The 72089-nt window shown below is 38.6% G+C and overlaps 6 protein-coding genes across 6 annotated transcripts in view; 2 read left to right on the plus strand and 4 right to left on the minus strand.

Moving 5' to 3' along the window:
* LOC581824 (histamine N-methyltransferase A) overlaps nt 1–5253 on the minus strand; it is a 5921-nt gene extending 668 nt beyond the window's left edge. The window contains exons 1-2 of the mRNA XM_781807.5: nt 4895–5253; nt 276–599 (exon numbers count right to left, since the gene is read on the minus strand). Coding sequence (XP_786900.2) covers nt 276–599; nt 4895–5099 — 529 coding nt within the window. The 5' untranslated portion in view covers nt 5100–5253. The remainder of the gene's footprint in view (nt 1–275; nt 600–4894) is intronic.
* A 5102-nt stretch (nt 5254–10355) lies between these two features.
* LOC755465 (transmembrane protein 231) lies at nt 10356–19593 on the minus strand. The gene is made up of 7 exons (XM_030975757.1): nt 19417–19593; nt 16598–16764; nt 15467–15595; nt 14699–14842; nt 14036–14117; nt 13367–13472; nt 10356–12340 (listed from the first exon to the last, which is right to left on the minus strand). Exons 1-7 carry the CDS (start codon nt 19553–19555, stop codon nt 12166–12168), a joined length of 942 nt encoding a protein of 313 aa, XP_030831617.1. The 5' UTR covers nt 19556–19593; the 3' UTR covers nt 10356–12165.
* Nucleotides 19594–23782: 4189 nt separating this feature from the next.
* LOC100892091 (uncharacterized protein K02A2.6-like) lies at nt 23783–27871 on the minus strand. The gene has a single exon (XM_003723448.2). The coding sequence runs from the start codon at nt 27869–27871 to the stop codon at nt 23783–23785; it is 4089 nt and encodes a 1362-aa protein (XP_003723496.2).
* A 97-nt stretch (nt 27872–27968) lies between these two features.
* LOC115918375 (gamma-aminobutyric acid receptor-associated protein-like 2) lies at nt 27969–34889 on the plus strand. Its single transcript, XM_030975637.1, has 3 exons — nt 27969–27993; nt 28494–28722; nt 34790–34889. The coding sequence occupies exons 1-3, from the start codon at nt 27969–27971 to the stop codon at nt 34887–34889; spliced, it is 354 nt and encodes a 117-aa protein (XP_030831497.1).
* An 8133-nt stretch (nt 34890–43022) lies between these two features.
* On the plus strand, nt 43023–47834 carry LOC581664 (gamma-aminobutyric acid receptor-associated protein-like 2). Its single transcript, XM_030975830.1, has 3 exons — nt 43023–43320; nt 45706–45934; nt 47625–47834. The coding sequence occupies exons 1-3, from the start codon at nt 43179–43181 to the stop codon at nt 47713–47715; spliced, it is 462 nt and encodes a 153-aa protein (XP_030831690.1). The 5' UTR covers nt 43023–43178; the 3' UTR covers nt 47716–47834.
* A 2328-nt stretch (nt 47835–50162) lies between these two features.
* LOC105439891 (tRNA-specific adenosine deaminase 1-like) lies at nt 50163–58397 on the minus strand. Its single transcript, XM_030975831.1, has 8 exons — nt 58207–58397; nt 56768–56845; nt 56240–56294; nt 55592–55725; nt 53207–54284; nt 52329–52519; nt 51825–51924; nt 50163–50509 (listed from the first exon to the last, which is right to left on the minus strand). Exons 1-8 carry the CDS (start codon nt 58352–58354, stop codon nt 50290–50292), a joined length of 2004 nt encoding a protein of 667 aa, XP_030831691.1. The 5' UTR covers nt 58355–58397; the 3' UTR covers nt 50163–50289.
* Between the last annotated feature and the right edge of the window lie 13692 nt (nt 58398–72089).

Consider the following 72089-nt stretch of genomic DNA (forward strand, 5'->3'; position numbering starts at 1 on the left):
TACAGGAATGCAGAGGCGGATTTAGAGAGAAGGTATGGCACTATGAGCCCGTTTCCTCCTTTAAACCCCATCTTGAATCCCGAAAGAAAATACCAAGCAAATACCTTCTAAATTTTGCTTTATTTCAGAATTGTTCCCCCCCCCCTCCTCTCCCGCCTTTACAAAATCTTGAATACCTTCTCCATTTTGCTTTTATTTCAGAATTGCCCTCCCCCTCCTCCGCCTTTACAAAATCTTGGATCTGCCCCCTCCCCCCCCCCCGGAATGTATCTCACCTGAAACGACAATGATAAGAAGAATTCCGCCTTCCTCTAAACAATCGTAGAGGTAGCGTATGGTGTCCTTGTGATCCTCAGCATAGTAAATGGAATGGATAGCGCTGATGAAGTGGTATTTCCTCGGCTTGTCGCCCTCCTGGGAACGATACTCGTCGATGCCGAGTTGACGCAGGTCGAACTCAATGCCCTCGAAGTCGGACTTGTTACTCTTTACGAGAGAGCGGTACTTCTCAAGCTGCTTGGCGGCGGGTTCGATTACGACGTTTCGGACGGATTTGAATCGAGCCTTCAGGCTTGCTGCCATCGCACTATCCATCTCACCTGGAAGATCAAAATAATAAAAATGCAAAATGGTTGATGTTTTCTGTTTCACCTGGTATCCCTCTCAAGAATAAAACGAGTATCACAGACGGAACTATTGAGGGGAAAGGCATGAAAAGGGGTCCTCTGCAACACAAAAAACCATGGCCCTCGCCCGAACACTTGGGAGGACTGGCAGGATTTGCCCTGGATACTAATTTCTGTAAAACTCGCAAACATTCAATTTTTAGGGGGCGGCTCCTACTACTCCAACCAACTCTACTGCGCGGAATTCTCGAAAATATTCATGGGAAAATTCGATGTCAGGGGAAGGGGAATCATTCGTTTATTATCAGCGATATGGACTTTTAGTTTCGCAAGAAGACAATAGGGATTGCTACGATCGACGTCCCGTTTTAATGCACTGCCTTGAATGGGCGTCACATGTATCAGTCCACGCAAATCTAAAAGTCCCTGTTGACATAGATCACCCTCTATCCTTCTTAGAACCATCATGCAGCAGCTAAAAAAAATTAGAATACGTATATATGATGGTAAGGGGGGCAGCATCCTCCCACCCAGACAACATTTCCTCCCCTGCCCCCCCCCCCCACAGACTTTTCATTCACTGTAGAATTATTGCAAGTTGAATAATAAATAATCTTCCAATTGCTTTCAATGTAATAACATCTATAAAATAAAGAAGAACTTGCATCCCCCCCCCCCCCGCTCTCTCTAACAAACAATTGGTATTCTTGCTGAAATAAATATGATCACATTTTGATTAAAAAAATGCCCTGGTGCATGTGGCACCAGTACAACAAAAATGGTCCAATAAATACGTCTGAAGAGCCTTCGCATTTCCATACAGTACATGCAAGCTCCGTACAAACCGTATGGAATTCACAATGACTATTAAGTCTCAATTTTCATGCATGAATAGAGATGTCTTCAGACATAACATATACATGTATGTTCAATGGAATTATTAGGTTATTCAACAATCGTTACAGACAGTTCCCTACTAGTCTGCGAGACCAGACTCCTCATTTGACGTTTTGAGAGTAGAAAACACATTGGCCCGAATTCACAAAGGAGATTTTGTCGACGTTTTCGTACGTCATATGACGCGTTTTTACGCGTTTTTTTTACAAACCTGGTTTGTGAAAAACAAAAGGAGGTTTGTCGACAAACCTCCTTTGTGAATTCGGGCCGGTATGTCTGAATTTATTATTGAACCTAGTGAGATTTGAGCCAGAACTATACTGCTTATTTTGTCTACTGCTTTCAGGGCGACTAACTCCACCTTGGGCTCTACCACAGCTCCAGGTTAGCGTGGGGTGTCCTTAACAGACATTGTGCTGACCTAACAGTACAGATACAGAATACAGATAAGTCGTATTAGTCCTCGGCTTATTCACAAAGAATCGAAACACATATAACATGAAAATAAAATGGTATTATTCTTGTTTCATAATATTCACTAGGGCCGTGTTAGAACTTGTTCGTGTTTCATAAAACATATTATCTGCAATACCGTCGTTTTATGAAAAAAAAGGTTGCAGAATGGAGAATAATATCAAATTCATACTGGTACGAAAGGGTCTGGTCATAACTATGGTCCCCAAGGTGACGTGACAACGACTATTGTGTAAAGGACAAGGGGCAAAAGGTACGAAGTATTTGCCCCTTAATCACTTGATAGCTGAAAACATCTGCCTTGCTTCTGGTGCCTATATATTCTAGACAGGGTTTACAGAATTAAAAACACTTCGTCTATACTTATTCGTAGGAGCTTATAGCGACCGAGCGATAATATTTATGTTTTTGGTATGCTTGGAGCTTGCATGTTAGAGTATCAGAAAACTAGAAAATATTGTTATTATGCATATTAATTGCATGCAATTTCTTCTTTCTTCTTCTATTTTTTCTTGATAGGAGTATTGGGGTATGTGCCCTTCTGCCCCCTCCCTCACCGCTTCCAGCCCATATGATTTTTGGCCCCTGGAAAAAGACATCAATTACCTCAATTCATCATAAATTGAAGTATTAGCATCGTCATGTGTGATTTTCCCATTCTAAATCAATATATTTGCAGTTCATAGTCTGACAATATTGTTATGCATAATAGCAACCAATTCACTGTGCATCAAGCATTGAACGAAGTACGTGTACAGTTATGGGGAAATGGACACATGCCGTAATGGTCGACGCATTAATGGATATTAATAATTAATAATTTATACATTAATATATTTGTACATTAATATATTTGTAGATCCATACAAGTCCGTGGACTGTTTTAAACGAATAAATTCTATTTCATTATCGATATTTTGAGCCGATTCTCATAACTGATTTTGAATATGGTTACAATCAAACTTGTTGAATCATTATAATTATATTTTGGCTACATTCAATAAAAAACATTATAGGAAAACTTCCACCTGAGCTATCATCCCGGACAACTACCCAGATAATCTACCTTATGGGACAGCAGTAACCCCCGGATACCCCCTCCCCCCCCCCCCCAAAAAAAAAACTATCCCCTACGACAACTAACCCAAACTACCCCTTATGCTGATTCAATAGAGGGCACTACATTGGGGAGGGAGGGTCGGGTTGACTGGTTCAGTTGGTTTTGTCCGGGGGATAGTTGTCCAGGGTGATAGCCCCGTTGTTAGTCGTACTGATATGCAATACAAGAAGACGTGGCAGTACATTGAAGCTAGTCGCAGCTTACATGTATATTTCACGATAGATCAGGGTTTCTCAAACTTTTTCTTAGACGGTCCAGATATGATTGATGTGAAAGCTGTAAGGTCCGAAACGTGAGATGCCATCCGCCTGAAAATTGATATGGTCGATCGTATACTTCAACTGAAGTAGAAAAATGTACAATAATTTATGATTGCTGGAAAGCCGGGCACGACTCAAGCATTGCTCAATTTTGTTTCAGATTTAGACAATGATATCTACTCCTAATACTGGAGATAATGAGAATTGTTTTAGGTCTATATCTGATCCATGCATGAGAGAATTGTTACGGGTTTTAAAAACAGATCCGCCAGTGCTTCCACTCGTGTAAATAGAATTTTCTGAAGAAACAAAAACCCAATTTCCAGGAATTTGATTTGAAATGTCTTTAAAGGTAAAGACCAGTTATGGTCATGCGATTGCATTGTGAAAGAAACGTTGTGAAATCGATCAGAAAAGGTTGATCATCTAGCATATAAGTATTGGTGTGTACTGCAAGGTTCTGGAATCATCAAAATGATAAGAAATATGGCCCAGTCTTCGTAAAGTTACAAGCACTGTACACAGAAAGATGTATATGGTACTATACGCAAACGTGCGCGACACGTGTGTTTATCTCTCACAGACCATGTAGATAAACTAATTTACCAAGTATATCAATTAGTAGGCGGTTTCCCGGCAAAATTTTTATCATCGTGTATTAGTCAAAACATATTCTTTTACATGATTGGTAATAAGAGCTTCAAATTCATTTTTTGAAATTGGGGCGTTTCCAATACTGGTCTTTACCTTTAACGTGGATTTGTATTAATATTTGGATGAATTGCTATGGGGAGACCAACGTCATACGATTTGTCGCACAATACCATATTATGAACATTGAACTTTATATTTTGCGAACAATTGATACCACTATACATTATTCCAAAGAATAAGTGTACATGTACCTATTCTGAAAATGATATGTATTCCTACCCTTTACAAAGTTTCTTACGAATATGTAAAAGAGATATATAAATGAAGATATTCTTGGCATGATGTGATGCCTTTTAGCATGACATGGGCGCAGCCATTTTCTTAAAAATGTGACGTACTAAGTGAAGTTTTACATGTACCAAGCTTTAATTGGAAAGACTTTTAAAATCAATAACAAAACCAGTTTATTTTTCAATGAGGACAAATCATAGCAGAGAATAAATTATATCTGATGGAAAATTATAACAGGGTAACTAATTCATTTAAACTAATACTAAAATATAGCAGTTGACCCCAGAAGAGCACCAACTTATTGATAAAATTTGCTTCATCACCACACACATGACATCTGGTGACCTGGGAAGGAAGCATTGGTAAACGACTTCACATAAAATAATGTATGTCAAGAAAATGGCGTTGCCTACGTCGTGTAGAGAAACTGTACATTATTCTTGCTTTAAATGCCTCTCTCAAACACTTTGGTTGGAAATCCTGTAGATTTATGGGCAAGAATATCATAAATATCTCAGAATATGTAAAGTTATTTCTTGGGGTGACGTTTCATTTAAAAATATGAGTCTTACCCGAACCGCTGCCTATCCCCAACATATTAATATTGGTATCTGCAGGAAGGGTGTCTACCAGCCTATCACCGATCAACTTTGGGAAGACGTTTTCCCCCCATTTCTCCAACACAGCGAACTTCTTTGAACTCTTGGCGTATGCGTGAAAAGACTTCGTATAGTAGTCGGGGTCGTGCATCAAAGATTTCAAGTTTGCAGTCTCCATTTTAGCTTTCTCCCGCGATGCTTGACTACCACGTGTTTCTCAAATTCAAAGGCAACTGTATAGTGATGTAATGTAAAACGTACAGTATGGCTTACTGTATTATAACGGCCGATGTGAAAAGATGTGACTCAACTTTTGTGTGGTAGTCGAGAGAAACATTCGATATGTATATGCACGTATCTGGGAAGGTCATGAAAGAGCAACTATTGAACTTCGAACGAACCCTCCAAGCGTGAGGTAAACAATGGTCGTAAGCCTTTCCAAGTTATGACGCTACCAGGTGCGGCGATTTATTTTCATTACAGGAGGGAAGAAATGAGCAAACACGTTTTTTTTTTTTTTTTTGGGGGGGGGGGGGGGGCGGGGGCAGAAAAAAAAATCCGCATCACCAGGCATGTACGCAGGATTTTTTCAAGGGGGGGGGGGTAAATTGAAAAATTACGCCGAAAATTTATGTTACATGACCGTTTTTCAAAGCAAGTCGAGCTTAAATTGGTGCGGGTCTAGGGGCGGAGCCCCTGGAAGCTCAGGAGTTTTAGGCATTAAATTACGACCAGATGAGCATCCAGGGGCCGCGTTAGGACCCTTGGTGGGGTCTAGAGGGCAGAGCCCCCCCCCCCCGGTAGCTCAGAGGTTTTAGGAATTTTAGGGTCAGATGAGCATATTTTGATACCTTTCGACACTGGCATGTATGTCACTAATTGGAGCTGGGTCCAAGGAGCGGAGCCCCCAGAAGCTCAGGGGTTTTAGGCATTAAATTACGACCAGATGAGCATCCAGGGGCCCGCCTTAGGACCTTTGGTGGGGTCTAGAGGGCAGAGCCCCCGCAAGCTCAGGAAAAAACATGCCATTTCAGCAACATTTGTAAATCACTGGTATCGAATTAGAAATAAACTGCGTTTGAATTTTATTGACGGGGGGAGGGCAACTTCCCCAGCCCCCCCCCCCCGCATCACTACGCTAGTGCGAGGGAACATAGTGAATGGAAGGGGTGAAGGTGGCGAAAATTACTACCCCATCACATGATTTGTTGTATTTAAGACATTCCTTAGCAAAACTAGAGTATAAAAACAAGCAATATTTTTTCACACTTCAATATTCTACAATATTTACTTGTATATTTTGAAGGATGTTTTGGGAGGAAGCATAGCTACCGAGCGAGAAGATTTTTGCAATTTTATTTGTCTACGCGACCCTTGGGCCCTCCAGATCCTAAAGGTGTGTTGCAATCTTAAGTCAGTATTTGCTATACATTTTTATTTTGCCCTTTATCAATTTTTCCGGGGGGACAATCCCCCTACATGACCCCCCCCCCCCCCCGCGTCCGTCCCGGGATCGCCGCCCCTGGTTTCATGCTACTATACATGGACCAGTTGAGGCGTTGTAATGAAGACAGCCGAAATGATTAATCTATGATCACTATGTCATCAGTACTTACTTTACCCTCGGTTCGGCAAACGGGCGGGAAACATGGGGACCTTTGGAACCCGGACAGGGGCGTAAATCCCGGGGGGATGGGGGGGGCTGCATCCCCCCTGGCTTGAAGTAGGGGGGATGGCCTGTACAATCATCCCCCCCCCCTGATATTACCACCAAAAAAAAGGAAAAAAAAGGAAGAAGAAGAAAAAAAAAAAAGTGATTGTTTCAATTGCAGCATAATGCATGGGAAATTAGTTATTTTGTTTATGTATAGCCTACACGTATACAGTATGTCACGATAAGGAAACGTCAAGGCTTCCGCGCTTCGCGCGAGAGGGGGAAACTGAATTCAAATAAATAGGGCTTATTAAGAGTCGAAAACGGTGCAACGAATCGTCTTCTTTCTATAATAATTAAATCAAACGTCTAAGCTTTTCGCGCTTCGCGCGGGAAGGGGAAACTGAATTCAGACGAGAATTAAGAGTCGAAAACAGTACACTCAATCGTCTGCTTTCTCTAATAGTTTAAGGAAACGTCAAGGCTTCCGCGCTTCGCGCGAAAGAGAAAAACTGAATTCGAATAAATAGGGCTTATTAAGAGTCAAAAACGGTGCAAAGAATCGTCTTCTTCCTATAATAATTAAATCAAACGTCTAAGCTTTTCGCGCTTCGCGCGTGAAGGGGAACTGAATTCAGACGGGAATTAAGAGTCGAGAACAGTACACCCAATCGTCTGCTTTCTCTAATAATTTAAGGAAACGTCAAGGCTTCCGCGCTTCGCGCGAGAGTGAAAAACTGAATTCGGATAAATAGGGCTTATTAAGAGTAAAAAACGGTGCAAAGAATCGTCTTCTTCCTATAATAATTAAATCAAACGTCTAAGCTTTTCGCGTTTCGCGCGGGAAGGGGAAACTGAATTCAGACGAGAATTAAGAGTCGAAAACAGTACACTCAATCGTCTGCTTTCTCTAATAGTTTAAGGAAACGTCAAGGCTTCCGCGCTTCGCGCAAGAGGGGGAAACTGAATTCAGATAAATAGGGCTTATTAAGAGTCGAAAACGGTACAACGAATCGTCTTCTTTCTATAATAATTAAATCAAACGTCTATGCTTTTCGCGCTTCGCGCGGGAAAGGGAAACTGAATTCAGACGGGAATTAAGAGTCGAGAACAGTACACCCAATCGTCTGCTTTCTCTAATAATTTAAGGAAACGTCAAGGCTCCCGCGCTTCGCGCGAGAGGGGGAAACTAAATTCAGATAAATGGCTTATTAAGAGTCGAATACGGTGCAACGAATCGTCTTCTTTCTATAATAATTAAATCAAACGTCTAAGCTTTTCGCGCTTCGCGCGGGAAGGGGAAACTGAATTCAGACTAGAATTAAGAGTCGAGAACAGTACACCCAATCGTCTGCTTTCTCTAATAATTTAAGGAAACGTCAAGGCTTCCGCGCTTCGCGCGAGAGGGGGAAACTGAATTCAGATAAATAGGGCTTATTGAGAGTCGAAAACGGTACAACGAATCGTCTGCTTTCTCTAATAATTTAAATGAAACGTCAAAAGTCCCGCGCTTTGCGCGGGAGGGGTAAACCGAATTCAGACAAAGATTAAGAGTCGAGCACTGTTTAACAAATCGTCTACTTTTTCTTATAATTTAACGAAACGCCAAAACTTCCGCGCGGGAGGGGGGCCGGGGGGGGGGGGAACTGAATTCAGACAAGGACATACAGTCGAGAACGGTACAGCAAACCGTCTTCTTTTTATAATAATTTATTGAACCGCCAAAGCTTTCGCGCGGGAGGGGGGATTCATTCAGACAAGGGTTAACAGTAGAGAACAGTACAATAAATCGTCTTCTTTTACTAATAATTTAAGGAAACGTCTAAGGCCTTTCACCCACACAACCCTAATGAGCGAGCGTGAGTGTATGTGTGTGTGTGTGTGTGTGTGTGTGTGCGTGCGTGTGTGTGTGTGTGCGCTCTCACCTCAGCATTCTTGTGGGGTTTTATGTGCGCTTCACATACCCCTTGTGATGCATTTTTATTTTGTGGGGTATTTTTTCAGGACCCCACAGAGTAAAGTCTTTCAAATGACTGTATATTCGGTGTCCTATGCCCTGCGGGGCATTAGAAGTGGTACCCCATAAATGACTTTTTGTGAGCGTGTGCTAAAACTTGCACACTTTTTTATGGTAACATCGTAAGCACACCGCCGGGTTGTTATCGCCAGGTTGTACATACCCCACTAGTAGGGGACCACAAGGTATATCTGGAACGCACAGAAATACCCCACAATCAGGTGCCCCACAAAGGCCCTGATGTGAGAATGTGTGTGTGCGTGCGTGCGCGATCGCGCGCGCTTGCGTAAATTAGTGCGGGCGTGTGCTCCAGCTAGTATGTGATGGCTATCGCCGATCATCCCCCCCCCCCCCCCCCACTCCTCGGTACGGATTTACGCCCCTGAACCCGGAGCATGTTTTCATTAGGAGCATTAGAAAAATAAACATACTAAAAGAGGAGGAAAGCGGGAGGAAACGAGGATTGCGGTTGAATAGCACAAAAAGGTTCAAAACATGTACAAAGGTGAACATATCCCTAGCCTTGTTCATATCATTGGATCTGCTACAATGATGATAGTCTGATTTTAGTTATTATCAGAGAATGAGACGGACATGGCCAATACGGGGAGCTGGTGCCTTGGATCAGGAGAGCATCGGAAATAAATATACATACATGTAAAGGCCTATATGATATATTTGTAAAGTGCCATCAACCGAGTATGGGATGCATGCTGGGGTCGCATCACCTTCTTTTCATGTGTCTTAATTTTTCCTTCTAACTTTCCTTGCCCTTATTTCCCTTCTTCAACGGGGGGGGGGGGGGGTGGACCCCAAAGAATTATATGTTGCCAATTCTTCTTTTTCACGATCAATTCACCAAAGACAACAATACTCAGAAGATAGGAGAGTGTTCTGCGCTTTTGTTTAATATGTCTGATTTATTGTAAAACTAAACTCTGAGTTTTTGTAACTAAAAAAAATATATTATCTTCTGTCAGTAGAAAGTCTATCCCTTTTGCAGCCAACGTCAAATTAGGTAGAACTTTGCAGGAATTATGAATATGTCACGTATGACCTATCTGTGAAATTTAAACGTTAGCAGTACCCTAGTATTCAAATTATGCAAGGAAACCCGTTTACTTTCTAGACTTCAAGGTCAGACACTATTGCGTGACAGCCGTGACTAACCGACTTCTTTTTTTCTTTGGTAATAACATACATAAAATGAGCTGAAAAGACTACATTAGCATTTGTCTAAATCAATAGCCCACTTCTAGTAATGGCCAAATTAAACTGATTGAATCTTTGCGCAGCACAAAACGTAGAGACATTTTCGAGCATTTTTGTTCTGAGGGAAGTTCTAAATTAGTATTATCTTTAAAATGCCGTTGGAATTTAACCTTTTCATTTTTGTTGGCCTGCAAATGGGACATAGTACCTTTAAGTTGCAATGTATACTTTATGCTGACAGAGCATTAATAGACAAAATAAAATGACAAGTTAGTTGCGCAAAACTCTTCTTGAATTTGGGGGTTTAAGAACACAATATTCACCCCTTTTATTACACTCTATATTTCCACGTTAGATCAAATCATTGCAGAATTAATTAATTCAGCAAATAAGATTTGTTCTGTTTCTCTCTCCCCCTCGCTCCCCCTCTCTTTTTCGCTTCTTTCTCTCTCTCTCTCTCTCTCTCTCTCTCTCTCTTGTATTCCTCTTCTTCCAGGTACACAACCCAAACATGTAGAAACAGAGCAGTATTATGTAGAAGTATGTAGAAGTATGTAGCAAGTGTAAAATTTCTCTTTTTATCAATAATTTAATCAACGGCAAGGTGAAATTACATGATTTACAAACGATGTACATAATATTATAAAAGATATTTACACCCTTTCTTTGTACACTATTTACATTTCTAAATTAAGAGATCGGAGATCAAAAACAACTTCATTGTACTAATTCTCAAACTGTTACTGCAGTATTAAAACTTTGTAAAATACATTGCTATTCAAATATGTGTGCAGCGTGTAGTCTGCTTCAGGTTTTTTTTTTTTTTTTTTTTACCAACACTGGCAATACATCATAATGTGAAGTCCCAGGATCCCTTCCCAAATGATTGTCTGCAGAAGGTATAGCATTTTATTAACTTCAAAAACTACCCTGGGCTATCACCCCCCCCCCCCCCCTGGAAATCTAGACCACGGAAAACTAGTTCCTAGGATAATTACCCTCCAGAAAAATTACTCCATATTTCAATTACCCTGTAGGTAGTTGTCTATAGGGGTAAATTCCATAAGGGGGGGGGGGGGAGTTGTCTGACGTAGTTGTCTGGAATAATTGTCCTACGATATTTTTTAAGAAGTATATTTTCTGGGGGTAATTATTGTCCTTGGGGATAGATGTCTGGAGGTGGTAGGTTAGGGGGAGCCACCATAATACATGTACATACAAAATAATCTTACATGGTAACATTCTGAAAACTTCACATAAAAAACAAATCCTCTTCCTTTGGTTTCATGGTACATTTGTTATAGGTGGGATGAAATGACAGAAAATGCAGACATTAGATGTATCATTTTTGTTGATGATCAAGCTAGAAAAATTAGTTTTGCATTTTATCATCTAACACTTTGAGTTAGTTCACCATTGAAATGATTTTTTCCATGCTCAATTTAAAATTTGGATAGGCAATAAGTAAAATATTTTGCCTTGCCATTTTAAGCAATCGGTGTCATTGTCTAATGAAGACACACTCCATTGATGGATCTAAATGATTGAAGCCATAAATAAACTGTTGACAATGTCACAACAATGTTAGAACCTTACAATGTCAGTTACATATATTGCAATGATAAAAAGATTTATTAATGAAGGGTTATGGGTATGACAAACTTGATGAAAAAGTACACTTTGGGAGCCTCTGGAACTGTAACATGAATAATGTTGTTGGTGATCTGGGCCCATATTCATGAAGCATGTTTGCTGTGTGTGTGAGTTGTTCGCATGTGCCAGTTGTCGATGCTCTGCATGCCATAACATGTGACCAAAAACTGGAATAATTCACAAGTCAGTGTTTTGAGAGCTAGCATTTACACTGCAAAAACTTGCACTGAGAAGAAACACAATCCTGAGGTGAGTTTTGCGTCATGTTTATTGGTAGTGGCCCAAGTAGCAACTTCAGACAAAACTCCAGGATGTGAGAAAAATGTAACTGCCACTAAGTTAATGATCTACTTCCCAAGGACAAACATCTTGATCACCTCCATCACAAATTTTAAGATAGAACTAAACAAATTTTGATGATGGTGTTTAAACACTATATCGTGGGTTCAGTGACACAAAGAAGTAACTCCATATTTTGCCAAAATGAGTATTTGATATCAAAATGTTCAAAAAAATGTGGGCTTTCCAGGAAACACAAAGGCTTAACTCCATCCAACACCCCATTGAAGTCAATAGGTAGTAAAACATAGACTTATCTCCTTGCGGCCCAAGTGCTCAGTGACACTTAAACCACTTTTTCTCAAAATGTGGCCAAAATTGAGTTACGTCTTTGTGTCACTGGCCCCTCGATATACACCTGTATAATGATCACGTGAAGTGATTCTTATACGTCTGTGGGACCGGATGATGGACGATGGTGTTGACGATCTGGTTCTCGAAGACAAACGTCTTGACTCGCTCCATCAAAAATATAAAGAGGAATAACACAGAGAGGTACTGGATCCAACCAAACTTGATGACCTGCCAGAAACCTGGAACATACGTTCACTGGAATTAAGGAAAACAAATGATTGTACAACTCATATTTTCTTGACATTTTTCAAATTACTCGCTCATTAATAATTTGTCATCGTAAATTCATAAGCAGTTATGCTGCATCAATCAACTCATTGTTATAGCTGACTGCACATAGCAATGAAATTAATCAAGCTTTTTGAAAAAATGTGATTCATATTCTATTTATTGTTCTACATTTAACTGGTTCGCTACTCGGAAAGTTTCCTTTTCCATAGACCCCGGTCCAGTAGACAATGGCTTGATGGGAGTAATTTAAAGCCCATCTGTACTAGTTTCCAGGAGGGATTAGATCACCCTACAAGGTCACTGACAGGTGGTTATCTCATCAAATCAGCTCTCACTTAACATAAAAAAAAGAGGATCATGGAGGACCAATGGTCACCGATTAGGCATTGTTTGCTATATAGAGGGCGCAAGTAGCTATAAGTAGTGCAGTGGGGCTTTAAGTAAGGTTTGCATTTTGACCACTCCTTCCATTATCTGTGACTGAAATGTTTCGAAGTACATAGATGTAATTCGATCTGAAAAAAGGTATCACAAATGGGAATATTTAGAGAATCAGAATTTAAATCCCATGGCTATTTGTGCAAACTGCACTAAAAATAACTTTCTGAAACTGTGTCACAGTGAAAGAACCACTACATCACTACACTAATGGACTAACAAATAAACAATTCAACCAGTGGATTTATTTAAAGTACATTTATTGAATAATGGACAATCTGAAAGAGTAAACTACATACATGTATACTGTAAACTGTAAACTGAAACCTTTTGAATGCACAAAATGTTTGCAAACTGTTCCCAAGAATGGCAAGAGCTTCATGCTAGAAAATGAATGAATTACAGCACTGAATTTGTGCTCTTTGCAAAAGCTTCTGGTTTATACAGAAGACATTATCTCATTCTCTGTTTTATAACATGTCTCTCTGTGCCCTTTTTGTTCTCGTAAATAATAAATGATGCACACATTTGAGTTTCAAAAGGATATACAATGGTCTCTTCTGGATAGTAAATGGTTCCTTTGATGATGAAAGGCTGGCCGGTTCCTCTGCCTGTTAACCATACTGGGTAGTCGCACTCAAAACGTGTGGAGACTAGGAGGAGAGAGAGAGAGAGAGGGGGGGGGGCAAGGAAAGGGGGCAAGGAGAGGGGGGATAAGGAGAGGGAAGGAGAGGGGAGGAAAGGAAGAGGGGAAGAGGGAGGGACACAGAGGGAGAGGGGAGAGAGGGAGGGAGGGACAGAGAGAAGGAAACAGAGAGGCAGAGGTGAGAGGGGAAGGAGATAGGGTAGAGAGAGCGAAATCAGAGAGCGAGACGAGGGAGAAATTCAATGTATAAGGAATAAATTGAGAACAATACCGGGTATATGAAATAGGCAGGAAAATAACAACATAATTTAATAAAATGCATCTATCTACTATCTACATCACGTCTTTCGGATGGTGACGTTTAAAGGTCAGTCCCCAGATGAAATAAGCATATCTGATTGATACACGTCTGTAAAAACCCAATAACACACACACTCTACATGGTATACAAACAAAAAATTGGATACTTATTCATTGAATCTTTAGTTTGCATTAGAATCGATATATAGAATTACAGTCATATATTATGCTTAACACTTGGGTTACACTGCTTGCCATAAGTTTACTCACTGTTTCTCTGTTGATATGAGGAAAAGATCTTGCTAAATGAATAATCTTCTGCAAATACACTGGTTGAGTCAATAATGGGATCCTGAGAAAAAAAGAATGAATTTATTATTTCTATGTGAAAAAACATATGAAAATAACTAAAAGCAAATACAAGATAAAATTGCCTTGCATGTAATTATGGTTGTTTTGATCAGCAAATAGTAAAGACTTGATTACAGTCAATATTCAACATTTTGGCGTTGTCGAGAAAGCCATGACAAATTGTTCAATAATTTGTTATACAATGTAAGGGGAAACAAAAAACATCCCTAACCATCGGGGGGGGGGGGTATTAATCTTTAGGAGAGGAAAATGTACATTTTATTTCTCAATAACAATAACTACAAATCTTGACATATCACATTAAAAAAAAAAATCTTTTATAGAAAAGCAGATATCATCATAACTAAGGAGCAATTTCAAAGCCATTCCATGACATTGACACCAACTCGCCATCTATACAAAAAATTAACCACATGTCATTGAAATCCTCATAACAAAATATCGTTTGATAAGTGACCACTGACCAGGTATTTCGTCCAAGTAACATTATCATCTTCAGTGTATGGAACTATCCCTTTTCAAGCTTGATAGCCAAAGGCAGTAGCATTCTATTGAGCTTACATTATATCTTGTGTCATATCCCTTGTGGGCCAAAGGCTGTTTGAGTCTAAGACTGAGATCTCCATCCACATTCAGCTCAGCACCTGGCATGGCAGAGGTATGACTCACATACGCCATGGATTCCATTCTAACATCACTGAATCTCTGCATTGAAAGAAGAAAGGGCAAAACATCATATGGTACCTAATTACTTGTATTTCTTTAAATCATCATCCATTTTTATTACAAGGCCTTAGGGACTTTGAGGTTATGGACAACAAGAATGCACTGACCAATCTCTCTGACCAGGCGCCTGTTTCACAAAGCCTTTTTTCAATGACAAATGACAAAAACAGTGACAAATGACAAAAACAGTGACAAATCTGCTGATAACCAATCAGAAGCAAGGATTTCAGTAGCTTTTAACAACAACTGTCATTTGCCACTGATGACAAGTATTGTCAGTTCTATATACAATGTATTGGTGGTTTTGAGCTGGATGATGCTTGGATCACCTACAATGTATGTTCTCAGTCAAATACAGGTTTGATTCTTTCACTAATACATACAAGCACAGTTTAAAGTCTGTCTGCACTAGTTTAGTCAAGATAGATTAGACCTCCCAACAAGGTCATGACAGGTGGTTATCTCATCAAGTCAGCTCTCAATTAACATAAGAAAAAGGGGATCATGGGAGACCAGGCATCGTTTGCCATATAGAGGGCGCAAGTAGCTATAAGTAGTGCAGTGGGGCGTTAAAGTAAAGGATTAAAAAACTCTCATACTCACATATAGCCTGTAGTCAAATATGAAAATGACTTGAGCTCCAAGCACCTTCTCTGTGTCCAGCACAGGTACCTCAATGGAGAAGAGGAACTTATCGTTCTTTCCGTCTCGGTTAGAATCTTCTTCTCTCGACTGCATCCATCAAGAAAAGGAGAGGGTGATACATAGAGAAATAGAGGGAGAAAAAGAGACAAAGAGAGAGGTAGACAAATTAAACGAGGATAAAAAGTGGAAGCGATATATACCTGCACATGTTCATGTCGATATTTATTTTGCTTTTGTGAAGCAATGTATATTTCTTTCGCTATCTGCAAAGGGTGAATTTCCTCTTTTTTTAGATTGTCCAAACTGTTTATATCTTTTAAGCAATATATCAACAGGGGAAAACCATCATGATTTGAAATAAATTCTTTGGTTACAATTTTTACCACATTTGGCAAAATTTTGTTTGCATTTCAGTTCACAACACTGCAAATAACATACACATGGCTTGAATGAAGGAATAATAAACCAATAGGAAATTCTGGTAATTTGATTCACACAAAAATTATATTCAACAGATATAAAACTGTTAAAAATAGTGTAGCTATATAACCCACCCCAACCCCCCCCCCCCCAAAAAAAAACACACAACAACAACAAAAACCATAGCTAGTTCAGAGACATAGTTATGTCACCAGAAGTTGCTTCTGATTGGTCAGTCATTTCATGAAGCTCCAAATAGTTCACTCCATAGACCAGTTCAAGGTTAGCACATGTCCCAAATGACCCCAAATATCCACAGATCTTCAAAACATGAAGAGGTTCCACTTTGTACATAATCACTCCTACAGCGATGGAGGTGCTACATAAATAGCCTTTGTTTCCCCTTTTCAAAGAATACTTCCACCTGTGTAGCATGGAGTGCACTGCTTGTGCATAAATGAATAATGATAACATAACTTTCATGAGCACAAATCCAGTATTTTGTCTCCGTGTATTTCACAATTTGTTCTGCAATGCCCTTTATCTGTCATGCTCAGACTGCAACCGTGAACTGGCTTATATGGATTGAACCTAGAAGGAAGCGATTTGGAGGCTATTTGGAGATCCATGATTCAACCTATGAAAAGTGTTATATAACCGTCTGCAGACCTTAATGAGTGGTATCCTGAGGTTGGCTTGTTCCAGGAGATTGAAGTTGAGGTATGTACTCCAGGTGACGTAACCAATCTGAGAATCAGTGTGCAGGACTAGGAGAATCTGATGCTTGAACTTCACATCGGGCTGCTCCCTGTAAAAGGCTTCCTTGATCCAAAAACCTGTATGGGGTGGATAGGAACAAATAAAGGCATGAGAAATGCCTTGATGAACATTTGCCACTCTCCACCCAGGTGCTAAATGGGTAACCGGTAGGATGCAAAAGTTAATGTGGTTGGATGATATAGACATTGCACACATCCCTATGCAGTCTATGTGCATTGGGCGACCATGCAAAATTGGTCAACGTTTTGAAAAATAAATTGAAATTCAAACCTTTATTTGTTGTGATCCTGAGAAGATACTCAATAAATGAGGTGTCATATGAAAGAGCAGATTAATCTCCATATTTCCAAAGGGGTGTCATTTCAGATTTCTTATATCTTGGTCAAAACAGCAATTTAAATGTTGTTCCCAATATGGTAACTCAGAGATTTCCCGCTTTTGAGAATCGATCCCCAAGGGATTTAGTTCAAGTCGTAAGGAACATGTTGATGTGCTTATTTTTTCGCTAGCCCCAAGGGATCACATACGATTTCAGTTTGAAAATACCCTTCCCACACTTTTTGCATATTGCCTAATGCAGCTGTTGAGCAAAAATTATAAGTCGGCGTGTACCGGTAAAAAAACCATTCTGGACAAAAATTGGATGAATATTCCCTATCATGGGCGTAAATCCTTACGTAATACCCATTGTTCAGGGGGGGATGATCTATTCATTCATCCCCCCCTGCACAATAGGTATTACGCACACATAGGAGCATCACTATCCTGGCTGTGTAGTAAAAGCTGTGCTTTTGATTCTCAACATTTCAAACACCACTGTACCAAACTCCAAAACTCCCAAAGTACCAAAAACTGTGCGCCATCTACACGTTCGTAATGGCGTTATCACAGTTTTTCCTTCATAATCATTTTGCCTTCGGCGTAGACTAGAAGGGATGAGATTGACGGCAGCGAGAGTTTAACACGGCTTGCAAGATTTTCAACATGGATGTCAATTTTGACCCATAATTTCCTTAAAAGGGACCATTAAACGGATTATTTCAATCAAGTTAGTAAGTGGAACTGATGTATTATAGCCTAGGCCTAATTTAAAATTGGATATGGACGAGGTAAAATGACATTTTGGGGGATTTTGGGGGCATAACAATACGGCCGTGGCAAGTTTGTCATGTTTGTGGGAGGGGCCTAGCGGCTAAAATCTAGCCGTGATATCTTCAACATACGATGGTATAGGCGATCGTTCAGTCTCTATAACCGGAGGTCTAGTGGAGCCAGACGTAGTCTCAGTGGAACAGCTGACGATTATAGAGACTGAAGCTTTCGGTCTACGACTCTCTTAGACCGAAAACTTCAGTCTCTCTAATCGTCGGTTGTTCCACTGAGACTACGTCTGGCTCCACTAGACCTCCGATTATAGAGACTGAAGTCTGGGGACCTCTTTCTGTGAGGCACTGTACGGAACAAATGGTTCGGTTCGACCGGACCGCGATGAATGAGATATGCAACGAGATTTTCACTCTTTACATCCTCATAACTGCTGCAATTACAACACAAATTAAAAATAACATATATATAGCTTATTTGACTTACGATAGCTTGCTCATTTAGATCCTAAATTAATGATTAATCCGAGAAAGTCTCGTCGTCAACATTATCCGTCTTGGTTTTAGTTGATGAATATTCATTTTTTCTTTTCGAACGTCCAATAGCTACCGTAGCTACGTACGAGTCGGCCCAGCTTGACCAACGAACTCCCACGAAACGAGTGCTCTGATTGGCCATTTGGCTATGTTTTGGTAGGTGGACCCGGAAATATATCGGCCGCCGGGTAATATTTCGAATGCATGAACGTACTGCTTCGCGGATCTGAGATACAAATTGGATAATTCATATAAGTAAGTCCGTAAATTACGTATTTAATATTAAGTTATCAAATTTTGATAACTGTAATTAGGACAAATGACATACCGACCTAATTTACATCTGATTTAGAAATCAGAAAATTAGATCTAAATAAAGAAAATCGGGGAGAAAATGTTTTGACACAAAAAGCTGCCATTGTGGGCTATAGCTACCCCCACGGTACGAGATCTCTGGGTTGCCATCTGTATTGGGGAATGACAACAAATGTCAGTTTTATTAAAGAAATGACCCAAATCAGATGGTTATTGCTGTCTACGACTCTCTATGCTTTGCTGGAGTTGTATTACGTAAGGATTTAGTCTACACCCATGTTACCTAGATTTTGGGGGACCATATCTTTTCATATAGAGACATCGGTGAGTCTTGAAATTTGAAATGTGTTCTTATGGGTGTTTTTTATTATTTTTCAATTATTCAACCATAGATCTAATTCATAATGATGAAAAACAATCCAAAAGGGAAAATTGAAAAATCGTTCAGACATCCTGCCCTGTCTAGATCTAGACTTCTAGGCTGTAAAATTTGTTTCTTGTATTCTATTTTTATTAATACCAGGTAATTATAAGAGTGGACTTCCACCCTTGAATCCCAATTACACAAACACACTCATGCATGAACTGTGCATGACTATTTTTTAATTCTCATTCTTATTTTTTTTTCATTGATGCCGCATAAATTCACAGTCACACACACGATCACAAAGTCATGACACAAAAATGGACGAGTGGGTCTACACATTGAAACTTGAGATTTAAAAACGTACAATAAAAAAACATTTCACTCACCTTCACTTCTATATGCGATCAAGAAAGGTGGTATGACTGTAAATAAGAAAGCTAAAATGGCAAATACGGTGGCTTTGGTGCAATAACTGGCATTATACCTTGACTGAATGGGGCTCGAAAAGAGCTCCAAAACCGCCATTTTGACGCTTGTCGGCTGCTAAGGTATTTGAATATGAATATTCATCATGACGTCATTGCTACTTAATATTCATTTTTCAAGTTGCCTCTCCTTTTAACCATTTTCACATCACTCTTCATGTCTTACTGAATGCAATTGATTGTTTACTTTAGGAGCAGGATTGTTCCATAAAAATATGTTATTCTTCCGTATTTTGTGCCACTTAATATCTTAACCTATGTTAGAGAAGCCATCTACATTACCCCCCCAATTCAGATCGAGGGCTTAGTATTTTTTTTTTCATCTTGTAAAATTTAGGCCGAATGCAAAAATATATATATTTGAGTGTGAAACACTGATCTTTTGGCCATACCCCCCCCCCCCAACCCCCTTCCTCCTCACATGGTCCCTGTCTTTAATTGGGTGGTTCTAAGACTTCGTATTATTATTATTTTTTTCATTATTATTTTTATAGCCCACTTATCCTGTCAGTTATTCCTTAAATGTGGGATTTTAAAGGGAAAAATAGGGGGGAAAGAAATTTAGCATAAATAAAGTGAGATATAATATTTGCATGAAGTGTTTGTTACACAAGTTTTGCATATCCTATGATCTTTCTTTTGAAATGATCAAATGTTTAAACATTTACCTCTTCGTGTATATAGCAAACTAGACTCGTTTAGATTTATAGTTGATTGATTGATTGATTGATTTTTGATTCGCCAAGCTTCCAACATACAACAATATACAACTAACAGTTTAAAATTAAGTCAGCTTGAATGAGGAAAACCCACGAAAGCTCGAGAGCTGATTTCCAGTGGGGTCCGGCCCGACAGACATGTACACAATAAATTAATTAGTTAAAATAGTAATATTTACAGACCGATAAGAAAAAGCAAAAAAAAGAAAAACTTATTAAAGATAATAATGATAATAAAAATAATAACAACATTAAAATGATGATATAAATGATAATATGCAAAAGAATACAAGAAGGAGAATGAGAAAAAGAGTAGGAGGAGGAAGAGGAAAATAATGATGTACAATTTCTATAACGTATACAAAAAACATAAGTATACACAAAATGAAAAGGTATGAACCGGCAGAAGAATAAAATTAAAATCATATAACATGTCATTCGCTTCTCTTCTCTGACTCTCAAATGTTAGGTGTTTCTTTAATTTCCTCTTAAAATGAGCAAAGTTTTCTATTTTCTTTATGTCATTAGGAAGGGAATTCCATTTTTTTATGCCATTGTAATAAAACGAATTACCAATACTACCTACTCTTTCTGGCAAGTTAAAGTTGAATCGGCAATGTATTATTATCATTGAAAATAGTTGAAAATTTGACACGGGCCTTAATTACTCTAGTATAGTCTACATTAAAAATAATGTCATTGCATTTATCCTAGTTGAGAATGATGGAACTAAAATGCAAATATTGAATCAATTAGAATTTAGAAACAACAACACACTACCGTGGCATGAAGTATATATTAAAATAACTAACAAGCGTCAATGGTCCGTACGTAACCCAGCCATTCACTTTTGTGATCCATCTACTATAGTGCTGTTGCTGTCATTGAAGAGCATGCGAATGAGATTTGTTTTAAACGTATAATTAACCCCAAAAACAAAACATAAACTCAATCATGATTCAAACTGCAAAGTTCACACAAATTATGTTATTACTCGGTCGGACATTGTTAAAATACTTGCATTCAATAATTTTGGCTGGCAATAACAAAAGCCAACATGAATACTAATTCTCGTCTGGATTCGTTGAAAATTTGAGATGAGAGGATTTTGTTTTGATAATTTTATGTATATACAAATGCCATTGGGTCAATTTCAACACAAACTATGATTCAATCTCACTTGTACGTCTACATGGATATAGCAGGGGCTCAAAAAGAGGTGAAATTGCAAAATATTGATTCATTTTTATTTTAGTGAACCCAATTGTCTAGATGTCGTCAGATTATTATTAGATGTAAAAACAAAACAAACATAATTATATCAACATTGAAAAGAAGAAATTGAAACGGGCTGAAATGGAGAAGTAGACGAAGTAATGAATATTTATTAGCTATATATGAATATTCACAAGTCATACGTGCGACGCGCCGAAATAAACAATGACGCTATCACAAGATGACGCTGACACGGAAGTGGATCTCTCAGTACAGCTGTATTGTGCAATGAATTATTGTAAACACAACAGAGAATTCTGACCCGAACTGAGCTGAGGCAATCTTATTTCAATATTTGGTTGATACTAGCGGAAAATTTGCGTCATTTCTGTTATATTGATAGTGAAATTAAGCAATATCTTCTAGCCGGGATCATTCGTGTGTCTGATCGGTGATCGCTTGCTTTTTGAACAGGGGATTTCCGTGCAAAAACTGAAAATGAAGTGGGAATTCAAAGAGGAGCATTCGGAAGGTGAATTGAGCTTTGTCCATGTCGTTGTCATTGAATAACAATTTTGGTTTATTGTTTTAAGCATGATAATAATGATGAAACATATTCACTTTGTTTGTACGCCACGTTCATTAGTGACTGATTTTCTAAAGTAAACTAGATCGTCTTAATAATATACATACACTGCAGTAGTACAGATAATGAAGATTTTTTTTTTAAATAGAAGTTTACAACATTCAGTTGTGTGGATGTGCTCTATCTACATGATGTAGCCTACATCATGATCATGAGTATGGAGATATTGCATGTCTGGTCCTGGCAAATCCATCTAGATCTAGATCTATGCAATAAAATAATGTTTGGAGAATATAATACAGCAACAACATAATATTATTATTAGGAGGAGTTTTAAGTTAATTTAAGCCTTTTTTTAAGGATCCCTCCAACAGGATTCAGTGGAGCCAGACATCAACATATTATATATTCTCAGCGGAATATATGATATTCCAAAATGAAATGGACTGTTTCTTTTAGTCTACTAAAGAAAATACATATTTAAATATATTAATTACTACCATCATGATCAAACTTTACGTGTTAAAATATATTATTGATATTCCTTGTAAACAAAGCACTGCATTTAGACATACTACAATGTACATGTACATACTATGATGCCATTTGATGATAACATTTTATGATAACATATTCATTGTACTTTTCTTCCAGCTCACTTTAGAACACCCTACTGTAACATACTAACATGGTTGCTACTGTTAGATGTGTATGTGAGATAACTCGAATAAGACAAGCAGATGAATCAAGTTTGAACTCAACATGGTACTTTATTCAGCTTCCATTCTTCACGTGTATTCTTATGCTGCTGAATCTAGCAGCTCATTTCTGATTCCGCATTCTATGGTATCTTAGAATACTACATCCCTCCCCATGTTATTTGAAAACATGCATTACAATGAGAAAGCATATTGTGACATAAAACTGAAATTAAATCTTCTTTAAATTTAACCAGAACAATGTTTTCACTTGCTGTGTGAACTGTTTTCTTTCCTATGTAACATTTGTATGTGTGGCAACGACTATCAGGCGTATTTCTCATGATCGCCCTAATTGAATGTGTGAAACTATGTACACTTATATACACTAAGGATCGAACACTTTGGAGACTTACTTTCAGAGTAAGTTTCTTCAAATACAAAGTTTTCCTTATCAACCCTGAACGACTTTGAATGGTATAACTTTAAAACTTTACAACAGCATGCAGCCCTGAAAACAAACATGGATTGTGTTTGAAAACACGAGTCAAAAGTTAAACATTTTGAATAACTAAACACTAAAATGGCTAAACTATTGAATACAATGTAAACAGCCTATTATTATAAAATGGCTAAACAATTGAATACAATGTAAACAGCTTATTATTATAAGATCACTTACACATACTGTTGTAGTTTGTCAGTACGCCCAAAAGGCATGCAATGATTTGTCAAAACTAAAAACTAAAACAGCAAAGACTAGGACTGTGACAATAGCTGACTTGCTATTATATGCTTTAAAACGAAAACGTTTCCTTTAGTTTGTATAGTGTGTAAGTACCGTACAGGCTTTCGTGCTGCAAAGTAGTAAAACATCAAGAGTACATATTTATAACTTAAAACTATTGAATATCTCTGTTTTATTACAGACTGTTGTTGCATACACATTACACATAAATGATTAACAAAATAAGATGGATGATGTCGTATCATTACTTAACACTTTTGATGAATGTTAGTCTTAACATGTAGTCTTAACATGTATCACGCTACTTCTTGACCTTAACTTTGGTTACGTAGTCTTTCAAGTAAGCTGGAGGGTTTCGAGTACGGCTCGAATACCTCTCAACGTTAGGGGTAGTCGGATTGGTTTGTTCATTGTCATCTGACAAGTCATCAGGAGCACTGAATTGTTCTGTTTGCTCTTGTTCGGTTTCTACAAAAACTGGTTCAGCTGGGAGGTATTCCTTCAAGGCTTTGAAGAAAGACGTGTTGCGTGTTATCTTTTGTGATCCACGACTTGCTGTGACCATCGAGCCTTTGACATCGGTGACTACCAATGGCTCTAGCTCATAGGGTGTCATTGTTTTAGTAACATACCCTTCACGCTTCACTAGAACCGTGTCTCCTATACAGAGGGGAACACGTCTGAACGACATGTGGCGTTCAGCATCAGCTTTCATGGTGTTTTTCTTTGCTTTGTCGCGTTCGCGTAGCTCTGAGTCGCTTCCTTCACGTGATATCTCTGGCAGGCGTGTGCGCATAGGTCTCGAGAACATTATTGTTGCCGGAGGTTGTGCTGTGGTTGTGTGTGGTGTTGCGCGATAGTTGCGAAGAAATCGATGTAGCTCTTGCCTCCACGATTTGGATTCGGCATGTGCAGTGCGGAGGACTTTCTTCAACGTGCGCATAAACCGCTCTACCTCACCATTTGCACGTGGCCATCGCGGCGTTATCTTGCGATGGGTGAAGCCTAGGTATTCTGCGAACTGCTTAAACTCATCGCCGTTGAATGGCGGACCATTATCGGATTTTACAATCTGCGGGACTCCAAACAATGAGAAAACTTTATCGAGCTTTGGAATTGTAGCTTTCCCTGACGTCGACGATACGACTTCTACAACTGGGTATCGACTATAATCATCAATAATCACTAAAAGATGATCTCCAGAGGGCAAATCAGCGAAATCTACACTTACTTCTTCCCAAGGACCATTCGGCAGGTCAGACATTTGAAGTGGTGCACGAGGACTTGGCCCTACTGTCGTGGCCTGGCATGGTAAACACTGACTTATTTTACGCTCAACTATGCGATCAATTCCAGGAAACCACACTTTTTCTCTCAGAAGTTGCTTGGTTTTCACGACGCCTTGATGGCCTTCATGTGCAATCTCAATTACGCGATCACATAGGGATTGTGGGATGACAATGCAATTTCCGCGTAACACAAAATCATCACTGGGTGCGATTGACAACTGGTCGCGAACATTGTAGAAACTCTGAAGGCATCTCGCTACATCTGAAGATGAAGTGGTTTCTATCACTTCTTTCCAATTTCGCGATCTGAGAGCTTGCATACAAAGACTCAACGCGACGTCTTGTTTAGTCGCATCTTGGATTTCGCTTAGCTTCATTGACTTTGGTACTGCATTCACGCTCACGAAGTTGATATGTTGCTCTGCCGCCTTCTCTTCGCGGCTTGTGCGCTCAGTAGTCGGCAGCGGATGGCGGGACAGGTAGTCTGCTGGGTTAGACTTTCCAGGCTCATACACGACAGTGAAGTCGTATTCTTGAATTTTGAGGATCCATCTCTCAATTCGCGTCGGAGGCTTGCTATGAGCGTTGTTAAATATAGTCACCAGAGGCTTGTGGTCGGTGACAGCTTCGAATGTGTTTCCGTAAAGATAGAGATGGAAGTGCTGAATGCCCCAGGTTATCGCCAGGGCCTCCCTCTCTATCTGTGAATACCGCTGTTCTACTGGCGTAAGAGATCTGCTGGCTAATGCGACTACGGAGGGCTCTCCATCTCTGCTTTTCTGTGCCAGCACAGCACCGATGCCAACTGGGCTGGCATCTACGAGTAGTTGAGTATTTTTGTCTGGGTCGTAGAACGCATTCGTGCATCCTGCTGCAAGGCACTGTTTCACGTTAGTCATGGCTTTCTGGTGATCTCCTGTCCACTGCCACTCTACCTCCTCTCTCGTAAGATTGCGTAGAGGAGCAGACAGCGTCGCAAGATCGGGGATGAATCGTCCGCAGTAGTTAATTAGTCCCAGAAGACTGCGCACCTCCTGAACGTTTGATGGATTCGACGCATTGATGATGGCCTGTACTTTCTTGGGGTCAGGTGATACTCCTTCAGCGCTCAGAACATGGCCGAAAAATTCCATCCTTTCCTTGCGGAATTCGCATTTGTTCTTGTTGAGAGTGAGGTGATGGTCTTGCAGTCGCTTCAGGCATTGTTCAAGCCTGTCGTTGAGTTCCTCTGGTGTACGGCCATACACTAGAATATCGTCGCTGATATTCAGAACTCCATCAAGACCACTGAGGGTGGTTTGTATCATCTGCTGAAACACCTCTGCTGCGGAATTGACTCCGAAGTTGAGTCGCTTATATCTGAACAGGCCAACATGAGTAGAAAAGACAGTTACATAACGCGACTCTTCAGCGAGCTCTATCTGGTGGTAACCAGCGTTGAGATCCAACTTCGCGAAGTGTCGAGCTCCATTTACTTTCGCGATGATCTCGTCGATAGTGGGGGTCAAATGGCGTTCTCTCTGAATAGCTTTGTTAGGAGCACGCATATCCACGCAGATGCGGATCTGATTTGGACTCTTGGGTTTTTTGACAATTAGAATCGGCGAAACCCAAGGTGTTGGCTCACCACCAACCCGTTCAATGATATCCAAATCAAGGAGACGCTGCAGTTCCTTTTCTGTCTGTTTGCGAACGTGGAATGGAATCCTGCGATGGGGCTGGACTACTGGCTTTACAGTTTCGTCAATGTGAAGTTTACACTTCACGTCCTTGAGTTTTCCTAGCCCGTTGAAGAGGTCGGCATAGCTTGATGACATGTCGTCAGCTGTTACGGCATATGTGAGCTTGACGATGCCTAGCGATTCTGAAGTGTCACAACTCAACAGATTATCAGAATCTCCGTAGACCACGTAGAAGGTTGTTTGAGCGGTGTTGTCTCTGAAGGTCAATTCGGTTTCGAAAGTTCCACGAACCTTGAGAGGAGTCTTGCTGCCGTACGCATAAACACGTACTTTATTACTCTGGTCTAGTGTTGGGTGCTTTGTCAGCCGCTGATAACAGGTGTCCGTTATTACATTGACGGTTGACCCTGTGTCGACGAGCATACTAATGTCGGTGTCTTCAAGTGTCATGGAGACACGGGGTCGTTTTCCTTTCACTTGCTTGATGCCAAAAGTATATTCGCAGTCTCTCCCATATTCCTCTGTATCGCCTGCAGCATTACTCGTGGTCAATTCGCTAACTTGACCTCTGACAGACTTGGAGTTATGGGCTTGCTTCCGTGACTTACAAACTTTTGCAAAGTGATCAAGTATCCCACAATTACGACATTTCTGTCCTCTAGCTGGGCATTCATTCTGATGGGGATACTCGCCTCCACAGTAGAAACACTGCTTTGCATTATTAGACAGATGTCTGGACTGAGAAGTCTTGAAAGTTTGTCTGCGATTTGGTGTGCGCTCATGGCGTGTGAAGACTTTGTTGACACTAGCACTACCAGATCTTTCACGCCCGACTTCTGCAGCTCTGGAAGCAGATAGCGATAATGATCTAGCAAGTTCAAGGAGATCGGTCAAGGACATATCCCTCTCCAGGGCTTTGCGTCTTAGCTGGTCAGAATTACAGCCTTCGATGATCTGAGTTTTGAGCTCTCTGTCAAGGTTACCAAATTCACATTTGGTTGCTATCTGCCTAAGGCGTGTGCAATACTGATCGACTGACTCATCGGCTTGCTGGGTTGTACGCCTAAATACAATGCTTTCATATAGAATGTTCTTCTTCGGAGTGAAATAGTTTGTGAGGGCACATTTAGCTGCTGTGTACTCACGTTCATCTAGTTGAGACTGACTTGGCGGGTCTGTTTGCTGAGAATCCACCGTTCGCTGCTGCTGGTTATCAGTGTCGAGAGTCTCAAATATATCTTGGAGTGCTTCTCCTCCAAAATGAAGTAAAAGAGCTTTCTGGCGCTTGAAATCAGTTATGCCAAACCCGACCATAGCTCCCTCGAATCTGCGTAGCCAACGTTCCCACCGCACGAGAAGAGACGTGGGATCCGACGTTGGGTCGAAACACGGTAAGCTCGGCATGCCTTGCGATGCCATGGCGAAAAGTTAGCAGTCAGCTAGTAAAAATCAAACTAGAGCATTTCACAATCCGTTTTGTCTACAAGCATCCTCGTCGCCAGTGTAACATACTAACATGGTTGCTACTGTTAGATGTGTATGTGAGATAACTCGAATAAGACAAGCAGATGAATCAAGTTTGAACTCAACATGGTACTTTATTCAGCTTCCATTCTTCACGTGTATTCTTATGCTGCTGAATCTAGCAGCTCATTTCTGATTCCGCATTCTATGGTATCTTAGAATACTACACCTACCAAAAGGGTTATGTACATATGCGATTGAAGCATACGTGAAGGGTAAGGGTTACAGCAAAGTTTAAGATTAGAGTTAAAATAGGCCACACACACACACGCCTCGACATGAAATCACAACAAACTTAAGTATTGACGTAAAGGAACTTAATCGATCAATGAACAGGCCCTGTCCTACCAACATTAATGGATTAAAGTAAAGTAAAGTAAGTAAAGAAACATACATTGTGTAAGTCTTGACTTTTGATTTAGCATCATTACGAATCATTGTTCGATCAAGGGACGTCTGGTCAGCTTTTGTGGTGATCGATCAAAGGATTCTAAAGTTGTTTTTCTTCCTAATCCAGACCACAGGACGTCAGAGTCCTCCAAGATCCGAGTCAAGTATCCCGAGAGGATACCCGTCATCGTCCAGAAAGCGCCAAAGTCCCAGGTCCCGGACATCGACAAGAGGAAATTCCTGATTCCTGCCGACATCACGGTGGCTCAGTTCATGTGGATCATCAGGAAGAGGATACAGTTGCCTGCCGAGAAAGCCATCTTTTTATTTGTCGGCAAAGTACTCCCACAATCAAGGTAGTTAGCAAGGGATAGAATCCCATCTTGTCTGTCAGAGGTTGGTTATAAATGATAATAATAATATTGTGGGTTTATATGGTCCATAATACTTTGACGATGTCTCTTTAAATAGTCTTAGCGCTTTACAGATATATCATTACACCTGTCTTTTGATTTAGGGTTGCTCGCACACAACGTACCGGTATGCACATTCTCGACTCACTAGGGAGCATTCTAGCCAGGCGCCATTTAACAGATGCTCACAATGATTTTTGCATCCTAACACATGGGTGGAGAGTGGCAAAAGTGGTTTAATGTCTTCCCATAGGACGTTAGTCCCGGGATGTGATTAAAACCTTCAACCCTTGAATTGAGAGAGTCAAGTGAATGAACCACTACACCACAACACCTCCTTGAATATTCTGGAGCACATTAGAGTAGACTTTACATCTCTGTTATAAAGGGACTAACCCATTGTCTGAGTCCTCTACTAATCGAGTGGTTCAGTAACTTCAGTTTAATCAGTTATAATATCTACGGGGAGTTATATATGAAAAATCAGTTGTAAAGGAGTTACCTCCAGGGCCTCATTTTACAAAAAGTTGTGATTGATACAAATCAATCTAAAGTACATGTATGCAGTCTCCTATCTCTTATGTACAATGTACATAGATAAGTTGTGATTAATATCAACTCTTTGTAAGACGGGGCCCTGATGTCTCCTTTAAGTGCATGTATGCTTCAAGTCAATCTCATCCTTGCCATGCACCTACCCCCTCTCCTCCCCCATTCTGATAATTAGATCAAGCCTGTTACCTGTACATTATACAAATTAGCTGTAGTGTTGACCAGTGACTCATTCATTAATTTGTTACTGAATACCGATGTGCAACCAGATTAGTGATAGCAGATAAAGCTTTAGGCTTACATTTTTTTTTTTCATTAAACTGTAAATGCTTATATAAATATATAAAGGCCTATGTTACTAGACAAGTGTGATTAGTGCTTGAAAGTATCTGTGCAATATTGCTCTGATGGTAGAATAAGGGTTAATAGAAGTAAAAAGAAATAGAACTGATTAGAATATCCATATAGTATAGTTCCTTTAAGATTATATGACAATTTTAGAAAAGAAGAAAAAAGAAATAGATTATCGAGGTACATGTACATGGTGAAGCAGTACGCACTCCTTTTTAATACAAGTAGCTACAATGTAAATGTGTATGCCCCACTACAGTTAGTAAAAAAAAACACTCAAATATAAATGCTTATATGTCTTTAAGATAAGAATTCACTTCCCACTTTACTTCTTATTTTTCAAATATACTCGGCAACAAATGTGGGGGCTCTAAGATTGAAATTATTGTATACTACGTTAGTACATATATGTACATGTAATAGAGATTTTTTTTTTTCCCATGCTAATATTATTTTGTTAAAATCCTTGCTACACCTAATGGCTTAAATGCCAAAAAGTAGGTAAAATATTTGTCATGTAAGAAGTTATACAAAATAGACTTGTACACGTATATGAGTGCCATGATCAGGGCTCAAATTCAATTTTTGTCCACGGGGGCTCTTCCAAAAAAAAATAGCCCCCGTGAACCTTCTCAGGGGGGCTCTTTTAGTGCTGACGGGGACATTTAATACAAATTTCCATTGGATTGGTACCCATGAAACTCCTAAATTCCTTGGTATTTTATCATTATCATTTATTTAAGTCGGCATTCTCCCTCTTAGAAATTTACTTGTTACATAGCTGTATACTTTTATCCCCGTGATCAGTGGCGGATCTAGGGGGGTGGGGGGCCGCCCCCTCCCCCCTGGGAAAAAAGAAGGGGGACAAAAAGGGGAATTTTCTTCTTTCTTTTTTTTGAAAAAAGAAGCGTTCCTTTCCCTCTTGTATCACAGAGAAACAACAGTTTAAGTTAAGTCTAACGTTAACATTAATTTGTTATTAAAATGTAGAGTACAGCTCTTGGCCTTAGGCCTAATTTAGGTCGTAACTGTTACTGTTTGAAAATCTAAAGTAAAATTAGATGGCTTTCATGGTTAGACCAAGTAATTGAGAAAAAAAAGTTTACCCGTCACTGAGACCAGGTCAATCAATCTTCTAGATCCATTATTAGGGTCTAACGTTTAAGGTAGATGCAGGCGCGGATCCAGCGAGGGTGAGCGGGCCTTGCCCCCCCCCCCTTCCGCAAAAGAGAGAGACAGAGAGAGACAGAGAGAGACAAGGAAAAGAGGGAAAGGGAAAGAGGAGAGAAAGGGAAAGAAAGAAGAGGAAGAAGAAAAGAAAAGGGGGAAGAAGGAGATCGGGGGGGGGGGGGGGAGGCGAAAGGGCCTTGCCTCCCAGGCTGTTGCCTCCCCCCAATAAAACAAAATAAGAGAGAAGGAAGGAAGGAAATGGAAAGAAAAAAGGAAAAGAGGAGATAAAGGGAAGGAAAATTGAGGAAGAAGTAAAAAAAAAAATTTTATTCAATCAATCAACGTCAAAGAATTGATTTATCATCGCACTTCAATTTATTATTTCACCTTTTAATGTACTTTCATTCTTATGCATCACGAAAGAACACTGAATTGGATTCTTCAATGTTTGTTTTGATTAATTTCCTCCCCTTTCCTTCTCCCTGTTTAATGCTGATGAAATTTTCAATTTTTCTTAATCAAGGCAAAATATTATTTTCATATTTTCTTTATGCAAGACAGGGAGAGAGAGAGAGAGAGAGAGAGAGAGAGAAAATATGTTAAGTGAGAATTATCGAGTACAACTTTGAATTGCATCCTTTTCAATATTATTCAATTCGCTGAAAATCTTTATTTTATAATTCCACGGGGGCGATTTTTAATTTTGCAATCGCCCCCATGGACAACCTGATGGGGGCGATTATGGAGCTCACGGGGGCGAATCGCCCATCGCCCCCGTGTATTTTGAGCGCTGGCCATGATCATGGGAGAAACTAATTGGCATCACCATTTAAAAAAAAATAAAAAAATTCAATTAATGATGATAACTCTCATGATTCGATACCAGTGAGTTGAAACTAGAAGCAAAACTAAGTTGATAGAAACAGTGAGACAAACAAGCAAAACATATGTTAGCAATACATGTGTTAGCAATACAGTGTATGTATTGTATGTAGAGAGGCCTGAAGTACCGGTAGTATTACAATTGATAAAACACAAACACACCATATTTGTCTTGTTGATTATACAGTACATCAATATTTCATGATTGATGAAGGCCTGCATGAACAATGTATCTTACTGTATGGAGAGCAAGACTGGAGAAGAAAAAATGGATAGGAACAGAGGGATCGAGGGAGGGAGGGGGGTTGCCTCTTTATACTCAATACATTTTAACAAATCCTCCATAATATGTAAATGAAGAAAAACAAAAGTACACAGAAATTATATCTAACTGATGTAGGTTGCAATGCTCGAAAAATTTGGAAGTCTAAACATGATAATTTGACTTAAAGTACAATGTACAACCTGTAGTCTTTGAAAATGATACTTTACACTAATAACTTTAGAGATCTACATGTAGGTAGGTAAAGAGAGTGGGAGAGAGAGAAAAACATGAGACATGTACATTTACATAGAAAATGAATAAAAGAGATAAAGAATGGCAGAATCAGAAGTAAATATCCCAACAATGACTCATATCACAATGAAACATAATCATGATCACATGTAGTCTGAATGAAAACAAGCTATTCACTCTAAGAATTGGGCAATTTGAGTCACACATTAGTGAGTCAGCATGGGAATTTCCCTAGTATCATGCAGTTCTGTGCAGTTACACCCAACCGAACACTCTTCAGATGTCATGAACTCTTGGACTTTTTTTGGAGTTAGTTCCTGATTTGTCTGGTTGAACATGTACTTGCAAAACATATTTGTACAGTGGTATACTACACTATTAAATTAATATAGGTAGATAACTAGATATACCTGTAACAGAAATGTGATATTCATGGCCTTCTTTTATGATAAAGTTGCAACAAAGAAAAAATGAACAAAAAAACAAAGACAATGAATGATCTGACTCCTCAAAATATTGTAAATTCATAATTGACACACAATGTTATGTAGCCTATATGGTGGCATTAAAACTATGCAGAGTAATACATCACAAGGCTATAAATTAATGTTTATATAGGCTTGCTTCATGTACAATGTGTGTGCTAAATGCTGTATTACAACAGCCACATATAAATAACTATAAATGTTCAAAGTATAGATTTTATTGCTAAACCAAAACTTTGTATACCTGAAGTAAACTTAGTTTTAAAAAATCAATTAACTGACGAGTACATGTAGATTGTGCATAGTACTGTACATGTATTGTAGTCATCAGCAGTTAATTGTTATGATACATGTATATCATACAATCTAATAAAATTAATAAACAGTATACATCTATTGAAAAGAGATTATACAAAAAGGGATAAGAATTAAAAAATAAAATCCATGTGTACATGTATGTGCCTCTCAGAAGGAGTCAAGAAGAAACGTTTTTAAAGAGACATGCAGTGTACTTGTGGATCAGTGACAGGATAAAAGTTACATTTTGATATGAGTCAGAAAGAGGAACAAGACTGATTGTAGTCATGGTAATATCAAATATTACTTTAGATTGAGAATGATAAGCAAACAAGTAGGCTTAAATGTTGTCAAAGCTATGCTTTGTTACAATCATACCAAGCTTTAGCAGTAATTTGTCTTCAATTGACTCATGACAATAGTTTTGTGTCTTCCTACTGTATGTGTATACATCAAAGTTAACCAGCCATGAAAAAGTACATTTTTTTGCATTTTGAACTTTATAAATACAACTGTAACAAAGGGGGTCTGGCTTTTAGAGTTTTTAGAGTCTGTATACATGTGCCCCATGTGCTTATTTTTAAAGTTAAGGGGTCCAGACCTGAGATTTGGGGCGGCCATGTGTTGTGGGCGCCAGTTAGTGTTGAATGGTGTAAGCAAAATCTTAATTTTAAGAAAAATGGTTGAATCTTAAAAAGAGGAACCAAAACGTATACAAGTTTAATGAGTTCTTGCTGGTTATCTTTAGCATCAAATCATGTGCCATGAATTAGGTGATTAAATTTTGGCAACTCTGCTGGCTGATACAGTCTGACACAGATCTTCATATTACATGTACACTGATTGGTCATTTGATACGACGTCGATAGGATATATTTTGTACACAAAGTATCACTGACTTTTCTTTGTGGTTTGTGGATAGGTAATCCTCGTTTCCTGGCTAGTCACATGCTGGAAATCACATAATTGAAGAGTTAATATGCAAATTTTTGTGAAACTATTGGAAATAATTTGTTTCAATTTCATTGTACTCACTTCCATGTATTTTTCTATGGCACATAAATAGGCATTGTTTTGGGACTTTAAGGTACATACACATACATTGTATGATGTACATGTATGTGGGTATAAGATGTACATTTATATACTTAAGCCCAGGTCCGGTTTTCTTTCATGATCACAAAGTCATGAAGATTTGCAAAATAAATGGGCGGATTTTGTTTTCACTTTCTCCATTTTTCTACATCATTTTTGTAAAGGTTGATGATGTGAAGGGGAAAAATAAGTACAATACTAAGGCACCTACATGTACCATCTGGACACCCCCGTACCCCCTACTCCCTACTGAACCCCTAGGTACTTATTTCTGAGGGTAAAACAGTAAGGCGGTACATGTAGTTGTCCTAGGGGAATAATTGTCCAAGAGAAGTACCGTAGTAATTTTTTTTTTTTTTTTTTTTTTTGGGGGGGGGGTGGCAGTTGTTCTAGGGGAAGAGTTGTCCGAGAGAAGAAGCATTTTGGGGGGGGGGGGGGAGGAGGGGGCAGTTATCCATGCGTGTGTCTTTGAATGAAGAAGGAGAGAGGGGGGAGGGCGGTACTCTTTCTTATATGACAAAGTGCAGCTATATATACCTATATATTTATATTTTTTATAGTATTACTAGTTAAGTATTTTGTAGAGTTTTAATAACTACTGTACGTTTACGTTCATCTCTGTCAATCTCTTCTTGTCTCTCTCCCACCCATCCATGCACAGTGCCACAATGGGTCACATCTACCAGGAACACAGAGACGCAGACGGATTCCTCTACGTCGCCTACAGCGGGGAGAACACCTTTGGGGCTACGCCACTATGAGCCCCCGGGCCAGGATGCACTCTTGCCATGGCCCGGCCGGAGGAGCCCCACCTAGCAACTCCTGATACTGAAACCACGGTGACTGACTGAAAATTGAGAATGAGAACTCGATGACTCTGTTTTGAAAGAAAGCAGAAGTATTATGAAATGAAGCTATATGGAGATCGATGCCCATGGGGGCACATTGCTATGTACTGCTTTGCTTCATCTATTTAACCAAAAGACTTTATAACAGAAGACTATATATTTGAGGACAGGTCCCTGATGCTGGAAGGCTGTTCACATATATCTCCAATGATGATAACGATAACACCCATCTCTGTCAAAAAGGTACAATGTACATGCACATGTACATATTTTCTTTCTTTATGCTAATGAGCATTTATCTCAGATCTGATTCCTTTGTTTGCATAAACTTTATTACGTGTATAGTTATTGTTATCATTTTCAGTGATATAATCTGTCTGGAGTCACAATAGTGTTAACTCACATGGCATAATACTGTAACACAGATTTAATGCCCTTGTGACTCCAAACAGACAATATGTGACCTGCCCCTAAGCCGACCAATTACCAGTTACAGTATATATGATTGTGCACGGTACACCAGTTACTACTGTCTGCATTGTAGGATATTTGTCTTGAAGCCTGCAAAGAATTCTTCATTTTCCTGCGCTGCTTATATGTACTATCCCACTGTGCTCGTCTGAGAATAATCCCGTTTAACTTTAAATTTGGACCAAACTTCATTGATTTTCATTCTTGAAACCAAAGCATTGACCAAACATTACTGAGATTTACAGGTGATCATGTTGTAGATTTTGAGATTGGTAGTCCAGGATGAATTCATCGCAATTGAAATGAAGACATTGATAGGACGAGACATGAACATTTAATATTTATGGCGTTATTTAAAAAACAGATCATATCTGCAAGCAGCAAGTATAAATTTGCTTTATTTTTATTGTGTGGTTTTTGATGTTCAGGGGAATGGAGGAAGGGCATTGGTTTTGATGATTTCTGTCAAGTTTTGTTTTGATATTAGTTTCGATGGTACCTATTTTTTACAGTATTTACCTCTGTACCCGTAGTACTGCTATCTGCAATGTAATACAGGGGGTGTACATATGTGCTTATTATGGTGTACTTGATGGAGTTTTTCCTTTAGCAGCTCACTCGGGAAGCTAAACTGGGATGGTAGGTGAGGTGAATAGCTGCAAGGAGTACCATGAAGTGTAGAAATGGTGTGTGGATAAAGCACATATCAATTTACGGTTAAATATACAAGTCCAGTGCAAGACAAAAACCATGCCTGTAATCTTAAGCCCCACTGCACTACTTATACCTACTTGCGCCCTCTATATAGCAAACAATGCCTAATCGGTGACTATTGGTGCCCCATGGTCCCCTTTTTCTTATGTTAATTGGGAGCTGATTTTATGAGATAACCACCTGCCAGTGACCATGCACACTGGGTGGTCTAATCCCTCCTAGTACAGACAGGCTTTAAGCTATGTGAGAGTCTAACTGGAGGCTGTATAATTCTGATGAAGGGTAGCTAGAGCAGCCTCCTTGAAGTACCTGCAGGTTGTTACTCTTGCATTGACCTGCCGCTGAGCCTGGTAGATGGTTCCAGATCATTGTTGTCCTTGGTGTATACATGTACACCACCGTATACACCACCAGTGTATACATGTACACCATCATGTGCAGGTACATGTACATGCTTGTACATGTATAACCATATTCTCTCGCCATGGATCAAAAATCCAGACTGCCACATTATTTGAAGAATATGTTACACTACATGTATAAAAATTTACATTGTGTGTGTGTGTGTGACAAAAGTCTCCTGTTTGTTCTCTTAGTCAAAATAAGCAAGCAAAGAGTTAATTGGAGAAAAAAAGTTGATGCCGCATCCTTCTTTACTCTAAAATTATAATTACTTTCAATTGTGTTGTTAATTGGACTTATATCTATATAGCTAATTGAGTACCATGTAGTAATAATGTGCTATGTCTACATGTATGTTTATGTTTTTCTTACAATCATAGCTAGACAAGTCATAGTTAACCAATTAATTAAACAATTAACACGAAGCTGAAAAGCTACACAATTTACTTTGTGTTTACCGGTATCAGAAAGATAAGTTGCAGAGCACGGTAATGTCAGATTTATGGGATCATTCATCCAAAAGATGCTGCTTCATGTGGAATCAGCTGGGACCTGTTGCATAAAATTTAACATTAACCTCTACCATCAATGGTAACTACCACGGTAACATTGGTTCAACAGCCAATCAAAATCAAGTATTCCATGGTAGTTACCATTGATGGCAAAATGATACCATCAATATTAATTTTATGCAACGCGACCTTGATTATCGGTGCCATCTACAATATGGCAAATAATGTTAAATTCAGATAATCATAAATTTCAGCAGGGGGGGGGGGGGGCATGTCATGACATACATGTATACTTACATTACCCTCCCCCCCCCCCCCCCCCCCCTTGCAACTTCAAAACATCAGGAAATTTCTCTACTTTTCTCTGCATGGAACCAAACTGAATGCTCCTGGTTCCTCATTCTTTCTCCCCTGACGCTCCAAGAAGATGTCATTAAGGTTTTTCTTGCTTCTAAGTAGATGAGTAAAAGGGGGATTGTCCCAAGTCTGGTGCAAGCACATGTTGCACATATGAAGAGTTTAATTCCAAAAGGAGCTAAATCCATTTTTGTAATTTCAGAGAAAAAGGAAATTGTCTACCAGATTTTGTACAGGTGTCCATGGGAAATTGATATTAGAAGGTGCATTTTGTCATAATTGCTCCCAAAATTTAGGTAAATAATTTTGTTGAAAGACGGGTACTTAAGTGAACATTGTTCTGATATCAATAACTCAATTTTCATCAGAAGTGGATTTAGCTCCTTTTGATATTAAGCTCTTCAATCTATAGGATATATCAAAAGATACTCTTCAGTCAAATGAAAAAATGGTGCACATTTTGAATCAGGTCCACAATTATTGCTTTCAGCTAAACAGTGCCTTTCCATCCTCATTTTTGTTAAATGCAAATGTTTGTACTTTATTTTTTGAATGGTTGATTATCATATTTGTATTAATTTTGTATTGCTTTTTTGTTTGTTTCAGTTATTAAATTAATTATGATCGATTGTTAGGTATTTGCTTGTAATAACATTTAGTCATCGAATATGCTTAAAGCCATGCGCTATGTGTTGCAAAATATAGTAAGCAAAAGTTAAAGTGCTGTGAAGGTTTTTTTTTTGCTTTAAGTATCATTATGTTTTGGCATGTTGCTTGTAAAAAATAATGTTCATTTATGATACACATTTTCATTGGGGAAAAATAAAGTTTTTTTAAACACTCATTTGGTGCTCCCTTCCCTTCCACCCTTTCTCTCTATCTCTCTCCATCTCTCTCTCTCTATATATAATTATATCTCTCTTCCTCTTGCGCTAATATGAGTGCATGCTCATACAAAATATATGTATCTTGATTGCCATTTTGAAATGGGTTATATTGCAACATTCCATGGTTACGTATAACTATCATGATGTACAAGAAATTTGGTGTAATATAATACAAATCAGGGTTATGACACATGGTACATGCATTATGTACAGGCAACAGGCCAATTCTTGTAAGTTATAATTGAGCACAATGTAGACTTTGATCATGTACATATTATACACTGTACGATAATTAATCAAACATGACAAACATATTTATACTGACAGTTTAAAGATTCATAGTTTATACAGTGTATTTATCATACAAAGTGTAGTTTTTATGACAATAAAATGTAGTGTTTTTGTCATTGTATAACTATTTGATGTTATCATTCCATTATTCCTACAGAATATAGCATCATCTCTCATATTTTATCCAATTTTGTCAACTTGAAATACATAAAATGTTATAAAGATATTGAGCGTGTACATATAGATAATTATGATTGCATATTAATGGTCTTGTGTATAAAATGAAGCTTATGAATAAAGAATGGTAAAAAAACAGGTACGAATGGGCTTTTTGTTTTAATTGTTTTGCGTTGTTGTTTAATACAATCTTCATATAATCATGCAGGGTTCGACCAGCATGTTCGGGTGAGTTGTACGACAACGACATAATTATGCTCCTGTAGCCAACTTCCTACAATAACCAAAATCCTAATTTCAATTGAACACTGGACCAGACCCTACATAGTACATGGCTATCCCTAACCCTACACCTACATGTATCCTAAAACCCAATTTCAACCCCAATTACATCCCTATACTTTTGAGGATACACAGCCTGGAGCAAATGTTTTGATTATTATTTCATCATGCATCATCATCATCAACATCAACATCATCATCATCATTACCACTACCATCATCATCATCACATTATTAAAATACTATTCTTATTCTTCTTCATTTCTATTTTTTCATTTGATGATTTTGATGCATAAATAAATTACAAATAAGTAACAAAAGAGCCACAAAACAATGTTTACATCTTGTCCATTGCGATTGTTCTTTGATTTGGTCAATAAAAACTTTAAATAAACAAAAATAAATCGAAAAATAAGATAATTGTATCTCGACCAGTATTTTGGTGAGTGTGAATGATTCGAATCAAGAGCGACTGAAGAGACGGGGGTTAGGCCGAAGGGGGCGCCCCTTTCTAAAAACCAATAATTGCCAGGGGGGGGGGGGGGGTGCTCATCCCATGGATTTGTCTTCAGATGTAGATTCGAAAATAAAATTACAAACTGCAAACCAAACTCCCAAACCTGCAATAAGTTTACGGAAAACATTAATATCGGTACATAATAGTTTAAGACAATTAATCACGGATTATCTCCAAAAAAAAGAGGTGTCTTTCACCTCTGTTCATGAAGCTCAGATGGACGGGAGAGGGGGTAGTTACATAAATTATATTGCAACAAAATACATTCTGAAGAAAGATCTAGATATGTTAAGTAATATGTAAAGTCCACTTTTCAGTTCAGATAATCGAAGGTTTGTAATTATAAATGGATCAATATTTTCTGAGTCCAATTACTTACATATTAAAAACTCTAAATGAAGAGAAAACTCTTTTTTTCCATCTTTTCGGCTGACTGTGCAGACAACGAAGACAACAAATTACAAACTGCAAACCAAACTCCCAAACCTGCAATAAGTTTAAGGAAAACATTAATATCGGTACATAATAGTTTAAGACAATTAATCACGGATTATCTCAAACAAAAAGAGGTGTCTTTCACCTCTGTTCATGAAGCTCAGATGGACGGGAGAGGGGGTAGTTACATAAATTATATTGCAACAAAATTCATTCTGAAGAAAGATCTAGATATGTTAAGTACTATGTAAAGTCCACTTTTCAGTCTTCAGATAATCGAAGGTTTGTAATTATAAATGGATCAATATTTTCGGAGTCCGATTACTTACATAAAAACTCTAAATGAAGAGGAAACTCTTTTTTCCATCTTTTTGGCTGACTGTGCAGACAACGAAGACAACGAAGGAGGCTTTTTGCTGGAGGATACATTTATTCGAAAGCGTCTCGGCACACTGTTTCAAGATAGGGGCATTCAGTGCTATCCAGTGAACAATGACTGCTAATGATATGTAAAAGAAAAGTTGGCATGAAAATTGGACTGAGTGTTACATAAGACATAAATATATCATGATAATCTAGACAATTATGTGATTTGGGTTACTATGTTCTCATTCAATAACCAATGTACTGTATACATTCATATAAATAATAAAGTACAATATAGCCTATTATTATGTAAATAATTATGTATAACTATTAAAGGTTTCCAGAAACTGAAAGTCGTACATGTAAAATGTCCGGTCCCTCGGAGAGGACCTAAAGCCGTCGGTCTTCTGGTTGTCTACCAACAAGCATTTATTTCTTTCTTAGCTGTCAGGTAAAATAACCACCACCACCACTTCTATTTTTGTCGGCGAAGCATGAATGCGTAATGGGGGTATTGATGATAACGTCTTAATGACTTATTATTTCTTGACATATGTTGTCCGTATGGGGTGAGGAGTAAACATAGATACAAGATTTAATACGGGTTTATAACATGCATAAAGCGCCAAAAAAACAAACACGAAAGTCTTTGTACATGTGCACATTGTTATTACGAACTTTTTTGTTGCTTAAAAATTTGGAAGCTTAATTTCCGTAAGATATGGAACAATCGTACTTTTATAACGATCAGTACCATAACTGTGGTAGGCAGGGGAGAACGTGCGCAACCCCCCCCCCCCCCCCAAAAAAAAAAAGTGTAAAAAAAAAAAGGAAACAAAAGAGGGGGAAACTGGAGAGGTAAGAGCAGGGGCGGCGATCTGGGGGTAACGGGGGGGGGGCACGCCCCTTCATTTGTTAGGGGGGTCGACCCCCCGGAAAATGTGAAAAAGTTCTCCCCAAAATGTATTGCAAATACTGATTAAAGACTGCAACACATATTTAGGCTCTGATGGAGTGCCAAAGAGTGCAGCGTTTAGACAAATAAATATTAAAAAATCTTCGCTCCCTCGCATAGTATCCTTCAAAATGTACAAGCAAATATATTTGTAGTAAAGTGAAGTGTGAAAAGAGTATATTGCTTGTTTTTATACTATAGTTTTGCTAAGGAAGGTAATTTTTTGATACAACAAAACTTCAAAAAGCAGTAAGGAGGTAGTCACTTCCGTCACCTTCACCCCTCTAGTTCGCTATGCTCCCTCACACTGGCGTACTGATCACTGGTGCCATTTCAGCAACATTTGTAAATCACTAATTTAGTGATTTACAAATGTTGCTTTTTACAAATGTTGCTTTTGCAACTGGGATCTGTTACTCAGGAAGTCACACACTACGGAAATGATAGATTGACTGACACCCATATTTATCATCTTAGTTACTAAAACGGTATGATCGATAGCATCAAATGCTTTGGCATAAATTACTGTGCCAAGTGTATCAAGTATAGAGATATCAATGAACGTATGTACTTTATTTCAATAAAACATGGATACAATGACAATCCCTCTAAAAGGGTCAAGATGAGAATGTTACTGAGGACTTTTATTGCTGGTGATAGTACCTGCTTTTATCTGACAGACAAGAAGAAATTTGGTGGAATTAGTTTAAAGGGGAAGTCCACCCTGAAATTAAGTTAGTTTTAATAGGAGTAGAAAAATGAGAGAAACAAGTCAGTGAAAGTTTGAGCAAATTCCGATTAAAAATAAGGAAGTTAGGATTTTTGAAGTTGTGATCAATCAAACGCAAATTGGCAACTCTATGACGTATCATGCGAGCTCAACTTCCATTTGCTCAGTACTAAAAAAATCTAAAATTTTCATTTTCCCTCAAGAAAAATTTCAACCATACATGCACCCTAAATATAATAATTGCAAATATGTTTCTATACTCCCCCTGCAAGGAACAAATATATATTCCGTCATCAATAACGAAGAAAACATGATTTTATGGAATATTATGCACAAAGCAAATGAAGGAGAGCTCGTATAATAAGTCACAGAGTTGCCAATTTGTATTTGATTGATCACAACTTCAATAATTCATAACTGTCTTATTTTCATTCAGAATTTGCTCAAACTTTCACTCACCTGATTTTCTTATTATTCTGCCTCTATCAAAACAAACTTATTTTGGGGGTGGACTTTCCCTTAAGTGAAAGTACTATGTAAGATGAACATCTACGTCTACCAGCATGAAGTAGAATCAAATGAACTCCTATAGCTTAAGCAGGGCTCCCACTTAGCCGAGTTGGAGCCTCGAGTTGTTGCGAGCTGGCGCGATCTTATGGAAAGCAGTTTAATCATTAAAACATATTTCTTGATATCACGAATTCAATTCTTGATATCAAGAATTACCATTGCTTTACAACGTAAAATTATTTCTTCATATCAAGAATTGATTTCTTGATATCAAGAAATATGTTTTAATGATAAAACGGCTTGCCATAAGATCGCGCCAGCTCGCCACAACTCGAGGCTCCAACTCGTCTAAGTGGGAGCCTTGCTTTACATGTCACATGAGTTATAGTAGTGGTTTCTAAAGGGTAAGTGGAGTCAGTGGACACCATGCGGGCGTTATTGCATAATTGCAGCTGCTGTCAATCACAAAGAGTGCACTGAACTTCCACGACCGACGTATATAGAGCAAGCACATCGATAGACAGTAAAATACTAGCTCTACCGGAAAAAAATCGATGTACCTATAATATAGAGCTGTCAAGTTATAAAGACAGTATATGAATTGTCGTCTGTGGAAAGAGCTACGGTTTGGACTACTTGCTACAATTGTCTTGTTGAATTTTCGTGTACAGGATCAAGGAGTTGTCCTCCGGATAGAAGCAAAGATGAAGTGGGGTTTCAAAGAGGAACATTCTGAAGGTAAGATGTCATTACACTACCGAAAGAAAAGTGACCGAGTTGTCACTCTGTATGATTTGTGCATTGTTTCTTGCAGTGATGAAACACTTTCAAATATCAGTTTGTATTCTAGTATTTTTATGTGTGTAAACCCCCCCCCCCCTACTAGCACTGCATCCTGACTTATGGATCCTGCTGATTATCGTCGAAGAAGTAGAAGTAGAAGTATCTGTAACTGACACTTAAAAAAAAGAGCTGTGTACTTATTTCAATCTCTCATGATTTGCGAACCGTCACGTCAAAAAGAGACAGAAGTCGCATTTTTTCAAATTCTATTTTATGATTCTTTTGGATTTTCCGTTTCATAAGCTTGATATTTCGCTCAATTTTAGAGTATTAGTGGGGATAATAGCTGTTAAACGGTGAGAGGAATAGGCATTAAAAAAAGGTATTTTTACAAGAAAAACGCTTCCAAAGTTTGAATTCCGTTTTGTCTTCAATCATGAATTTTACTTTTTCTGTCAATTTCCTTTTGAAAAAGGCCCTATCAATCGATTTTTAATTTGAATAAAACCTAGTTTTAACTATTTCTTTAGGATCTCTTCCCACGAGAAACATACGATTTAATTTAGAAGGCTGCCCTAGCTGTTTGCGGGTTCTTTTCATGCTTTTATTCGTATAGCCCTTCCGTGTCGGCAGAATGCTCTTCTGTTTTTTAAAGTTAATTTGGGGACAAGCTTTTACAAACTTTTGCGGCCTTTCGTTTTCCGAATTGTAAAATTGAGAGAGGGAGTTCATGTCATTTGCTTTCTTTTCAAAGAAAGGCAAATTGTACCATTAACTTTTGGTACAATATACCATCACACATAATACATTCGCAAATCGTATAGTGTCTGATTTTAAAGCTAGCTATCTTTAACTTATAACCAAACGATTATTGGCATTCTTCTTTCCGATTGAGTTTCTTTTTGCTCTCTTTCTAAAATCACGCCTCAATATCATAATTTGATACAATTATTATTTTTCTCTCTCTTCCTTCTATCTCTTTCTTTTCTATATCATCTCCTTTTCACCATCATGTTAAACATTAAAGTGACGATAATCAGAATACTTTTGAGACTGTAATTACTTTTCTCAAGCCTCCCAAAAGATTGAATGTGTGTTAAGCTACGGTCACAAAGGTTCGTACGAAAGATGCGTTCGTACGAAACTCCCTGTTTTTTCCATTGTTTTTCCGAATTTCTATTGTCTGAAAATCGTTCGTACGGCGTTCGTAGCACAGTTCGTAATGGCATTTGTGACCGAGGCTTAAGATATACACAACCCTAACATTATTTCCTCTTTTATAAAAGAAAATAGCTCTTGTGTCATAATGTCGAGTCAGTTCCCGTTCTTTCTCTTGTATACATTAAAAATATATTCCTTTTCTTTTCGCTTCATAAAAGAGCAATATAATTTCCCGCACTTCAAATATTAAGAGTGAAAACGCACCCGGACGAGACAACTTGTTTCTCTATCATTAATCATGCTCATGTAATCTCGCCTATTTACTGTTCTTTCATTTAAAGCCAGATTTCTTTTGTATTCGTTCTTTACTCTATCCAACGGCAAGGTGAAGTGAAAAGAGCCTCACATGAAGAAATAATGTTGTGTAAAGATTATCTTTTCTCCGCCTAGCTATAGTAAATTGTTGACTCGATCTTTAGAAGAAAACAAATTCACAATGCTTTATTTGTGTCCCCTATGATTATTCTTTCCTTCTAAAAAAACCTGTTTCATAATCTTGATGCAGTTCCTGGTCTCTCTCCATTAAAACTACAAGTATTTTCCTTTCCTTCCACTTTCTAAAAGAGCCATGATGTTCGTTTTTTTTAAGATTAATAAATTAAAACACCTCTTGGCCAGTCAATCTTAATTTGTTCTCTCTTATATCACACGCATGACATCTCGCCACATTCCCTGTCATTTCCTTTAGTATTCTTTAGTATTTGATCTCTATTTTTATCAAACAGAGAGGTGAAGTTGAAAGAGCTTCCTCTTGACAAATTTTCTCATATAATTTACGATGAATTATAACAATTATTTCCTTCATTGATGGAAGCATTTGGTATTAAAAAATACCTGTTTCCCCTGAAGTTAACTTTCTGTTCCTATATTCACCATGGAGTCGCGATTCATTCACTCTGTAATTAATAACCAATAATTACCTTTTTTCTTGCATTTATCTCCTTGATACAGAGGCCCGGAAATCGGAGTCGGCGGAATTCCGATCCAAATACCCAGACAATATACCCGTCGTAGTCGAGAAAGAAATGAAATTTGTTAAATACAAGATATCGACAAGAGAACATTCTTTAATTAATAACCAATTATACCCTTTTTCTTGCATTTATCTCCTTGATACAGAGGACCGAAAGTCCGAGTCGGCGGAATTTCGATCCAAATACCCAGACAACATACCCGTCATAGTCGAGAAAGAAATGAAAAGTTCTATACAAGATATCGACAAGAGGAAGTTCTTACAGCCAGCCAAGACAACAGTGGCGCAATTCGAGTATATAATAAGAAAGCGAATCCAACTACCTCCCGAGAAGCCCCTTTTCTTGTTTGTCAACGAAGTAACCCCCGCAGCAAGGTGAGCGCCATCAGGCACTGGCGTATTTGAGGGAGGGGCAAGGAGGGGAGCAGGGGGGGGGGGGGTTGCCCCTTCTGACATCATGATTTCCAACCGCAAAATCAAAGTAGGTAATAGATTACAGAATCATATTTCAGCGATAATGATGGTGAGATAACTCCTCCCCGGATAAAACTCAGGAGGCATTTTCAGAAATTTCAGTTCAGTTGCAATTTAGGCCATGTCCAGCATATATATATTTTAAGAGGCACTCCCCCCCCCCCCCCATCCCCCCACTCCCGACCCTGAACACAAAGCGGGGGTATCCACCTATGGCTGCCTTTATTAATTTTACGCATCTCCCCGTAAGCTCGGGTGTTTTGCACCCTCTTAGGCCAATTTCTGTATACGGCCTCATTTCAAACATTTTTGTGAAACATGGCCTTCATTTAGTTTCTGCAAGGGCATATAATTCAGTGGATATTCTGTATGACGTTGATTATACAGGGTATCTTTGTAAATATATTATAGAGTCCCGCCGCGGCACTAATGTCCTTTGGCAAGATATTGATCTACATTTGCCACTCTCCACCCAGGTGTTAAATGGGTACCGGTAGGAAGAAATTCCTTAAAATGCTGTGAGCGTCGAATCGGCAGCCTAGCATAGCCGGGTAATGTAATTGGAGCGCCTTGAGGACCTTGCAAGGTCGATTCGTGCGCTATATAAGAAGCCAATATTATTATTATTATTATTATTAGTTCACTTTCGGAGCCATATGATTAGAGATACTCGAGGTGGGAGATAACCACAGAGCTAGAAAGAAATAGAAATGATCCCATACTTCTAATAAGTTGGTTACAAACAGTCACCTATTGATAAATTGATAGCCAGGAAAAAGGTACCTAGGTGAAAATTTAGTTACACTAAGTACAGTGTGTGCGGGCAAGCACTGAATCCAATGACCGGGGTAATAGTATATTTGTAAAGCGCTTAGAGACATTTGTAATAAGCGCTATATAAAAATTAAATATTATTATTATTATAGCGCACAAGGGCATTTTAAAGGTAATGCAAAGTTTTGGTATAGGGTCGTGAATTTGGTTCAAAAGAACATATTTGAAGCATATGCGATCCTACAATAATCAGTGATTGTTGTCGCGGTTGAAATCGAGTCTAAAGTGATGAAAGTGTAAATAATAGACTCTTTATGTAGTATAGCTCCCTCTCAAGGTCAAGATATTAATTTAGCTATAATAACACAGTTTCTTGACTCAAATCGACAGATTAGCTATTCCCGTTTGGAAATTATACATCACAACTGCATATTATGAGATTTTCATGATCGCAGCTATTATTGTAAGGCCGTATACGCTATTTGAAATTTATCAAAATTTACCGGGAGCACCGGTAAATTTTTATATTCAATTTTTCTCAAAAGCAGAAGTGTTATAAGGACTAAATTTTCTAGTGCTTATAATACACCCACAGGGGCATCAAAATATATAAAAATTGTAAAGAATCACTATCCAGCCAATTTTCAAAATTTCCCAAAACTTTGTATTACCTTTAATTTACTAAAAAAAAAAATTTATTTTTGCCCTCTTAATAAAGTAGTTTAAAGGACGCATATCTTATTGTGTACACTGACAGACACATACATTTATCTTCTGATTTATATTTTGCCTGTGTGTGTCTGTTTTGCATGTACAGTTCAACTCTAGCTGAAGTTGATGCAGAGCATCGCGATGTCGATGGATTCCTCTACATTTCCTACAGCGGAGAGAACACTTATGGGAATTAGCAACTTTGAGCTCTGGATACATCATCCCTGTGTGTGATGCCAGCCCAACACGTGAAACATATTCACGATGACGATGATGATAATATAATAATAATTATGATTATAATAATAATAACAATAATTTAAAACAATATCATTTAAAAAAAGAATAATACATGTCATTTCATAATAGTAATAATAATAATAATGATGAAAATAATGATTAAAAGAAGAGGAAGAACAATTAATAATAATACAAAGAAGTATGATGATGATGATATCTTATATAATGTGGATATCCCCAAACATGTCATGGGCACTCGTGTATTTCTTTCATGCATTTCCCACCTACAAGTATTTCATTTGCAAATTTGTAGTTATCTCAAAAGCAAAAATTATATGATAATGGAATTTCGTTTTTTCTTCAAAGCACCTCACACAAATGCCAAGAGTTAGTTTATCAGAAGACACACAATAATATGTTTTTGAAATATTTAATGATCGATTCCAGCACAATTTGACCAATTTATTTCTCAGAAGTGTCTTATATTACCTTTAAAGGTAATAGATGTACTACATTTCCCCTTAAATCAATATTCTTTATGTATGGTATGTATTTTTATCTCAAGAATTCTTATGGTTTGAGAGCCGAATCAATAAAATTCCATTTAATCAAATATCAAAGTAAGGTGGGCGACTTCATATGTAAATTTTACATTAGCATAACAAAAGATACCAGAACTTTATCAAGTAGTAGAGATATTAATGACTGTATGTACTTGATTTCAATAAAATATGGATACAATGACAATCACTTTAAAAAGGTCAAGATGAGACTGTTTATTAAAAACAATATTCCTGAGGACTTTCATTGCTGGTGATAGTACCTGCTTTTATCAGACAGACAAGGAGAAATATGGTGTAATGAATATATTAGTTTGAGTGAAAGTACTATGTAAGTAGAACATCTGCCAGCCTACTTGAGTAGAATCAAGTAGAATCAAATGAACTCTTAGCTTACAGGTCACATATACCTCTTAAAGAGAAGGTTGAGTTCTGGGGAGAGGTAAATAAAAACAATTTGAGAGCGTTTTCCATTGTTTTTATGTTAGTCTGGAAGAGCATCAGAGAGAAAAAATGTTTCCTGAAAAGCATGGCTCCTCAAATGCCCTCATTCTCGAAATATGACATGTAACATTTTTAAAAAGTGGACCACAGTTTTATGCCACACGTTTGCATAGTCCCATATATAACTTCCTGTGTACAGTGCTTGTTACTTTTACCAAGAGTGGGCCAAATTTCTTATCATTTTGATGATTCCAGAACCTTGCAGTACACATCAATACTTGTATGCTACATGATTAATATTTTCTGATTCCACACCATTTCTTTCACAATGCAATCGCATGACCAGAACACAACTTTATCTTTGAAGGCTCATAGCAGTGGTTTCTAGAGGGTAAGTTGACACCAAACGGGCGTTATTGCGTAATAGCAGTTGTTGTCAACCACCAAGAGTGCACTGAACTGTTATGACCCACAGGCCTTGTGTAGTTGTGTAATGCACTGGCCTGAAAATAACACCTTAGGGAATTCTCATTAAAAAATTTTGCTCACCCTCAAGATATAAAGGCAAGGTGGTGAGTATTTTCTGGTGGGACCCTTGAGAGTCCTGTACACACATCAATTGGTAATTCAACCAAATCTGGCGTAAGTGAATGATGATGCAATACACATGGAAACTCTCTACTATAATTTACAGCCCCTCTGCACTATTTTGGCATGGATGGATTTGACCTCCCTGCGAGGTCACTGGCAGGTGGATATCTCATAAGGCTGCGATGGGTAGTCGAATGCTCGAATACCCGCACGGTTGACAACTACTCGGGTACGATTTCTTGTACCCGAATATTCGGCCGCAAAGAAAAAAAAATTAAAAAAAAAAAAAAAAAAAAAAAAATGTACAGACCCACGCTTACCCGTGCCAGGGAGAGCGGCGTCCGCTGGCATGGTACCATCGGTAAAAATGTTTCCCAACTCAAGCACTGTCAAACTCACCTTTCAGAAACTGGGACCAAATGTCCAGATTTCTGTTTGGACTTGGAGGAAAATGGATTATTCTGCCATCTTTGGTTTTTAAAACAGCATTGTTTACTGTTATTATTCTTATGAAATCGGCGCCTTCAACTGCAACTCAAAGTAAAGTTGCATGCGTTTTCAGCGAGGGACCTGAGAAACTGCCGAGTGGTATGGTAGTGGCAAAAAAAGAAAAAAAAAGAACAAAAATCCAAAAATCCAAAAATTAAAAAAAAAAATTTTTTTTTTTTTAAAAATCAAAAAAATTCAAAAAAATTCAAAAAAATTCAAAAAAACTATAAAAAAACATGGCGTCCGAATATTCGAGTATTCGCCTGTGAGCCTGGGAGTGTACTCGGGTACCTCATTACACTGTTGTGCACAGCTCAAATCAGCTCTCAATTTACATAAGAAAAAGGGCATCATGGGGGATCAACGTGCACCGCTTAGGCATTGTTGGCTGTATAGAAGGCGCACATTGCTACAATTAGTGCAGTCATGCTTTAAATGATGTTCACATCACTGGAATTGTGAGAATTCAACCGGCTTTCTGGCCCATGAGCTGAAAACCTTTAAAAGTTGTGTCCAAGCCTTCTGGTAGTGGCTGGCGGCCATCTTGTAATCATGATAGGTCTTCAGGTCGTCATGACTTTGGAGTGTCTGGGGCAACTTGTCCCTGTCTACACCTGCTAGAAGCTTCTTGAAAAGATGAAAGAGGTGGCATCTGCAATTCTTGCTCCTGCATATGAAAGAGAAAGTTAACAGATGGAATCATTTATAAAGCCTTTCTTTGACACTGGTAATATTGAATTGTATGATTCTTGGTGAATTTAATAATAATATATGTAATTACATATATTTTACATCCTTAAAAGATTTCATTTTCCATCTAATAAAAACTTGTGCTCTTAAAAATAATGCAGGGTACAGTTTACATAATCAAAGGATGAGTTTAACATAAAAAGTCACTTCACTACATCGAAAAGAGAGATAACATTAAATAAACAGATATATCAAGATAATGTTTATTAATCGATTAGTGACTCTGAAAAATAGACGATGTTTAGCCACTCTGTAGTTTACAATTTGTAGTACGTACTCAAACACTTTGAAAGCAATTGACCTCTTTCCACAATACAGTAGTTCATGGCACGGTTGTACGACACTTGCTCCTGAAACAACTACTCTGTGTCAATTTCCTATACTAACCCAATTCTTACCTTCATTCAACCCTGGACCCAACACTATTCCTAACCATAAACCTTAACCTAAACCTAAACCTAAACCTAAACCTAACCCTAAACCTAAACCTAACCCTAAATCTAAACCTAACCCTAAACCTTAACCTTATCTAAAACCCAACTGCAACCCTACCTTATTAATGTGACGAAACAAAGCACGGATTAATTATTGCAGGAGCAAATTTCAGGTCAAGCATGGCATATCGGTTTTCAAAGATAAGGTTCCAGGAGAAGCAACGAGCTAGTATCACACTTACAAATCTAGTGTTCGACTAAATCTGATATTAAAAAAGTCTGATAAGTTCTATTTTAACTCATTGCATACAGGAACTAAATGGATGTTCCCTGCCCTGCACTAAGCGTATGGGAAGTACAGAATTCAATATTCAACAGCTTAAAGGCAATGTTTAACAATGCTAAACCTGATATGCAGGGCCCTACATGTGCAGCATCTATGATATGGTGTAATATGAAGCCCTAAACAAATTGGGCTTCAAAATGATCATGAAGTGCCTCAAAAAAGTAAAAATCTTTGAGTGACCGATTTTACCATACTCATTTTCCCCAATAAACTGTAGTGTTACAAAAACCGTTGGAAAAACAGTTTTTAAAATTTTGAATTCCAATCATAAATATCTTGATAATCAGACGGGCGATCGGCTTGTACACGTCATGGGATACCTGACTGACCGAAAAATTAATAATCATGATTGCAGCATTAGCTAAATGCAGGGTTTTGTTTAGAATATGAGACAAAGATACCCAATCCCTTTAACATAAGCTTTAGCAATGGATGACATAGAGAGTTTGTACCTTGATTGAGGATCATTCCATCTCTTAGCTGTAGCACCTTGTCTTTTTCCATTGGCTGTCACATCAACAGGCTGGTCAGGTACGTAACTCCAAATAATGGCTAGTCAAGGCGAAAAAGGAACAAGATAGTTGATTGGTTGATACAAGTATAAAAGAATGGCATGGACAGTGTAATGAGATTATTCTATATGTCCCAAAATTGATAGTGAAATGGCGCCACCTTGTGACAGACTTGTAAAAGTGGAATACATCCAGAAAATAAAGAGCCTTGATAGCTCTCTCTTGAAGCACATAACCTGGTGTAACATCTTGTTATTTAAGCCTCCTAGGTATAACTAGTATATTACTCCTGTATTGAGGATATGGTACTAACAGAGACATACTAAAGATTTGTTTGTCTCTAAAAGTCAACTAGTGAACTAGAAAGCTAAACGAAAATGCACCATAACCCAGAACTGAAGAAAACAAAGATCTCAAAGGTGATTGCTGCATCTTCCTACCTACCTGCACCAGCTGGTGTCATCTTGCCTTTGCTTGGATCTCTCCTCCTCTCTACCTCCTTCTTGGAGTCTTTGAAGATGATGTTGGACTGCATCACTACCGGTGAGTTTACGTGGTAACCAGGTGGAAGATTGCTCACAGGCTGCACCCTTCCAATGATTGCTCGGTGCATGGCCTGGCTGTTGAATGGACATCTGTTTTGCCATTAGAAAAAAAGATAGGGATAGTATCAAACAGAGTAAGGGTAGGGATACTCATAGATGAGGAAGTAGCTTTGGGAGTTAATAATAAATAATATAATAAATAATAATAATAATAATAATAATAATAATACAAAATAATAGATAAAAACAGTGCTTATAAAGCGCTTACCACCGAAGTCTCTAAGCATTTGGGTGAAAAGATTCAACATGAAAAACCATTAAAGAAAAGAAGAGCATGTGTACAGAATAAAAGGAAATAAAATTAATGGATGAAAATCTTGTTTTTACAACTTTAAAATACATTATCATCATGATATGAATAGCAGGTATAAGGAGTAAACACATTGATAATTGATTGGTGTTTACAAAAACACATGAGGATTTGACAACCACATAGTAGATAGAGAGAACACTTTCAAAATGCATAGACAAATTATTTCACTAGACAACAGAAGACTTATTTTACTACCGGTAATATCACTTGATCTTTGCAAAGATTAAACAAAAATTGTATTGATTCATAAATTACTACTGAAACATTGGTGTCATATTTGTTTTACTATAACCTCTCAATCCTGAAATGTACATGCTGTACATCATAACAAACATAAATGTAAATACATGCTACTGTATAACATCAAAACAGAACAATGAACATTTCAATAACTTGAAACTTACTGTCCAATAGTAACAGAGGATAAGTAGACAGGTTCTGAGATAAGATGGGACAGCAGAGCCCCCTGAAGTCCTACAACATTCCACTTTGCCATCTTATCACTGCAGGACATTGACAGGGTCCTGTCCCCACGGCCTGGTTTGATCCGCAGTAGTCCCACAGTATGGTAATCCTCACCGTCCGCTAGTTGGTCTTGTGGTCCACTGGGCGTTGGCTTGGCCCCTGTCCTGTAAATGTCCCTTTTGAGAGGTATTGCACTGTTCAGTTTGGAGGCATCCGTGTGTCTGGTGTGGACACTACTTTGGCCAGAAGGTACATCCTCAGAGGCACTTTGACTGGGGAGTACACTACTTGTCTTGACATCAAGTCTAGGACAACTTTGATCTTGTGGATCTGTCCTGTAAATGTCCCTCTTGAGAGGTATTGCACTATTCAGTTTGGAGGCATCCGTGTGTCTGGTGTGGACACTTCTTTGGCCAGGAGGCACTTCCTCAGAGGCACTTTCATTGTGGAGTAAACTACTTGTCTTGATATCAAGTCCAGGAGAACTTAGTTCCAGTGGACTGTTCAAGGTGTCGCAGGATACTGAAAGTTCATCATCTATGGGACAGGTTCCTGAAAGGCATCCCCCATCTTCGTCTGAATCCCGGCCACCTGGCATACCATTAATACAAGGTGAGCTAGAGGGCACAACTTTAGTCCCAGTACAGGTAACAACTTTAACCAGTTCATCCTGCATCATTCTTGCTGAAGGCACTAATGCAGTTTGATGATCATCAGCAGGGCAGGTTGAACATCTTTCTGCATGCTGGTCATGATTACAACAACTTCTCCTCTCAATATGGTTCTGGGTTTGGGGAACAACATGGTCTGAAATTGACTGCAATGAATCTAATTTCATTTTCTGTGTCATTGGTAGGTTGGACCCATTCAACTTCTCTTCTGCTTTTCTCTTATTCAAACTGCTCATTGAATGTTTATTAATAATGTTTTGTGGGTTCTGTCCAATATCATGCTGTGATGTTGGCTTGGTATCTGTAGAAGCTTCGTCATCTTTATTGAAGATTGATGCATCACCACCTGCACATGAAAGAGCAAAACTAAAGTAAGGATGTACTGTTATCTGTGAATTGGAGCATCATGCTAGTGATTGATAAGAAATAAATGAAAAGTGAAAAGACAAAGTATAATGAGGAGAGAGATAAAGGAAAAGAGAGAGAGAGGAAGATAAAGAGAGGGTAAAAGAGAAAAGAAAAAGAAAACAGAAGAGAGGGAGGTAGAGACAAAAAGAGAAAGAATGAGAGGGAGAGAGAGAGGGAGAGAGAGAGAGAGAGTGGGGAGGGGTAAGACTTGAGACTGTGGAAATAATTAGGAAAAACAATCTAATGAAAAACACCAAATACTGCATACATATCATGAACAGACCTCTGTTTAAACAAAGGTAAATCAGTCATGGAAGATCAATGTATCCCTTGTGAGAGATCAAGGCTTGAATAGTATACAAATAACGCACGGCCCAGAGTGCAATAGCGGTGAATGCAGTACGCGCGAGGTTTCTTTAGATTGGTGCCGCTCTGTGCAACGAGCCGCTTGCGGCGAGTTGACAGTGCGAACCATCTGAAGAAACCGAGCATTTACTGCATTTATGTTTTGCACAACAGGGTCAAGTGCGTTATTTGTTTTATAAAATAGCGACACAAATAGCAACAAACGAAACTTTAGATCTAATAAGTTAGAGTCTACGAGAGTTCGATCTAGATCTAGATCTAGAGTTATGTTGGTTCTACTTCTAGACTAAGACCTTGCAGGCTTACCAAAAAGTCAATGGGATTCATTGCCTTGATTAAAAATAAAATCCATACAGTGGGTCTAGAGACGAGTCTACATCAGACAGCTGAAATTCCTGGCTTCATTATAAAATCCAAAAGTCAAAACAGGCCTAAATCCAAGGCAAAAGTAAAATAAAAATTTGCTTTTTAATAATACCCCGCTGGTACTGGCCGCTCTGATCTAGCTAGTTAGCTAGAGCTAAGCTACGCGTACGTTGCGCTGGGGATCATGGTGGAGCGTACAATATTAGCTACGCGTAGCCTACAATAATTGCAATGCACTCGAGGGAGCGCGTACTACACGTACGCGCGCGCACTATGATCTCCATGGTCACGCGTACGCACCGTGCAATATAACTTTTTACTGCGCTTTTTCTGCACTCATTTCTGCAAAATCGTGCTTGCATCAAATTTTTTTCAATGTCATGTGACGCGTATTGACCAATCACGATGCTTAAAATACTAGAGCCATTTTATAATATACAATATAGTGAGTGACACATACTCTACTAGATTATGATAAATTAAATGATTCAGCTATCAAACACATTGACTTACAAGGAGTTTGACTGGTGAAGAAATGGAACCTCACTCTTTCCTTCAATTTGCATTTCCCATCTTCACCTGGCTGGTAAAAGATGCTGTTTTCATGACTACCTGTCATCGCACATCTCAATTGGTGATAGAGATACCTATAAGCAATACAAATTGACAAATTAGATTTGAACTTTCTTTGTACAACTTTGAATTTTCTCTTTAAGACTCAACTTCACAAAGTATATAATAATAATAATGATAATACTCAGTTTTTATATAGCGCTTATTAGAATCACTGAGCGCTTACAAAATTGGAGATTATTACCCCGGCATTAGCTGTGCTGCCATTGCGGCGCTCTAGCATTTAAGAATATCAACACATCACCAAAACAAAACGTGAATATCAAATTAATTTTCCCAAATGTCATTTCAATTCAAATCTGATGGCCCAGTCAAAGAGTTAACAACAAAGAGGAATATCTTAATTAAATATTGTTTCAGTTAGAAAACTTCTTCCTTCATTCTACCCCTTCAACTGATCTTTTAGCACCAGATATTTGGTATCTGCTCAGTGCTCATACAAATCATGTGCCACTAATGTTTTGGTGGAGTTATGGATAGAACATTCATGTTGCAAAACACACACAAAATGAATGTTGGTATGATTACCTCAGGAATCCTCTCCTTGCAAGAACCTCAGCATGACTGTCATTCAATACATCACCTTTATCATAGTAGAAGGGGAAAATAAGACAAAGTTGAGTTTACGGATAGCAATAAATGTTATTTGATTTCTTTGATTACTTCCATCTTGTTTACAATGGCCTGATAATTCTTCATGGCATCAAACTTTACATAGCATAATGTATAATGTGTTGACAATTGTTTTTCATGTGGTTTTCCAATAACTTTGAAAGACAAAATTTACATGTCCAGGAAAAATATTGAAACAAAGGCATTTCAAAGAAAGAGTTAATTTAATTAAGTATGCCTAGATTTTTCATATTCCTTTTTCTTCTTCTTCTTTTTGGACAAAGACTATTACTATTTCCAAACTGCAAGTTCTTTTCATAGTGTTTTTTTAAAACAGCTTTGAGTGAATTGGCTTAAGTGTCATTTTACCTAGCTCTTTCTCTGATTAATCTGGACTTCAATATCTTAGGACTCTCTGCACTGAATAGGAATTAACAAACATACCTGTTTTACTCATCTTTGATGCGCCGAGGCACTTTGAACCAGTTGCCATGGACACCACTTTCAATTCACTTTCAGACCCTGTGATTGGGGAAAAACAAGAAACTTAGCTGTACAAGAAGACTAATGAAATACTAGCAACGCCATTAAAACTAAAACAACAACAATAACATTGACCAATATATAAATATCAAATAAGAACTTGCAGCATTAAAGTAACACTTAAGTGCCATAGTAATCAACTCCTTTGTTTGTGAGCATCAATGGCAAGAAAATACAACACGCTGCAGCATACATCTCTTGGACAGCAGTTTCATGGTTAGACCATCACGGCCAATGGACACATTAGGAATAATCAAATGATTATATGGTCGCTTATGCTGTTGGTGGAGAACCAGTGTCAATTTTGTATGTACAGTGTAACTTACAAGAGATTTGGCAGCGTTTGTCATTTTTAAGCGTTCCTACAATGCATGAAGTCTAACCATAAACGGGATGGCAGGTTTGACAGTATATGAACCAAAACATGCATAAGGATATATATACAGGTTGTACATGTATTATATTAAAGGTAAAGACCAGTATTGGAAATGCCCCAATTTCAAAAAATGAAATGGAAGCTCTTTATTACCAATCATGTGAAAGAATATGTTTTGACTAGGTCTACATGATGATACAAATTTTGCCGGGAAACCGCCTACTAATTGATGTATTTGGTAAATCAGTTTATCTATTGGATTGTGAGAGATAAACGCACATGTCGCGCATGTGTGAGTAGTCCCATATACATCTTTCTGTGTACAGTGCTTGTAACTTTACGAAGACTGGGCCAAATTTCTTATCATTTTGATGATTCCAGAACCTTGCAGTACACACCAATACTTATATGCTAGAGGATCAACCCTTTCTGATCGATTCCACAACGTTTCTTTCACAATGCAATCGCATGACCATAACTGGTCATTACCTTTAACCAAATTCATAATAAGGCTGACGAGTGTTTGCTGAAAGGATTATAAAATATGACTGATAAAGAGTTTTTATCTAATCTTGATCAATGAAATACGCACCATTCATGTCTTTAAAAAAAAAGATAGAAGGATGTTTGATATTCAAATCTTCATATAACTCATTTGTATGCATGCGCATCACCTTGTAATATACAATTACATTACAAGTTAGACGGCACGGCCACGGCCTAGACTTTCATCAGAATTTAGATATCACATCAGTCCTTAATTTTCATCTAAAAAAACTTGCCTCATATCATATCATACTTCTTAATATTCAACCTTGATTGAACCAGACTAATCTTAAGTGGAAGAAGGAGAAGAAGAAACGGGAGTGTTCTACTGTTACTTCTACACAATATTACAAGGCTGATCCACATCCCCCACGCCTATTTCTATACATGGGACCGGAGTGGCAGATATCGCTCTTACCACATAAGTTCGACTGTAGCACTGCAGCCAACAAAGTCCATTCCCGTCCATTCTCTGGTTTCCCTTTTCTTGGCAATGACCTTTCATAATGTGTCATGCAGATATCAGATACAGTTTGGTGAAATGACACACTTCCGAGCTTTTCCATTTTCCAATTCGGCCGGCTGCTTCTTGGCCTTCTTCGATAATGTCCACGCAGCTAGTCCTGGCGGAAAATGGCTCGCATTTCAGCAGCTAGCGCTAGCTAGCTGGATTCGACATGACCTGGGAATGATAGTCTTATCTTTCAGGCTACTTTTTTTCCTTTTTTTTTTCTTTTTATCATCATTATTATCATAATTATCATCATTATCATCATAATCATCATCTTCACCATCATCATTATTATCATCATTGTTAAATAATTATAATGTCGTTCTTTTCTGAAGATTGTCAACATACTCTAGATCTAGCTCAAACTATACTGTTTCATGTATTTTCAGATCCTCAAATATTCTCCATTTTTCTCTCATCTCCTGCACTTTTCCAACATTACAGTTCGGACAATACTTTAAATTTATGATAATATGTTATGGAAATATTAAGTTTCGTTATTTATTATGTTAAAAAAAACATTTTGACATGAAGAAATTATTGTTTGCATATGTTGTATTATACCTTATATTTATATGTTCTTCGTTATTCAGTTATATTTTATTTGGAAAATGCAGAAATCAAATCAAATCAAAAATTCAAATCAAAAATCATATTCAAAACCCAACCTTCCTCCTCTTCATACCACCCCTGCGCATCACACCTTCAAACCTATATCTACAAATCAGAAATTGTTGCAGCGCCATCTGTTGGAGCTTTCCGTGATCGACTGCAAACGGTTGATGGCAGTGGCAAGTCTTCCTTAATCATCCTATCATGAGCTTGTAAATATTTGTAAATAAACTGTACTATAATGTAAATAGCACTCGAATGGACGTAAATTGCGATTAACACACACACAGACGCACACAAGAATCTTCAGTCAATTGAAGGAGGCAGACTTAATCAGAAGAAGAACAACAACAAGCGTAATGAAACAAATTTACGCAATTATGAGAAAAGAAAAAAACATTTTGTTTGGTCCATGGGGCTACAGTCATCCAGTAAGACTTAACACTATTTCAAAGGATGCACGATTTGCAGTGTGCTTAATAGAGAAGAAACAAAAACTTACAGCACCCATACATTAGTTGGGCTCCCCCCCCCCCCCAACAAAACATTGGGCAAGGGATAGAGGGGGGGGGGGGGTGGCTCGGCCGCCATACCCACAATTAATATACTTGTGCATCTCTCATCCACAAGGGTGCGATCACGCTGTCAAAAAGTGGAGAACAGTCAATATGTCATGTTTCACATTAATTTTATTTCAATTTTGTTGGTTTCTTTTAAAAACTTTTATCTTGCTAGAATACTTTGATGCGATTTATTCATGTCTTTATGATTTCTTTATTTTTGTATGTTGGTTCTCTGTAGTACCCCGTTGATATTTCATTGTAAAACGGGTGGAAGTTGTAATTCAATGATGCCTTGCATCTTGCTCAGATTTCACCGGTAGTGCATTGGAGCTCGATGGAGCTCTTTGCTCTGGAGAGGAAGAAACTGATCGGAGCACGAAATTATGAAGAGCCTCGATCCACCATGCTTTAATCGTTCTTTACTGATCGGATTCTGTGAGACGACTGTACTGTTTTACGATGAGTTTCTTCCGGGGCAGTAAGGCAATGATTTCCAATCTCCACTTTGTGAAAGAACTTTTGATATTGCCAAATCTCCATGAGTTTATCCCTTCAACTCTCACTGGCAGTCCTGTTTGCAAAGGAACATCAGCTGTTATGTACCCACTTTGGTCTTGCGTCTTCCATAGATGGATTGCAGACTGATATGCACCTTATGAGGTGTTCAACCTATGGGTTCTGAGGGGAAGTCCTGCATAACTTGTCCTTCATTGGAACATTGTTTGTTATGGCCTTACTCTCCATCCTCTTCATAACTGGTTTGCTAGACTTATATGCACATTATGAGGAGTTCAACCTATGGGTTCTGAATGGAAGTCCTGCATAACTTGTCCTTCATTGGAACAGTTTGTTCCGTCCTTACTCTCCATCCTCTTCATAACTGGTTTGCTAGACTGATATGCACCTTATGAGGAGTTCAACCTATGGGTTCTGAATGGAAGTCCTGCATAACTTGTTCTTCATTGGAACATTGTTTGTTATGGCCTTACTCTCCATCCTCTTCATAACTGGTTTGCTAGACTTATATGCACATTATGAGGAGTTCAACCTATGGGTTCTGAATGGAAGTCCTGCATAACTTGTCCTTAATTGGAACAGTTTGTTCCGTCCTTACTCTCCATCCTCTTCATAACTGGTTTGCTAGACTGATATGCACCTTATGAGGAGTTCAACCTATGGGTTCTGAATGGAAGTCCTGCATAACTTGTTCTTCATTGGAACATTGTTTGTTATGGCCTTACTCTCCATCCTCTTCATAACTGGTTTGCTAGACTTATATGCACATTATGAGGAGTTCAACCTATGGGTTCTGAATGGAAGTCCTGCATAACTTGTCCTTAATTGGAACAGTTTGTTCCGTCCTTACTCTCCATCCTCTTCATAGATGGTTTCCTGGATGCTTGCCTTCAGCTTCCTGGTGATTACCAGAGGATAATCTCTACTCCAGAGCTTTCCCATCTTCCGCATGATAGCAGCATGACCCATACGCCAGTCGCGAGACGGTCCTCTCTTCACCAGGATGGAGGAGACAAAGCTGTCCTGCTGGGCGCTGACTTTGTCCATCTGCTCTTGGACTCTGTAGAAGGTCAAGAAATTCTTGTTCATTTCTCCAAGGAAGTCCTCTGAGTCACCCACAAGCTTCGTGCACTTTAAGTCGATGATCTCAGATTTGGTAAGACCAGAGCCGGGAAGTCGAGGGAAGGGACCAGAAGAGATTCGAGCTGCTCGTCGAAGAGCATTCTCAAGCTGGCTGGTGGTGTTCTTTGAAAGCTGGACCATATCTCTCAGATTCCGGAGGACCTCTGTCGGTGCGCACTTCCTCAGGACCTTATCCATGTCGAGATAATCATCGCCCTTTTTGTCGTTATCCTCATAATAGTCAAGCTCTTCGTCAAGTTCAGAATAATCTTCCATTGATGCTTCCTTCCTATTGACCCAGGGTATTTTTGTGTCGGTATCATCAGGTTTGCTAAAGTCCACTGATGATCCGATACTCATACCTTCCTCTTCTGCAAGATCCCCTTCAACTGGAGATCGTGTCTTAGGCTCTTGCTCTTCCCAGCATTCCCTCCCCCTTCTCGAGAAGGGCCTTGGTTGCCATACCTCATCCATATTCAAGTCATTGTCTTTAATGTTGATACCAACATCACGGTCGATTTCACTACTTGGTGACACTGAGGATGAGTTAGTAATGACGTGCATATCGACCGGGTGGTGGACTTCGTCTTTTGACGGCATGTCCTCACTTTCAGCTTGGATAATGTCTCTATCATTATCTGAGTTCCTTGTCGATTCCTTGTCAACCTCGGAATCGTTGAGGTTGGCTTCAGATACAGCATCAAGAGCGGCTTTGTCGTTATCTCGACTCTTTCCTACATGCTGGTAGATCAAGTGATCGCTGTTTGATTGACTGTTATCAGTTCTATCAGTCGCGAAGACTTCAGTTTCATCCACCGCACCAGGAAGGGAGAATCGACTGGGAGTGCTGACGTCCCGAATCGCACTCACAGAGGAACTTGATGCTAGTGGTGAGTAATGGTTGCTACAGGTAGATGGCTGCAGGAACTTACTGCTGCTTGAGAAGGCAACCGGACTCAGAGGCTCAACCTTGGTGCTTCTACGACTTAGCGACTTCTGTCCAATACTGATGTCACTGTCATTGTCACTAGGTTTGAGCGTTGTCACGGGTGTGCGTCCTCGAAGTCTGAAGTAGAGAGAGCGGACAGCAGAAACGATGTGGAGATTGGGGATCCTCCAGCGCCAAGGACCACGCATAGGAGTCTGCTCCTTGTCGTCGATGATGGCAGGGCTGGTGGTCGTCAGGCCTTTCTGGGGTCGGGGGTGTGATCGATGAACAAACTAGGTGTACGGAAATGATATCAAGCAATTATAAATCATCATTATCATCATCAGCATCGTTATCATCGTCATCATCATCATTATCATTCTAAAAGAAAATGGCCTTACATGTTTAACAATAGGTTAACAAAGACAAAACATTTATCCTCGATACCATTGGAGTTTGAGGTCTATTCAATGCCGCTTTACTTTTAATCAATGAATCAATCGAATCTTTCGAGTTTAGGCTACTAATGGTATTTTATTTAACTGATAAGTATAAGAGACAGATTTATGAAAAATTGAACTCATTTTGCTCACTTTACCAATTAGGCCTATGAAATATATTATGGTTATTAATATTTTATATACGTATACTCACCAAGTTATTCATCTCTGTTCAACGTTGTATTTCCTTTTGCCTGTAATAGATTTATCTCCGAATTCACGAATTGATCTCCGAAAAGAACAATTAATTCGTAAATGAAGACCAAAATTAGCAAACGTTTCAAGTGAACTTGAAATACGCCAGTAATGATACCGATGCTGTGTTTTCGTTGCTATTGTATTGAACCTGTTTGCGCTTCATACCGATATCGATGACGCAATAATGGTTTGCGCGTGTTATGATGTAACACTAAAGTACGCATACAAATTAATGTAGCATTTCCTCGCTCAATTATTAATGAGAGTAAGCTGTGCTGGAAAAAATACATGTTTGCAAACTACCTCGTCGATATGGGTAAAAAGTGACAAAATGGCACGGCGATCCTTTCATCAATTTAATAACAAATGTGTTAAGAAAAGGGAACACAATCTGCCTGGGGGAGGTGGAGGGTGGGTGAGGCGGAGGGGGGAGGGGAGGGAGTCAGTCTGTTGATTGCCAGAAGCTTAGTGCAGTCAGAAGCGAAATCTAAATTTTGGATTATGTACTGAGGAGAGGGGAATAAATTCCATGTTCTGCCGGGGAGGCAGGGCGGCAATAATAATGGATAATAATGGAAGTTCCGTAGACGCTCAGGGGCACTTTTTAGAGATTTATTTTATTTGGCAAAACAACAGGAATCATAAAAATAGGCCTACCAACTACCGGGGCCCGTGAAAGGCAAAGGCAAACCGGAAAATAAAAAGATAAAACACGCAGGAGAAAACTTTGGCATATAAGATAATAGAAAAATAATTCAGGGCAAGTTTACTTTCACTTTAGCTTTTGTTCAGTGAAAGTTTACACAGCGAATAGGCCCACCGCCATTTCTTTTATGACCCCTTCTCACTACATCCCAGCGGTGGTGTGAACCTTGTGATCCGTACAAGCAAGGGTCATTTCAGGTCAAGCTCCCTTCGTAGTACACCCCATGGTGTTTCGATGCATGTCTGTGGCTGCGCGCCAACACTCAGTCCGACAAAATTTAAATACCGCCATCTGTATGAATATGCGAGTTATCGTCTGCGTATCGTCTGCAATTCGCTCCCTGTAATGTCCGACATTGGAGTAAACTCCGAGGGTACAACTGAGCTCCCAAAAATGTATTATTCTTTGTTTATTTGAGCCCGGGATCTTTGTAGGACATGGATTGGGATCTATGTCAGACTAAGGTCAGAGAGTTAAGCCAGAAAGGTGTGTGACAGAGAGCAGAACCTCGGAGAAGTTTTCCAAAGTTGAAAAACTCGACCATCGTCGCTGGATATTTTTCTGCATTCGAGCAGAAAGCTCTACCCACGTTCGTGTGTCGCACCTGCTCGCTCCGCCTCCCGCTAGCCGCGCTACCACATCACCGTAGCTACTCTAACCAGCTGCCCGGAGTTTCACCGGGTTTGGTTGAGTACATCCCGCTTGTCGATTTTCCGCCGTGCTCCCGTGATCTGCTTTTAAATTGGTGACTTCTTCTCAAGGTTGGCTTAGCTACCTGTCATTTCATCTCCCGAGCTGCAGTATTAGATTTTGGAAACCATGGCCTTGCACCCTTGCATTGGAAGTTATATTCTCGTCCTTCTAGCCTGCTCGACTTTCGCACTACCAAGAGAAGAGTTTGTAAGTTGACGAAATCTTTACTTATACTTTTACTCTCAGATTTGACTATGATTTTCAAGTTTAAACAAAATATTTAGATGAAAGCTTGTATTTTATTCTTTTTTGCTATGGTGATCGAAGCAGTGAAGAATCAAAGTGGAATGGTCAATGACATTATTCTTTAAAATGATTGATAGGCTTTGAGCTTTTTGCCTAAAATGCGTGGGTGATTATTATGCTATACCGAAGGACGAATTGCTAGCAGACTACATTTTCAAGAACGTTACAGCCTGACTTAATTCCAGTGATATTAAAGGTCTATAGTATCGGTATTCGGTAATAATAACAGGCCAATAATGATACTGATTAGAGTTGTTTGTGTTCTCTCATGATTCATGTATTCACATTTAGACTGAAAACAAAAAAAAAGCAATTAGTTTGAACCTTGATACGTCTAAATCCAAGTACAGTCTTACTGATAGCCCTTACATTGTACAAGATACACCTGTGCCATCAGACTACTTTCGTTTTGCAAGTGGCTGGGTAGAATTGATGTTTAATTAGATCTTCCCGCCAAGCAGACATTTTGAAGGGCAAGAAACAACTTCCATGTGATCATAATCGCCAAGATTTTTTTTGTCCACAGCAAGGGCGTGTTTCGGAGCCCGCAGCTTGATTGATGCTGTGATCACGGTGATGGTTACGGTTAGGGTTGAACAAAAACTGAGATGGATCATATTGCACGTGCGTGAATCGATCGCAAGCTGAGCCTAAAAACAATGAAAAGTTCTTTTCTGTATATGATTTATTACCAACATAGTCCATTGTTTACCGGCTCACAGGACTTGGCATTTTAACCTGTGGAGGTGTATTTTCTTAGAGAGAGAAAACAATAAAACACAAGTGATGCAGGGTTAATTTATTATAGTGATGATAGCAATATAGCATGGCAGAAAGTGTTGGAGTTTAACATCAAAATTTGCATTATTCAAGGAATTTCTATATATATTTTTGTTCAGTAGAGTAAAGACGCCAAGCGAGTACGTCTATAGCATTAATGTTGGATGATGCATTAGACAGTAATGTTTGGACTTTTCGTCATAATTTAAGGATATTAAAAGGATAAACAAGATAAATGTGATATTTACACGATGCAAAATTGGTATGTAGGCCCATTTTGTGCAAGTTTGATGATTATGTATGCCTGCGTTATAGGTTTGAACATGGCCTATCATATTACGTCTGGCGTTGAAGAGACCAATTTGTTTCCCTCTGTTGTGTAGTGATTATTAGCTTATTATCATTCTGAACAGGCTGCTGTTTAATACATTTGGTGTAAACGCAGTCCTGTATATTTTGCAAACGTAGTACGTGCTCTAAGTAGTTGTTCAAACTTCAAAATATACTGATGAATTGAAATTTGCTGAGGTTGTTTTCGTTCTGACATTGGTCTTGGCATTTGCCATATTCTCGTGGGACCGCTCCAGAGACGCCCAAAATGTCATAAGATGTTGCAAATCATTTCTCCGAAACACGCGCGCTGTCTATTCTTGCACTGTATGTCTGTTCGCCGAGTAATTTGCTTCACGTTCTCCCCTGCCATTCGTTCAGGACTGTAAAAGAAAAGGAAAACAAAAACAAAAACAAGGGTAACGTTTGGGTAAATACGTGCCTCACGAAATGAGGTAAATTACATGTATGTGTCCGACCATCTTTTGGGGTGATTATATTCCACACTCGCTTCAAGTTTTATTAAAAAGGTGATTGTTATTGGGATTTAAATATATCGCCCAAGTCGGGCATAAAATTGACCAAAGTTGGTTGAAATAATGATAACTGTCCACATGCTGGGCAATTTTACCCACTATTTCATATATAGTTCTTCCATATAGAAAATATGCCCCCCTACATGCACTTTTTTTTTTCTCCAAAAAAGAATACCTACTATGACGCGAAAAGGATAACGGTATTTTAACTATCCAGAACTACACTATAACTATACTTTATTTTAAGTTCTTTATTATTTCTTCATCATGTTACTATATCATCTCTTAACTCCCCTTTTATACATCTTACTTTGAAAGGAAATTACTTATATTCTTTCACCAGGTTCGTTTTTTTTTTAATTCATACATACCCAGAGCTCTGTGATTAAGGGTCACTCATGAGCATATAGAGTGGGAAAAGTATTGTGACTTTTGTTTAAATTACTCATATCGATGATTCACAGTATTTGCCCCTGAACACTAGGGACAGTGCACATGGTATATAGAAGAAGAGAAATCTTATACAATCAGTTCCAAGTCTATGCCTTATTTAGCATCGGCAACCCCATTTCAAACTCGGTCAGGAGACTGAGAAACATTTAACGAATATATGCTATTCGTCTGACAGATCCTGTCTGCGTTTATTCAGCACAGCAACGCATCGTCACAAAACGAGTGACATTTAGCAATGTGTAGTGCACGAGTAAAGAAAATGCGCCTCAAGTTTTCAGGTGGGACTGCTGTCTCTGTGCTTGCGGGTAGCAATGGCGTAACCCTGCACACGGTCGTAGCCAGAAGGGGAAGAGGGGCGTGGGGGGGGGGGGCAACACCCTATAACTTTCCTCCTTTTTCATACGCAAATTGTTGCTAATAATGATACTCTGTATATTTATTTGTTTGCGTTACACATTAGTTTATTAGCCCAAAGCTAGTGGTGCAAGAGTCAATTTGAACCAAAAAATTCTTGCAATTTCAGTCAATTTTGTCATAACGGAAATGGGTCAAGGATGAGGCTGTGAAAACTGTAATGTAGACATCATCCTCTGTTACTTACTTACTAACTTACACATGTGGGGATTTGTTTCGATGTCTCAATTCTCTTAGACTAACATGTTTATCATCAACCATCATAATATTTTCAATTGTAAACCTAAATCAACTTTTAGCTGCTTCCGCCGCGTCGGAAGCCTAGCATTGCAATGTATCCGGCCTTTCATTCATATTTTCCCCATCGGAGGGAGATGGTGATTGGCAGAGAGAGAGAGGGGGGCAGAGAGAGAGAGAGAGAGAGAGATAGTGGGAGAGAGGGGAGGAGAGAGAGAGAGAGAAATAAAGCGAAAAAAGACAGAGAGAGATGGGGATTGTAGAGAAGAAGGAGGGGAGTGGGTGAAGGACAGAGAATGAAAGATGAAAAATATGCGCAATAGAAAGGAAAAGAAAGAATGAGAGAAGAGAAGAGAGATAAATGTAATTTATTAGAATAGAGAAAAGAAAAGTTTGTATTGAGCATTCTGGGCCCCGTATTTGCAATTGATCAGAATTTACGTAATTTAAGTTTAATACCAATCGCAACGAATAACATAATACATGGGTAATTTTTTTGGGGGTAACCTAAACCTTGCAATTGATTGGAGAATTTGGGACTAATTCACGTCTGTTACGACTTTAATAGTCGACAATTTTTATCTGACGGAACTATGGTATTTTGAGAGGATGAAATTTAAATGAGCCGAAGAAAGAGAGAGAGAGAGAGAGAGAGAGAGAGAGAGAGAGGAGAGAGAGGGGGGGGGGGGGGGGGGGGGGGGGGGGGGGGGGAGATACAAAGAGAGAAATATTTTTTGTTTCGTTGTGAAAATCATCGACAATTGTATCATAATGACACAACATTTTGGTGAGAGGGAAGGGGGTATACCTTTTGGGGATAAGAAAGATATTAAAGATCAATATTTTATTGGTAGGAGAATAAGAAAGCCAAAATATTTCCTACGTCCTTAGGGGTGAACCGTATTACTTCACACACAATAACTGCTGTGATTTTTCAAGAGATAAAATATTTTCAATCAGAGAAAAAGCTGTTTATCAATAACCCATCTTTAATTTGTGCAAATCCAACCCACGGGTCACGATTACACAATCATCATGATCATAGTTCTTATCCACAATCCCTGCATCACTATTTCGGCGTATTAAAAAGCGCTCTTTTGAATTTGAAATCACCTAAAAGAGTGCCATGAGGGTAAGGTATGACGAGGCACTTCTTATTATGACAGAAATCATGATAAAATTGAGCATAATTTTATCAAAATTGCGGCATTACCTCAAAGAGAGAGAAAAGCCCACACCTGTCGCGCTACAATTCAGTTGTTGTCACTCAAGTTCGGAATGCTCTATCACGGTACATTACTTATCCCCCGGAGATTTTCTTGGATAATCTTCACCTCCAACTATTTCATTCCAGACACCTACTCTGTTAAAAGTGACTTTACCCCCCCCCCCCCCCTTCATATGCAAGCCAAAACAAAAAATCAATACTCTTTCTCAGATGAAATGCATAAAAATAAGCTGTTTGCTGGATTGATGCCAAGGTGTGGTTTAAGAGTTTAGCCGACGTGTGAAAATACTCACGGCAAAGCTCTAGATGATTGTAAAGCTAAATCCCAAGGAAGTTAGTGCCGGTTTATTTTATTTGCTGGTATAAAAGAAGACAAAAAAGGAGGATTAAACTAATGCAAATCGTTACCGCAAGCAGGCAAGAAAAATATGCCGCAGTTTCATTAATTTTTTCAAGAGGAAAGTAGACGAATATTGCTATAAATAGTGAAGGCATGCGTCTTGTAAATGCACGGAAATATAAGCATTCCGCTATAAACTAACAAAATAGCTTTTATCTACATTTTCCAACCCACCTGAACAGATTTTCTTAACCGTTAGCACTGTTGCTCGATGGTACATACTGTAGGTGAGATGTTACTCATCGTTAATTGATTTTCTTTCAATTTGCAACATGATCTCATAGACTTTCGAGAAATTCGCCTTGGGGCAATTTCAATAATCAATTGTACATCCCATAGAAATAATTTTCGGATAGCGTAACGAACGTCCTCGCAATGTTCACAAGTTTAAGGACAAAGCTATTGAAAGTGTCTCGGATTGAGTTTCAAAAGTCTGTGCAATTTTACTGTAATTATGTTGCCACCTTTATTTTAAAAAGCGAAAGATCAAAGCAAAGTATCCAGTTAACTCCGGTGTAATTTTCATGCATGATCTTAAAAAGTTGGGAAAATCTTGAATAACTAACTGGTGTACAGCCATAGTCACACAAAGTGATCTTGTGATATATTTACTAATCCATTTTGCTTCGCCTGAACGTCTGCCCTTAAAATCACGAAAATAGTTACTATTTCTATCTACATTCCAATGTAAATCGGAAGTATCAAAATCACCTATTTTCAAGAATGAATTGGAGCAAAGCCAACACTCGCATTGAGAAAGGGTGTCTGATTGTGACACCTAATCCCAAAACCAGACACTTTTTGACACCGGCCCAGAGGAATCCCGTCGTGTTTTATACACCCTTTGTGAAATAATCATAAGGGTAGTGTCAGTCATTTCCCCCTTTATTCCCTCTCACCCCCTTATATAAGCTCTATTCAATATAATTTTGCTGTCCATCCAGGGTAAAATCTCACACCACGTTTCTAAGAGGTCTGACCCGGGCGCGCCCAAATTGCAACCGAAAAATGCCTTTATCTTTAAAAAATACCTTACAGTTTTGAGGCGCGGTGCTAGGGTGCAATTATATTTTTAAAAAACCACCAAAATCGTAAACGCTTTTGAATTCGTAACGGCCATCGAGGCCCTGTTCGTCAAAAATTCACCTTCGCGTATCTCCCTCGTTTTGGCGTCAAAGCTCATGAAAATCCCACAGCACATGCATACACGATTTTAATGTTATTCTTCAAATCAATTTTCAATAAAAAACTGTAAGGCATTTTTAAAGATAAAGGCATTTTTCTGTTTCAGACGTCAGTGAATCTGGGCTCGCTTGCATACGAAAAAAATAAGACGCGACCCGGGCACCATAAAGGACAGATTGATTTTGATATTTTGTTGCCCTTTGAAAGGGAGCTAGGGACAGCGAAATATGATCTCGTATTAGAGGATAATAAGAAGAAAAAAAACTAGCATGGATGCTAATTTAGATTTCCAAAAGGGAATACACGATAGCGATTCAAAAAATAAAAAATAACAACAAGCGCCCAATCAGGTCGAATTGATTTATTTACACTTTAAAGGGATTGGGTATCTTTGTCTCAGATTCTAAACAAAATCTTGGATTTAGTTCATGCTTTACAAGCCGATCGCCCATCTGATTATCAAGATATTTATAATTGGAATCCAACGGTTTTTATAACACTGCAGTCTATTAGGGAAAATGAGTATGGTAAAAATGGTCACTCAAAGATTTGTTTACTATTTTGAGGCACTTCATGATCATTTTGAAGCGTAATTTTGTTAGGGCTTCCATATTACACCATATCACAGACGCTGACATTACGTAGGACTATGCATCTCAGATTTGCCTTTAGGTTTGGAATTATTAGACCAGAGACACATGCAGAATTATAACAGTTCATACAACGAACCATAACATGAGCAATATGATATAAAGCATGAAAATAGTGTACAAAAAGACAAGAACCTTTGTAAAAATTAACGTTTCCCCACGTTCCATCTTTATTATTATATATTTTAACGAACCGGCTTAGTGCGCGTAAATCAGGACAACAGAGCGATGTGCCACGCCCACACTCAGGTTAACAATAAGTTACCTGTGTAGCTAGGCCTGTATACCTTGTATTCATGTGTGGCCTTGTATCTAAACGTTTTGACCATTATCTCTTTGATATATCTTAAGTGTTGTATTCAAAGATGTGACAAATAAGCCACTTGCTATTTGTCGAAAGGAACGCACTAAGGGGGAAATAAAGATGAAAGAAAGGCAGAAAAAAGTTAAACCAGTTTGACTTAGACATCTTTAGAATAAGTCTTCGAGTGTTCCGACAGCATTTTCTTAATGTGTTTAGACCAGGAGATACGGGCATAGTCAAAACTTTTGGATAGAAAGTGATTCAGGTAATTGGACTGAAATCACACGACTTGTTCGATATGCTCTCCCAACGCAACATAGTCCACTTTAGGTTTTTCAGGTAAAAGCTGCCCGTGGACTTCACGCTTATCATGCTTATAATTATTATAAAACCTGTATGGGCACACACATTTGAACGTGGGAAATGGATATTGTTTAGTTAATCTGTTGAGAACCAGAAGGGTGTCAACTCCCTGGTTAGTTACGCCCTTCTTGCTTCAAACGAAGGAGTTACTAGTTTCTCGCATGAAAGATAATAATATGTGCTGAAATGTTAGTTGGTGAAGATGTCGGTCATTTTACCGTTTAACGATGCGATTGCAACGCAAAAATAAAACACAAATTGCCCTTCCGAACAATTCAGAATCTGAATTGGCGTTGCGGTCCCTGGGTATAACGATACTTCACTCGGTAATTATCTTCCCTGAATAGATAGAACGGTGTAGATGCAAGGAAGTTTGGAGAGTATCTAGAGAGCCTTAGGAGTGGGGAGGTATATTCGTCATTGACTTTCGAGGGGCCTTTCTGTCCGATTGTATACAGGTAGTGGTGTTTGTGAGAGGTCGGATTAAGAGGGAGGGGTGGGGCATGTTCCGGAGGGTGTCTGTGATGGGGTGCAGGCCACACACCTTGCATCTAAAATCAGTTTCGTCCGATTATTTTTCTGGTGTGCATTATGAATATGAATTGTATATCAGCTTGAATACATTTTCCTGTTTTCAACCTGATCTAGTTCCATATGCCATTCGCCCTTGACAACTTTTCGTGCCGGTAATTGACGCAGCATTTTTTAGAAGGTTGTATTATGTAAAGGTGTGCTGGACATCGCGTCTCTCTCTATTTTTTTCTCG

The sequence above is a fragment of the Strongylocentrotus purpuratus genome, unplaced genomic scaffold (assembly GCF_000002235.5).
Source record: "Strongylocentrotus purpuratus isolate Spur 01 unplaced genomic scaffold, Spur_5.0 spur5_scaffold_8, whole genome shotgun sequence".
Taxonomy (NCBI): domain Eukaryota; kingdom Metazoa; phylum Echinodermata; class Echinoidea; order Camarodonta; family Strongylocentrotidae; genus Strongylocentrotus; species Strongylocentrotus purpuratus.

Bases quoted from the DNA above. Each gene is read 5' to 3' on its own strand.
- LOC755465 (XM_030975757.1), bottom strand. From the start codon at position 19,555: ATGGCGGTTTTGGAGCTCTTTTCGAGCCCCATTCAGTCAAGGTATAAT. The intron at 14,843-15,466 runs GTGAGTATGAGA...CTTTCAATGCAG, and splicing joins TATTTGACTACAGGCTATAT to AGATTCAGTGATGTTAGAAT. The intron at 14,118-14,698 runs GTAAGCTCAATA...TTTTTTTCTCAG, and splicing joins GATATGACACAAGATATAAT to GATCCCATTATTGACTCAAC.
- LOC100892091 (XM_003723448.2), bottom strand. From the start codon at position 27,871: ATGGCATCGCAAGGCATGCCGAGCTTACCGTGTTTCGACCCAACGTCG.
- LOC115918375 (XM_030975637.1), top strand. From the start codon at position 27,969: ATGGTTGCTACTGTTAGATGTGTAT. The intron at 27,994-28,493 runs GTGAGATAACTC...TTCCTAATCCAG, and splicing joins TGCTACTGTTAGATGTGTAT to ACCACAGGACGTCAGAGTCC. The intron at 28,723-34,789 runs GTAGTTAGCAAG...ATCCATGCACAG, and splicing joins AAAGTACTCCCACAATCAAG to TGCCACAATGGGTCACATCT.
- LOC581664 (XM_030975830.1), top strand. From the start codon at position 43,179: ATGAATTGTCGTCTGTGGAAAGAGCTACGGTTTGGACTACTTGCTACA. The intron at 43,321-45,705 runs GTAAGATGTCAT...TCCTTGATACAG, and splicing joins CAAAGAGGAACATTCTGAAG to AGGACCGAAAGTCCGAGTCG. The intron at 45,935-47,624 runs GTGAGCGCCATC...TTGCATGTACAG, and splicing joins GAAGTAACCCCCGCAGCAAG to TTCAACTCTAGCTGAAGTTG.
- LOC105439891 (XM_030975831.1), bottom strand. From the start codon at position 58,354: ATGGAAAAGCTCGGAAGTGTGTCATTTCACCAAACTGTATCTGATATC. The intron at 55,726-56,239 runs GTAATCATACCA...TATTGCTTATAG, and splicing joins GCAAGGAGAGGATTCCTGAG to GTATCTCTATCACCAATTGA. The intron at 52,520-53,206 runs GTAAGTTTCAAG...ATGGCAAAACAG, and splicing joins TCCTCTGTTACTATTGGACA to ATGTCCATTCAACAGCCAGG.